We start from the raw sequence: 72,089 nt of genomic DNA, 5'->3' as shown, positions 1-72,089 counted from the left end.
TGTATATATGTATACATATATACATATATGTGTATTCATATATATGTATAACAATTCATATTGCTCCCAAACTCTGATTTAGTAGTTTGTGAAGAATTTGGGAACCTGTATTTGATTGTTATATTTGTTTTGGTGTGTGTGTGTGTGTGTGTGTGTGTGTGTGTGTGTGTGTGTATAATACATGTTTGTGTGTATGAGCACATATGCATGCTAATTGAGTATACACACACATGTGGAGGCAAGAGGTCAGTATCAGCATCTTCAATCACTTTCCGCCTTATGGTTTGAGACATGGTTTCTCACTAAACTAAAGCTCATAGATTCTGCTAGGCTAGCTACCCAATAAACTCCAAGGATCCACCTACCTTCACTCCCCATCACAGCTGGCTCCTTCTCATTCTCTGGCTTGAACTGCCTCTGCCACTGAACTGCACGAACTAACCGTCACTGTACTGGCTCACTGAAGTCCACTCAACTGCCTCAGTTGAACTGAACTGAATGGAATGGAACGGAATTCCACTGCATTAACTGAAATCATCTGAACTGCACTCACTACTCTGACTCCAGAAAGACTCCACTTCACTGCACTCAACTCAACTGACTGGACAGAGCTGACTCTCTCTTCCTGCACTGTCTTAAATCATTTTTTCTCCTGAGAGTTGGGTGTATCCTATCTCTGATCCATCCGAGTGTATTCAACCTGCCCGATCTCACCTTCTCTGCAACATTTGTCTGTATCCCTGCTCACTCTTCATTCCCTTCTTACCCCAGTCAGGTTTCCAGGACAAAGCTGTGCCTGATGCTGAGTACAAAAAAAAAGTGAAAAGCAAAAAAGTAAGAAAATTAGAAGGAATAAGATATATATTTAAATGATGAAAAATATTACCACAGTATTCACTATGTATCAAGCACTATGCTATGGATTTTTACATTTATTCCTGTAAACAGCACCCTGTGAGATAGCTACTAGTATTGTCATAATAATAAGGAAATAAGGAAACAAGGCAAAAAGAGATCAAGCACCATGCCTGACATTGCATAGGAAAGTGGTACAAAATAGGCTTTGAACTCATTGACTTGGAGTTTGTGACTTTTTTTTTCCATTTTTATTAGGTATTTAGCTCATTTACATTTCCAATGCTATACCAAAAGTCCCCCATACCCACCCACCCCCACTCCCCTACCCACCCACTCCCCCTTTTTGGCCATGGCGTTCCCCTGTACTGGGGCATAAAAAGTTTGCGTGTCCAATGGGCCTCTTTTTGCAGTGATGGCCGACTAGGCCATCTTTTGATACATATGCAGCTAGAGTCAAGAGCTCCGGGGTACTGGTTAGTTCATAATGTTGTTCCACCTATAGGGTTGGAGATCCCTTTAGCTCCTTGGGTACTTTCTCTAGCTCCTCCATTGGGAGCCCTGTGATCCATCCATTAGCTGACTGTGAGCATCCACTTCTGTGTTTGCTAGGCCCCGGCATAGTCTCACAAGAGACAGCTACATCTGGGTCCTTTCGAGAAAATCTTGCTAGTGTATGCAATGGTGTCAGCGTTTGGATGCTGATTATGGGGTGGATCCCTGTATATGGCAGTCTCTACATGGTCCATCCTTTCATCTCAGCTCCAAACTTTGTCTCTGTAACTCCTTCCAAGGGTGTTTTGTTCCCGCTTCTAAGGAGGGGCATAGTGTCCACACTTCAGTCTTCATTTTTCTTGAGTTTCATGTGTTTAGGAAATTGTATCTTATATATTGGGTATCCTAGGTTTTGGGCTAATATCCACTTATCAGTGAGTACATATTGTGTGAGTTCCTTTGTGAATGTGTTACCTCACTCAGGATGATGCCCTCCAGGTTCATCCATTTGGCTAGGAATTTCATAAATTCATTCTTTTTAATAGCTGAGTAGTACTCCATTGTGTAAATGTACCACATTTTCTGTATCCATTCCTCTGTTGAGGGGCATCTGGGTTCTTTCCAGCTTCTGGCTATTATAAATAAGGCTGCTATGAACATAGTGGAGCATGTGTCCTTCTTACCAGTTGGGGCATCTTCTGGATATATGCCCAGGAGAGGTATTGCTGGATCCTCCGGTAGTACTATGTCCAATTTTCTGAGGAACCACCAGACTGATTTCCAGAGTGGTTGTACAAGCCTGCAATCCCACCAACAATGGAGGAGTGTTCCTCTTTCTCCACATCCACGCCAGCATCTGCTGTCACCTGAATTTTTGATCTTAGCCATTCTGACTGGTGTGAGGTAGAATCTCAGGGTTGTTTTGATTTGCATTTCCCTGATGATTAAGGATGTTGAACATTTTTCAGGTGCTTCTCTGACATTCCGTATTCCTCAGGTGAGAATTCTTTGTTCAGTTCTGAGCCCCATTTTTTAATGGGGTTATTTGATTTTCTGAAGTCCACCTTCTTGAGTTCTCTATATATGTTGGATATTAGTCCCCTATCTGATTTAGGATAGGTAAAGATCCTTTCCCAATCTGTTGGTGGTCTTTTTGTCTTATTGACGGTGTCTTTTGCTTTGCAGAAACTTTGGAGTTTCATTAGGTCCCATTTGTCAATTCTCGATCTTACAGCACAAGCCATTGCTGTTCTGTTCAGGAATTTTTCCCCTGTGCCCATATCTTCAAGGCTTTTCCCCACTTTCTCCTCTATAAGTTTCAGTGCCTCTGGTTTTATGTGAAGTTCCTTGATCCACTTAGATTTGACCTTAGTACAAGGAGATAAGTATGGATCGATTCGCATTCTTCTACATGATAACAACCAGTTGTGCCAGCACCAATTGTTGAATAGGCTGTCTTTCTTCCACTGGATGGTTTTAGCTCCCTTGTCGAAGATCAAGTGACCATAGGTGTGTGGGTTCATTTCTGGGTCTTCAATTCTATTCCATTGGTCTACTTGTCTGTCTCTATACCAGTACCATGCAGTTTTTTTTTTTTTTATCACAATTGCTCTGTAGTAAAGCTTTAGGTCAGGTATGGTGATTCCACCAGAGGTTCTTTTATCCTTCAGAAGAGTTTTTGCTATCCTAGGTTTTTTGTTATTCCAGATGAATTTGCAGATTGCTCCTTCTAATTCGTTGAAGAATTGAGTTGGAATTTTGATGGGGATTGCATTGAATCTGTAGATTGCTTTTGGCAAGATAGCCATTTTTACAATGTTGATCCTGCCAATCCATGAGCATGGGAGATCTTTCCATCTTCTGAGATCTTCTTTAATTTCTTTCTTCAGAGACTTGAAGTTTTTATCATACAGATCTTTCACTTCCTTAGTTAGAGTCACGCCAAGGTATTTTATATTATTTGTGACTATTGAGAAGGGTGTTGTTTCCCTAATTTCTTTCTCAGCCTGTTTATTCTTTGTGTAGAGAAAGGCCATTGACTTGTTTGAGTTTATTTTATATCCAGATACTTCACCGAAGCTGTTTATCAGGTTAAGGAGTTCTCTGGTGGAATTTTTAGGGTCACTTATATATACTATCATATCATCTGCAAAAAGCGATGTTTTGACTTCCTCTTTTCCAATTTGTATCCCCTTGATCTCCTTTTGTTGCCGAATTGCTCTGGCTAATACTTCAAGTACTATGTTGAAAAGGTAGGGAGAAAGTGGGCAGGCTTGTCTAGTCCCTGATTTTAGTGGGATTGCTTCCAGCTTCTCTCCATTTACTTTGGTGTTGACTATTGGTTTGCTGTAGATTGCTTTTATCATGTTTAGGTATAGGCCTTGAATTCCTGATCTTTCCAAAACTTTTATCATGAATGGGTGTTGGATCTTGTCAAATGCTTTTTCTGCATCTAATGAGATGATCATGTGGTTTTTGTCTTTGAGTTTGTTTATATAATGGATTACATTGATGGATTTTCGTATATTAAACCATCCCTGCATCCCTGGAATAAAACCTATTTGGTCATGATGGATGATTGCTTTAATGTGTTCTTGGATTCGGTTAGCGAGAATTTTATTGAGGATTTTTGCATCGATATTCATAAGAGAAATTGGTCTGAAGTTCTCTATCTTTGTTGAGTCTTTCTGTGGTTTAGGTATCAGAGTAATAGTGGCTTCATAAAATGAGTTGGGTAGAGTACCTTCTACTTCTATTTTGTGAAATAGTTTGTGCAGAACTGGAATTAGATCTTCTTTGAAGGTCTGATAGAACTCTGCACTAAACCCATCTGGTCCTGGGCTTTTTTTGGTTGGGAGACTATTAATAACTGCTTCTATTTCTTTAGGTGATATGGGACTGTTTAGATGATCAACTTGATCCTGATTCAACTTTGGTACCTGGTATCTGTCCAGAAATTTGCCCATTTCGTCCAGGTTTTCCAGTTTTGTTGAGTATAGCCTTTTGTAGAAGGATCTGATGGTGTTTTGGATTTCTTCAGGATCTGTTGTTATGTCTCCCTTTTCATTTCTGATTTTGTTAATTAGGATTTTGTCCCTGTGCCCTTTAGTGAGTCTAGCTAAGGGTTTATCTATCTTGTTGATTTTCTCAAAGAACCAACTCCTCGTTTGGTTAATTCTTTGAATAGTTCTTCTTGTTTCCACTTGGTTGATTTCACCCCTGAGTTTGATTATTTCCTGCCATCTACTCCTCTTGGGTGAATTTGCTTCCTTTTTTTCTAGAGCTTTTAGATGTGTTGTCAAGCTGCTAGTATGTGCTCTCTCCCGTCTCTTCTTGGAGGCACTCAGAGCTATGAGTTTCCCTCTTAGAAATGATTTCATTGTGTCCCATGGGTTTGGGTACGTTGTGGCTTCATTTTCATTAAACTCTAAAAAGTCTTTAATTTCTTTCTTTATTCCTTCCTTGACCAAGGTATCATTGAGAAGAGTGTTGTTCAGTTTCCACGTGAATGTTGGCTTTCCATTATTTATGTTGTAATTGAAGATCAGTCTTAGGCCATGGTGGTCTGATAGGATACATGGGACAATTTCAATATTTTTGTATCTGTTGAGGCCTGTTTTGTGACCAATTAATTGGTCAATTTTGGAGAAGGTACCATGAGGTGCTGAGAAGAAGGTATATCCTTTTGTTTTAGGATAAAATGTTCTGTAGATATCTGTCAGGTCCATTTGTTTCATAACTTCTGTTAGTCTCACTGTGTCCCTGTTTAGATTCTGTTTCCACGATCTGTCCATTGATGAAAGTGGTGTGTTAAAGTCTCCCACTATTATTGTGTAAGGTGCAATGTATGCTTTGAGCTTTACTAAAGTGTCTTTAATGAATGTGGCTGCCCTTGCATTTGGAGCATAGATGTTCAGAATTGAGAGTTCCTCTTGGAGGATTTTACCTTTGATGAGTATGAAGTGTCCCTCCTTGTCTTTTTTGATAACTTTGGGTTGGAAGTCGATTTTATCTGATATTAGAATGGCTACTCCAGCTTGTTTCTTCAGACCATTTGCTTGGAAAATTGTTTTCCAGCCTTTCACTCTGAGGTAGTGTCTGTCTTTTTCCCTGAGATGGGTTTCCTGTAAGCAGCAGAATGTTGGGTCCTGTTTGTGTTGCCAGTCTGTTAGTCTATGTATTTTTATTGGGGAATTGAGTCCATTGATATTAAGAGATATTAAGGAAAAGTAATTGCTGCTTCCTTTTATTTTTGTTGTAAGAGTTGGCATTCTGTTCTTGTGGCTGTCTTCTTTTTCGTTTGTTGAGGGATTACTTTCTTGCTTGTTCTAGGGCGTGATTTCCGTCCTTGTATTGCTTCTTTTCTGTTATTATCCTTTGAAGGGCTGGATTCGTGGAAAGATATTGTGTGAATTTGGTTTTGTCGTGGAATACTTTGGTTTCTCCATCTATGGTAATTGAAAGTTTGGATGGGTATATTAGCCTGGGCTGGCATTTGTGTTCTCTTAGTGTCTGTATAACATCTGTCCAGGCTCTTCTGGCTTTCATAGTCTCTGGTGAAAAGTCTAGTGTAATTCTGATAGGCCTTCCTTTATATGTTCCTTGACCTTTCTCCCTTACTGCTTTTAATATTCTATCTTTATTTAGTGCATTTTTTGTTCTGATTATTATGTGTTGGGAGGTATTTCTTTTCTGGTCCAGTCTATTTGGAGTTCTGTAGGCTTCTTGTATGATCATGGGCATCTCTTTCTTTATGTTTGGGAAGTTTTCTTCTATTATTTTGTTGAAGATATTAGCTGGCCCTTTAAGTTGAAAATCTTCATTCTCATCAATTCCTATTATCTGTAGGTTTGGTCTTCTCATTGTGTCCTGGATTTCCTGGATGTTTTGACTTAGTATCCTTTTGCATTTTGTATTTTCTTTGACTGTTGTGCCGATGTTCTCTATGGAATCTTCTGCACCTGAGATTCTCTCTTCCATTTCTTGTATTCTGTTGCTGATGCTCGCATCTATGGTTCCAGATCTCTTTCCTAGGGTTTCTATCTCCAGCGTTGCCTCACTTTGGGTTTTCTTTATTGTGTCTACTTCCCTTTTTAGTTCTAGTATGGTTTTGTTCATTTCCATTACCTGTTTGGATGTGTTTTCCTGTTTTTCTTTAAGGACTTCTACCTGTTTGGTTGTGTTTTCCTGCTTTTCTTTAAGGGCCTGTAACTCTTTAGCAGTGCTCTCCTGTAATTCTTTAAGTGACTTATGAAAGTCCTTCTTGATGTTCTCTATCATCATCATGAGAAATGTTTTTAAATCTGGGTCTAGATTTTCAGTTGTGTTGGGGTGCCCAGGACTAGGTGGGGTGGGAGTGCTGCGTTCTGATGATGGTGAGTGGTCTTGATTTCTGTTAGTAGAATTCTTACGTTTACCTTTCGCCATCTGGTAATCTCTGAAGCTAGCTGTTATAGTTGTCTCTGGTAAGAGCTTGTTCTTCAGGTGACTGTTAGCCTCTATAAGCAGACCTGGGAGGGTAGCACTCTCCTTAGTTTCAGTGGGCAGAGTATTCTCTGCAGGCAAGCTCTCTTCTTGCAGGGAAGGTACCCAGATATCTGGTGTTCGAACCCGACTCCTGGCAGAAGTTGTGTTCCACTCACTAGAGGTCTTAGGATCCCGTGTGGAATCCTGTGTGGGCCCTTGCGGGTGTCAGGCAACTCTGCTGGCAAGGTATCCCGGTGTTCGAGTGGAGCAGAAGGGGCTTGTGCCCCAGGTCAGGCCCGGGTAGTCTGCTTCCCTATTTACAGCAGTCTCAGGTTCTGCGCGATTGGATTGGGGCAGGCTCTGTGTTCCACTCACCAGAGGTCTTAGGATCCCGTAGGCAATCCTGTGTGGGCCCTTGCGGGTGTCGGGCGACTCCGCTCGAGTTTGTGACTTTTATTCCTGTGAAATGTTAGACTAATCAAAGGTCCCAGATTCCATAAAGAACTATTCTTAGTCTCTGTCTCTGGCCCCACCCAGCGGTTCTTTCATCACTCAGTGGCTTGCAATATTGGTTCTACATTAATAATAACCCGAAGAGTTTAAAAAGTAATACTAATTCCCCAGAGCCCTAGTTTCCAAGGGATGTGTATTGAATTGAACTGATTTTTGCTTGGGCAACAGGACATTTAAGTTTTCCATGTGAGGATCTAATGTGTACCTTGGTATGAAAAGAAAGATAGGCTAGCGCATCCTCTTTAGCAATCTGGGTTATCCAATGCTGTCAAATCTTAAGGCACAACTCATGAGCAAAGAACCTGACTTAAGTGGAGACCCTAATTCACTATATTTGAGGATGGGGAAAACGTGAGATGTAGTGTTTCTAATATCTTCCCAGAAATACTAGTTAACGAATGTAGCAAGGATTTTGAGCTAAAATGTAGCTTTTAGACCAGGAACCTCAGCATCACTCAGTTTGTTATTAATGAAGACTACAGATCAGCCACCCATAGAGTCAAAGCTGCATCTTCAAGTTCAAGAAGCTGCTTAAAAGCTATTGGCATTGAACAGCTTCTACAAGAGGGAGAGTCACCTTTCATTAGGAGTACAGGCCCTGATAGGTTGTTCATGCTCCCAGCGAATGGCTTTGTGCACCCAGACATGTATGAACAACACTAACTGGACTCAGTAGGCTATGATTTAAGAAACAAGACATGAAGTTGGGGAAGGGACATGATGTGAAGGGTGGATGTGATCAAAAACAATTATACACACGTGAGAAATTACCAAAGAATAATTTTTAATTGTAGTTTAAAAACAGTTGTTCGAAGCCTCAGCTCCTCCACGTATATGTGTATATATGTTTTAGGAATGTCCAATGTGTCTGTATGAATCTCAGGATAGCCAGAAACATAGCTGAACACATTTGTAGATAGCAATATCAGTTTCAGTGTCAAAAGATCAGACAGCTCTGTGGGGATTGCCTCTCCACAGCTCTTAGGAATCCAGCCAGAGGGTGACTCTGAAGGTTCAGCTGTAAACAGCCTTACTGAACTCATTTGCATATAAATACTATCCATTTCAATGCTGGTCATTCTGGAGAAATGGTTAGGGAGCCCTGCTGTAATGGAGATTTGCTGCTCTATTTCTGTATGTCCCCAACAAGCCTTTGTTACACTTTCTCACTTTCTCCTACCTGCATAGCCATTGGTCAGCTACATCCAGTTTCTGAAGATCTAGATCATATTGTAATTCCTCCTCTTGGAACCATTCCCATTTATTCATGGCTATTTGAACCCAGTAGATATATTTTCACACACACACACACACACACACACACACACACACACAATATGTAAGCCTTTAACACTAAATCATTAAATTCCTATTTCACAGGTGAGGAAAACTGAGGCACAGAAGCATCAGTTGCTCAGAGATGATCCATGGCAGTGTAGAGGTTCAAACCGAATGAATCTGGCTTTAGACCCATACCACTCTTCCCATTGGTGTGGACTGAGAGAAGAATCTGGAAATAATACAGAGTATGAACAATGAAACAAAGACCATTAGCCTCCTGCATTTACACTAGCAAAGCACTACACACTGGGTGGCCCAAAACAATAGAAATACAAGTACTTCACAGTGCTAGAGGCCAAAAACACAACATCAAGGTTCCAGCAGGTCTATGTTCCCCTTGGAGGCTCTAGGGAAAGCTCCTTCATTACATCTTCTTGTCTTCTGATGATTGCCAACAATCCCTGGAATCTAATGCCTGGAAGATATATCACACAGAGGCAATCAGCCTCTGTTGGCACATTACCTTCTCAGTGTGTCTCTGTCTCCTTCTGTCTTTATATGGCATTAGTTATTGGACTGTGACTCATGCTAATCTAGTGTGACTTCATCTCAGCTACTTATATCCCTTATTTCAATATAAGGTTATATTTCAAGGTTCTAGGTAGACATGAATTGCTACTGTTGCTTTATTGTTGTTGTTATCATTACCTTTATTGGTGGCAGTGGAAGGACTAGTCAATGTAACACATAAGAGCATAGATTATTCCAGGTGGAAAAAGTGGTTCCTTTAAATGCTTAGCTATGCACTATGTTGAAACGCTGCTGAGTCTCAGAACCTGTAACTGATACCATCCAGACTCACTGAAAGAGTGACCCATGGAACAGCTGCACGTTTCAATCAAACGTTTGCAATTTCTTTAGCACCAAAATGACATCATTTTCCACTTCTATCCCATGTTCAACATCTGCTAGTGCTTGCAATTTCTCCCAAGAAAAATCAATCCAATTGATTTGATGTGTATAATAGGCACTATCAAACATGCTACTATGTGGAAGATTCTGCAGGCAGCAGGTGCCAAAATGACTTGTTCCTTGCTGGAAATGGGCATACAGTGCAGGGGTTTACCAGACAGTCAGAAGTTGTAGCAGCTAAGGAACAGCTGTACTAGAGTATGGCATCTTTGGGGACAAGTACTTGGAATTCTTTGAAATTTTTTTGAACTATGGGATCTTTAGGGATGAGAGCTAACAACTTTTCGGATCGATCCAAGCCCTGTCTCAGATAAGCTAAGGAAGAACCTTGACACCTTCACTCTGAAGTCCTAACAAGGGTATCCCAAGCAATGATCGACTGGAGCAAGTGAAGAACATTGCTTCTGAAAGAGGAGAATTGATGAAGATGCTATTCCCAGGCAGAAATCCCCTAGGGAGAAAGCTAGATCATGCAGCTGTCTTAGACTCAGTGACATGTAAGCTCTGAAGGAGGCAGAAAGAGTATTTGGGGGCTGACATAACACAGTGGAAGCTGCTGAGAGTGATCAAAGAAGTAGAAAAAGCAAAGAATGCGAATGACCCAAAAAAATGTCACAAAAGGACAAGAGGGGAATGATGACCTTAAGAACCTTCTGTCCTTAAATGATTGCACTGACAGAGAAATTACTCTTCGGGATGAGTAAGTAGCATCACAGAGGGGAGAAATCGAACACTTCAAAGTATTCCTGTAGTTGAGCCCTTGAGAAAAGATACATGTTTAGACTAATCTAAGCTAGCCTCATTTTGTGTCTGTTCTCACTGCATATCTGAAAAGAAGGACCGGCTCTCTGAAATCCCAGGGGTGATCTCAAGCCCAAAGGAACAACCAGCTGGCTTTGCAGAACAGAAGCTGGCTACAGAAAATATGGCTGGCTGGCAAATTGTCTCAAAGTCGTGCAGAATCTGTCAGAAGAGGTCAGCAGACAGGAATATTATTCATGGGATAGACTACACTGCCTCTTGTTTTAAACTGGGCTGGAAGAGTAAAGAAACCTGGACTCTACTTTGCAAGATTTCGCTTGTTATAAAGTTTTTAGTGGCACAGATGAAATGCAGAAAAATAAGGTAGGGCCAAAACCTTCAGTACTAAGCATGTCCATTTGTTGTGACCTACTTCATACCCTCAGGTATTCATCCTTCTCTTTTCTGTAATCTTATAAATCTGAGATCATTTTTTTTTAAACTAGATTATGAGTTTGGAGACTTCATTATACAAAAAGCTATTATAATCACTACATGCTTTTTCCTAAGAGACGGTCCCTGGACCTGTAGAGCTAGATGTCTCGGCCATTAAAGGCTAACTAGCCTTATAACAAAAACGTAAGAGAAGCAACAAATTGCTCCTAGTGAGGAATTGCAAAGACAAACGTGAAATCCACCTGCTACATTAGCTGGTCTCTATTGAATATTATACCTCATATTTTTCTTTCTATTAGAGAATTGTTTTAAACATAAAATTTCTCAGTGACTGTGAGAAATACACGAAAATTAACAATCATAAAATGATTTGATCATTTTCCCTTTATAGTCAAGCTACCTAGTAGCTCTGACAAACTAAAAGTAAAAAATTTAAAATATCAAAACCACAAAAGCAAAACAAAATCCACTAAGAGATAATTTTCATGTATAACTAGAACAACATTTCTGCTAACATATTCTTAAAATAACTTTTAAAATGTATTTTATTTGTATGACTACTTTGCCTGCATGTGTATATGTGCACTATGTGCATGCCTGGTGCCTTCAAAGGCCAGAAGAGGATATCAGATCCCCTGGAACTGGAAATACTGATGGTTTTGAGACTCCATATGGACACTGGGAACCAAAGCTGGATGTTCCCAGTAAGATTCTTGTCTACTAAGCCATCTCTCCAGCCCCTAAAATAACTTTTTTTTGGTGGCTGGAGGTATAGCTCAGTGGTATAACATAGTATTCACAAAGCCCTGGGTTCATCTTAGTGTTGTAAAAGGAAGAATTTTGAAAACACTGTATACTCTTCCATACATTAAAGAAAAATTGAGATGTATTGTGTGGACAATAACTCTGAAGGGGGAAATCTCACAGGTTCCATCCCTAGACAAAGAACTACAGGTAACTAAGCACTTCTGAGAAAGAGAAATATGCTGTCAGGAACAAGTGCCCTAATTGGTCATCAAAGATACCCTTGGAATCTTACACACAAGCCAGAGCAAACAGACTCAGGTGTGTGTGTGTGTGTGTGTGTGTGTGTGTGTGTGTGTGTGTGTGTCTGTGTGTGTGAGTGGGTGCGCGCGCACATGTGTGTGTGTGCATGTGTATGTATGCATGTATGTATGTATGTATCAAAAATAATCAAAGAAAGAGAGGGCATAAATTTGAGGAGTGAGGGGGAATCATATAGGAGTGGTTGGAGGTAGGGGACAGAAGTGAGGTCCAAACATCTCCAGACTTTACACTCTGAATTCATTTCTTTTTGTGCGAATATCTTTCATTTGAACTCCAAGAGTCTTAAATCAATTTCTTACAAAGGTGACCGATGAGCTAGGGTTTGCACAGTTCCTGGGTGAGAATTAGCTACAAGTGATTACTGGGATCACCTTGACTACAGCTTGCAGCTTGCTTCCTAGAGGCTTGCAACTGAAGAGGTTTTGTTCTCACTGCTTTGGCTCTGAGAGTGACTGAATATTTTGTACTCTCTGTTTCTTATGTCTTCAACAAAATATTATACATTCATCAGGGCAGTAAGAACAATGGTAACCATGAGTTTGGAAATGACAAAAAGCAACCATGCCAACAGTGTTCTTTCTAGAATGCTGTGGAGGAAAAGGAAAGTATGTTCCCTGCTCCCCCTGCCCCTTGGTTGGCATTTGTCATAGCATGCTTCCAACAATCAGATAACGGTCTGTGAATGGTCTGTTTTATATCCCAATTAGACTGTTGTATATGGATAAATGGAAAGGAATTCAAACCTGAAGACTAGGAGAGGAAACTCATCTATTGTTATTGTGTGGTCAGGGACAGATTCTCCGACCTTTCCGATCATCTGTAGAATCTGATAAATGGGATTGTTGAAACTGACCTCACTGGCTACAAGAATGAAAATGATTTGGGAAAAAAAAGTAATGTGCTCATTATCTGAGAATTCTTTTAAACCAGAGTTGGTTTTATAAACTTTAACTGAACATTGCATTTAAGATGAAGAATATCGAATGGAAGAAGTATACATTATCAGAAAGACATTTTTGTTCATTTGCAATAAATAACAATATGAAGTTATAAATGGGTTTGTGGAATGGGACATGCTATGAATTCTAGCATTCAGGAGGCAGAGGCAAGTGAATCTCTGAGTTCCATGTCAGCCTGGTCTACATAAAGAGTTCCAGGACAGCCATGGCTACAAAGTGAGACCCTGCCTGTAAAAGAAACAAGTTATAAATACTATTGTTTAGAAAGCAAGATTTTATTCATTAAGATTTCCACAAACATATGAGTACAGAGTTTTTATGTTTGGTTCCTACACACACACACACACACACACACACACACACACACACACACACACACATCAAAAGAAACAAACCACACTCTGTTTACAAAGGGGAGATCTGCAAATGTGTATCCTGTGAAAAATCTATGTGCAAATTGGTCCCCACTCCTTCTTTTCCCACCAGGAAAGCTAAGTAATGCTACAATGTTGCCTTTCCCAGAACACCTACTTTCTAGTCTTAATCCTACCTGTGGTTCTCCTGAGAACTGTGTGATTTTTTTTTTTTACTTACATAAAAAAAAGATGACTACAACAATAAAATGATCCCAGTAGAGGATATCACAGTAGATCTTGTGAATCTGAATAATTCATTAGTACATCTAGAAAATCACTAGTAACAATTCATTATAAATTATGTATTCCATCAGAGAGTTAGAGTCCAGATAGAAAGTTGAAGGAGTCACTGCCCTTAACAGAATAAGGTCTTTCTTTTTTCTATCTTCCCCACTAACCACAACCCAAACCCTTAAGCTGAATACAAAACAAAAAGAAGCAATTGCCCAAGGGTAGAAAAATAAAGAGTAGCTGGCAGCCTGGGAAGGAAAGCAAAAACTTGAAGTCGGCGTGGATTTCCTTTTCTGTTGTTGTTGTAGTAGTTTTGGTGCGGTTTATCTGTTTTATCTATCAGTTTTGACCACAGAATGAGACAAGGTAAGACTATAAGTGACTCTACCCACATTATGCCCATTCTCTGCTGGAACCTCAGCCATCTCTAATCAACTGAAGGTGAAGAGAGCCATTTGTAAGAGGTTTCTCTGAGCCACGCGTGGAAGTGGTACATGCCATTTCCACCTATGTTCAGTTGGCTTGACTTGGAGCATGTGGCCGTCCTCGAGGTACTAAATGAGAATATGGAGACAGATAGCAGAGAAGGCTCTACAAAGGATGAGACATGGGTTTTATAGAATAATTAAGAGTGTGAAAAGAAGAGTACAGGAAGGGATCATGGATGCAGATGCAGGAAACATGCTGATGAATTTGGGGTAAAATGGGTTTCTCTTCCTTGAGCAGTGGCTGCAGATAGAGAGCTAGGAGATAACCCGGAGAGGAAGCCAGGCTGCATAAGAACAAATCTAGGCAACTATAGAGTGTAGCTAATAGACTATAAGCAGAGGCACAATAGAATCTGGGTTCTATTAGAAGAGCTTGGGAGTTAGGAGGAGAATAGAGGAAGGAGATAAAGTATTTTTGCAGTGAGTAAAGTAAGAAGTTATTTAGGCTTGAGATAGGTGGTAGAATGTGATTGTGGGAACAGGTATGAAATCTTCGATACTCAGGAAGGAGCCAAAGTCTCTAAGAGTCATTGCATATAGTAGATAAGACCGTAGAAAACATTAAGGAAGATTCCTTTCTGTCATTTATTGACAATAGTGAATGAACAAGTACTGTTCTTGTCCTCATAGAGTTTGCAATCTGGTGGAAATTTAAACAACATTACAAGTCAGTCTATGTTTATAGGATGATTCCAGTTGTCATTGCTGAACAAACAGCATGTTGTGTGTGAGATTATTGTAGGACATCTGTGTGGAGCTTATTCAATCTGGAAATTATTTCTGGAAGTATGTTTCTTAGGAGAGGAGCATTAGGCACAGATGCAGATTTTGGAGTCTTCGGCATGTGGAGACTTCCAAGAGACAAACAAAACAAAATCAATACAGATTATGGTACATGGAAAAAATTCCTTAGCACCTTTGGCTTCAGACCCTAAAAATCCTCAGGAGGCTGTTATTTCAGCTTCAGGCACAGCTAGAATGAGCAATGTAAATGACAGTTTGGGCTTCTATGTTTTGTTTTGTGTTTTTTTTTTTCTTATTTCTTGGACCCCTTTGGTCACACTAACCTCTGAAAATGCCAAGTCCATAAATTGTGTCTGTTCACTCAACAACCCTGTCTTATGGTTTCTATTCCTGCACAAACATCATGACCAAAAAGGAAGTTGGGGAGGAAAGGGTTTATTTAGCTTACATTGCTGTGCATCACCAAAGGATGCTGGGACAGGAAATCACACAGGGCAGTAACCTGGAGGCAGGAGCTGATGCAGAGACCATGGAGGGGTGCTGCTTACTGACTTACTCCTCATGGCTTGCTCAGCCTGCTTTCTTATAGAGCCCAGGACCACCAGCCCAGGGATGGCACCACCCACAATGGGCTGGGTCCTTCCCAATCACTAAGAAAGTGTCTTACAGCCTGTATCTCATGGAGGCATTTCCTCAACTGTGGTCCCTTCCTCTCTGCCACTCTAGCTTTTGTGTTCAGTTTTATCCCCTATTCCTCACCATCCTCATCCTCTCCCACTCAATTCCTTCCTCTTCCCAACAAGTGCCACTTCCACTTTCCCATTTATTTTTTTAACCCACCAACTTTAATACCTTTATGGAATGTAGTACCTCATGAAGCCCTTTCCAATTTGCTGGAATGTTGATGCACCTAGTCTGGAGCTACTGTGCAGGTAACAATGACTACTGTGAGTTCATAAGTACAATAGCCACAGCAAGTTCAAAGGACAGTATTTCATATCACTCTTATGTTCTTAGCTCTATAGTCTTCCCACCTCCACTTCCATCACACTCTTTGAGCTGTGAAGAGCGATGTAACAGATGCACTTATTTAAGACCGACCTCTCAATAGTCACTTATTCTTACCAGTTTGACCAGTTATTAGTCTCTATCTCAAGCACTGCCCACTGCAAAAGGAAGCTTCTGATAGCCGCACTAATGTGTGGGTATAAATACCAAGTATTTAGAAAACAGTTTAACTGCACATCTATTGAGCAAAACAACAGTACTGTTCAATTTATGCATCTCCACTTGCTGAATATTTCAAAATCAAACCTCTAACAATACTTCATGTCACCATACACATATTCTTAGTTTGACTGGAGGCAAATTAAGTGTAGAGATATTCTCTGAGAGACATTTATATACTTATTTTCACTTACTTCTAAATCCCTGTAAAGTGATTCAACTGAATACAACATTTTTAGTGAATCAGATAAACTTCCATTTGGCATTTTGCTATTTCTTTCTTTTGTTATTCTTGTTTTCTTTTCCTCATGCAACATTTAAAATAAACCAAATTTTACATAAATGGCACTACTAGCCTATGACACAAATGTCAAACAGAATATTTGTGTCACACACACACACACACACACTGTCAGCTAGGCCCAAGTCTCTAAAAGTAGACATTTCTCTAAGGCTAATTGAATAATGGCTGAAACAAAAAAGATTTCAGCCTAATTATAAATAAAAAATAAGAAAAATTACAAAGAGTCACCATCAGCTGGTTTCTATTTGAAAGGCCTGAATGATGCCACTCTGTTGGCAACATCTCTGGGCTCTTCTCACACTTCTAAGCATTTACAATGTGCTGTTTTTCAAGCAGATCTTGGCTCCCTCTGAGAATTGTGCATCTTGTTTCCTAGGAGGCAAAAGAAATATTTCAGGCTCTGAGATTTCATAATGTATTGACTGTAGGTAATGTGTTGTGAAGATCTACAGATTTTACTTTGTTTCAGGCTCATGGAAACTTACTACAAAATTCACAGGAACACCCACTCTGGGAATTCACACTATATCACCATGTCACTCATTCTGACATGCTAAATAAGCATACGACAAGTGACATCCATATTGACTTTTACACCATTACAAACTCAGGAGTGGAATAAAACTTATCCTAGGTTAGGTCGAGAGAGTAAAAGGACTGGAGAGATGGCTCAGCGGTTAAGAGCACTGACTGCTCTTCTTGAGGTCCTGAGTTCAATTCCCAGCAACCACATGGTGGCTCACAACTATCCATAATGAGATCTGGTGCCACTCTTCTGGAATGTCTGAAGACAGCTACAGTGTACTCACATATAATAAATAAATGAATCTTTTTTTTTTAAAAAGAAGAGAGTAAAAGAGGAAAAAATTGAGCACTTTCAATGCTAACAACAGAAAATCTAGGCAAACAAAATAGTCATGTGTTAGGACTGTAAATTGGTCCAACAGTTTTGTGAACGTTTTGGATGTACCAGTTAAAATTAAACCTTATGATACAGCAATTCCACCTTATAGTAGTAGATTTCAGAAGAGTTGGGGTACTGGTCGGATAGGGGCATGAGTAGAGGTGCTTGTGGAAGAGGGACATGAGGAAGTCATTTAGAAGCACAGAAGTGTCCTATAGATTGAGCCGGTAGTGATCGTACAAGGGTAGACCCAAACATCCACCAATCTGTTCACTTCATATTTGTATCCTTTTCTGGAAGTTATCTCTGAAATTACCAGAGTTATGAGTGAAAGCTCCTAATAAAGGGGCAGTTTAGAAAGATTGGGGTGAAGACAATGCTATAATCATAGGAGATCTCTACAGTTATATTCTCACAGGTAAAGCCCCCCCCAAAAGGTGGGTATATTGTTTGTGTTTTTCCCTCAGAAGACGGATCTCATCCACTTCTTTCTCTAAGAACCTAGGATTCATCAAGTCTGCCTCACTTGGAAGATCATTGCTATATAGTCACAGGCACTGATACAGATTTTCCTGGGAGACATTTACTTCTGGTACCCCCTGACTGTTCAATTAATCTTTCTTTGATAAATTGATACTATAGCTAGTGGCCAGGTTAATTTTGAATTGACTCTTCTCTAGCAAAACCCAAATTGGTAAAACAAGTCATATGGCATAAGTTAAGGTCGTCATTGTTCATACTGACTGCCCATGCTTGTACTGATGCCTCTTGCAGTAAACATTGGGTCTGGGCTTCCTTCCACCACTTGTTTGGCATTCTAATTTTCAGGTGTACCTATCTGGTAGTAAATCATTTAAAACCAACACTAGCTAAGCTTTGTGTTGCTATGGTATCTGCTGATGCCTGATAAGCATTGTGGGCACCAAGCTAATCTCTGTTTACTAAGACAGATATACTTTAGTTTATAAAGGAAAGCACATCTGTACTTTTCCCTGGGAAATTATGGTGGGCTCCTGGTGAGCGTAGTTTATGATAAGAAAATGGGAGGGGAAGAACCTTAAAGTTTCAAGAGTCCAAGAAAAAGTCATGACAGCAAAAATATGAATAGCCTGAGGCACATTTCCTAAATTAAAATGGTTTTATGTTTGTTTATATGTAGATTTAAGAAATATGACATCATTAATACAAGAATATGGGAGTCATTTGGAAAGAACTGATTCTAAATTGGGAATCACAGAAATGTTCCATGCTCAGATGGGACACGATTGTATTATTCATGATTTGGTGCCTCTCTCAACCTTATGCCATCTTTTAAATATAAAATAAAAACCCGTGAAAGTATAGTTAGTTAAAGCTGTTGAAAGCTTCCTATACACACAAAAATATTCTATTTAGAGACATTATATCCATAGAATGTTTTTATTTTATTTTAATTCAAGGTACAAATTGTTATGACTGAGTAAACTCTCAAGAAAGGTTTTGTCAGCTGCCTTTGCATTAGTGCTATACAGAGAAATACAGTACACCTTGGCTATGAAAATTTTTATAAGAACAGAACATATGTTCCACTTCATAGTATCAAACACAGAGCAAAATTACTCTAATTGGGAACATACTTGGGAAAATGATTGGATTAAAATGACTGAGAGTTGTAAATGTCTGAAATGTCTATTTCAGGCACGAGTAGGGGAAATGGCACTAATTTCTAAAGTGTGCACATAATGATTAAATTATCCCACAGAGATGATGAATATACCAGCATGTACTCTGGGAAAAAATGCCATGTGAGTAAGGAAAGAGGCAATTCCTTCATGGGCAGAAGTCATCATGAGAAACTCTTTCTCCTTCCATAGTCACACAAACCATAAATGCACCCATCTCTCTACAGTCTCATTACTCTCATTTGTTGTATCTGCCAAATGAAATAAAATTCCATATATCCCTAATTCTTGCTCTATTTCTCTCTCCCCTCCCTCTCTCTCTCCTTCCCTCCCTCTCCCTTCCTTCTGTTACTTCCTCTACTTCCCTCTCTCTTCCTGTTCCTCCCTTTCTTCCCCCCTCTCTCTTCAAGTTTAGAGAATTTAAAAGGAGCCCTATGAGACAGACCAGTCACCTATTTTCCCAAGTATCTTAGTTTTGTAATAAGTTAGTAAAAAGTTAGGCATGTAAATGGTGCAAATAGGCACTCTGTTTATATACATACATATCCTGTACACTACTCTTTATTCTTGATCATGACACTGAAATACAAATAGAATAAAAGCCTATCTCTAAAACTTATGCCTGCTTGGTGTGATGTGTTCCTGTGCCTGTATATGTGCCTGTTCATGTGTGCCTGTGTGTGTGTGTGTGTGTGTGTGTGTGTGTAAGTGTGTAAGTGTGTAAACTATTCTAAATTAAGAGAAAACATTCCAGGTGGCAAGTTTAGAATATGGGGGCTAGAATAAAGGGCCAGTAACCATTAATGTTGACTCTTCCCATATACCTTGTATGTTGTGAATTATTATATCATATATTGGTGTTTTATAGCAATGAGTATGTGTGACTTTTCCCTTGTGAGATTCTTTCTTGGACTGAAAAATCAGGATCCATGGAATAAACTCCCAGGAGTGACCCTCCTTCTGTATACAGAGGGAAGGGGGGTGGTCCTTACATACTGCCTGGGTAGAACCCCAAGGCTCTCCCACTCAGCCAGGGTTTCTAGTGGAATTAATCCCTTGTTAGAGACAGCCAATCAGTTTCACAATACACTCTCCCTGCCCTTTTACACTAGATTTTAAATCAGGGCTTCTTAACTTTCCTTCTTACAGTCTTTTATTACTCCAGAAAATGTAACACAGTTGCAGAAATACAGTCATATAAAATAAGCATACAAATCAAACACCTATTGATTGAAAATAACAAAGAGATTTATTTTAAAGCAATTCCTAAGTATACATGCAAACTTACCAATTGTTATAGACAAAAGGAAATATTTCCACTAATGCAATGGATATGTTTGCTTATTTTTACATAAATAATTTTATCTTGGCTGAATATTTGATCCTATAAGATTTAGAGCACCTTTGACATTCTTGAAAGTTGATCAATAATGTGATTTTTTCTAATAATCAGTTCTGATAATATACATTTCACTGAAATATATAGTGTGACATGTCAGAAGTAGGTGTGAGATAACTTCAGAAATTTATTAGAAATTCTATGCTCATCACTGAATAATTTTTAACAAAACAAACCACCAATTCAAACAACAGTTTTAAAAATCAAATGTTGTAACAACATATTCCAGAGATATACCAATTAGTGAATTGTATTCTCTATAATAACCTTAGGAAAGTATTAATAGTCTTTGTTTCTTATAATTCAACTATTAGGTTTCTATAAAAGCAACAGAAAAGTTTGTATGCACAGTAATAACTCTCCACTTCATAACACAATTGATGTATTCCAAGAATCATAGCAGAGGTATTCCAGGAAGTCTTTGCTGGCACTGAATGATGGGAAGACATACAGAATACCAAGTGTGCATGTATGTAAAGAGTTTATAACTAAGGTTGTGATGAAGTCTAGTGAGTACAGCATGGGTAACCTTTACTAGAAGGACCTTGGTTCCATTATGCATTTGATTTTAAATTCATTTCGGTTGTACTTCACAAATCTTTCATTGTTGTCAAGTTTTCATGACCCTTTCTTCCAATTAGGTTACACAACCCCAACCATAGTTTTAAAAGCTATGTTTTAGCCTAGCAGTAGTGGTGCATGCCTGTAATCCCAGCACTCTGGAGGCAGAGTCAAGCAAATCTCAGTAATTAGAGTTAGAGGCTAGTCTGCTCTACAGTTCCGGGACAGCCAGAAGAAACCCTGTCTCAAAAAACCAAAAACCAAACCAGAAGAAGAAGAAAAAGAAGGAGGGGGGAGAGGAGGAGGAGGAGGAGGAGGAGGAGGAAGAGGAGGAGGAAGAGGAGGAGGAGGAAGAGGAGGAGGAAACTAAAGGTACTTAAATCTTTGTTCCAAAGTTATTGTAGAAGAGACCCAACTTGCCCAGATGGAACTCACATAGACAGTGGAGTCTTGCCTTTGTGATTGATTGTAACCATATGTAAGATATTTGGTATACTGACCCAAGTTCTCCATCTGTAGAATAGGAACAACAGTATTCCTTCCCTTCTTATCATTTTATTGGAAAGAACAAGCAGGCTGATACATGTGAAAGTGTTTCAACGCCTGCCAAGAGCAGACAAGTATTTTTCTTTTTCTTTTACTTTTCCCTTCCTCACTAGGAAAAGGGACTTTATTTTTTGTCTAAGAGCAGGACTTCTCATAAAAACATTTTATTATAAAACAATTACAGAGTCAGAAACAGTTACAACAAAAGTATGCAGAAGGTCAGGTACAATTTCCCCAGCTTCTAAGGGTGATATTCTGTGAATGTAGTAGGACATCAAAACTAAATGATTGATGCTTATACTAGGCTGATAAATAGATTACAAATATCTAGTCTTGTGCCTTTTACCAATCTGTAATTCTGTTTCTCCTGTCTTTTGGTCTCCACTTCCTCTATCTACAGTGATCTTTAAGGAGTTTGAACCAGCCACTGGAGTCACTGACTTAACATCTGTCATGTTCAAGCAGGTTCTGACTTTACAACTTCAGCCTTCCTCCTAAATATACTTGAGATCTGTGTTTTCAAATTTTTTTTCTTTCTAATCACAATCTTTTCTTTCATTGTTTATTGACCAACAGGTAGGTTTTGTAGGAAAAAAAAAAAAAAAAAACAACAACCCAAGATCACGGACCTGCTAAGCATCTTACTAAAATGGCAAATGCAGGCCTGCAAGAACTTCTGGTCCAAACCTACACCAGCTGCAGTTCAGAACAGCATTCATTGCACCCAATCTCACACGTTTGCCTGTCCTCCAAGAATCCAGATCTAACTAGGAACACAAAGGAGGGCTGTTCAAACCCATGACACACAGCTCCAACTTCCTTCCATGAGGCCTGCTCCAACACAGGACACTCAGGCCAACCAATACCAGAGACAATTAGATGGCAAAAGGCAAGCACAAGAATAAGATCAACAGAAGACAATACAGTATTGCACCATCAGAACCCAGGTAACCTATAGCAGCAAGCCCTGGATATCCTAACACACATAAAGAGCAAGACAGGGACCTTTAATTTCCATTGATAGAGGTGTTTGAAGTGGATATAATTACCTTAAAAATACAGGAAAACACAGTCAGATAGAATCCCTTAAAGAGTAAACAAGTCTCATAAATACAGGAAAATGCAATCAAACAGGCAAAGGGAGTGAATTAAACAGTCTAAGACAAAATTGAAAAATCTTGGGATGGATGAATTTTTTTAGACATTTTACAGATACCAATAATGCCTTTTAGAACAAGGAAACAGAAAATGTTCCAAGGTCAAGTCTCAACAAAGCACCTGTTCCCTGTATTTCTTTCTTTTTGACAAATATGGGTACTGCTGACCATCTACAACTTCTACAAATGCTTTAGGACAAATATTTCCAAGGGCCCAAGGCCTGCTCCCCCCTCTTTCTCTCTCCCCCTCACCCCTCTCCACATTCCCATCCTCAGATTGCCAGTTTTTGCTTCATTTCATTCTTCTGGACCAAAACTATATTCTTGAGTCTTTTCTCCCTGTAATATTGAACCCAGGGTCAAGGGATCTGGCTATTCCTAGCTTTATTAGTCCTAGTTGTTGACACTAATGCTATGCCACTTGAAACTGATAATTTTCAACAGTATTTATCTTCCTCAATTAGATTGGAATATCCTTAGGGGAAGAAACAATGTCTTCTGGGGTTTTTTTTTTTTCAATTTCAATAGTTGCTGAAAAATATCTTATTTCAAACATATATTCTTCATGATGAGTTGGTAAATATGCCCACTTATATAAGAAAACATGGAACAGTATTTTTTATTGAAAATAATTTTTCATACAGTATATTCTGATTATAGTTTTCCTTCTCCAGCTCTTTCTAAATCCTCTCCACCAACCCAACTCCATGGTTATGGGCCCTACTTATAACTGTGGTTATTATACCCAGTAAAACTCCATTAGAGAAAACTAAATTTTCCCTTACAAGTGAATGAAAACTGCAGATAGTTTCTTTTTTTTTTTTTTTTTTTTTTTTTTTTTTTTTTAAAGATTTATTTATTTATTATATGTAAGTACACTGTAGCTGTCTTCAGACACACCAGAAGAAGGCATCAGATCTTGTTACAGATGGTTGTGAGCCACCATGTGGTTGCTGGGATTTGAACTCCGGACCTTTGGAAGAGCAGTCGGGTGCTCTTACCCACTGAGCCATCTCACCAGCCCTGCAGATAGTTTCTTGATCAGGGGTGAAAGCCTGTGTCTCAGAATTTAGAACCCCATCTGACTTGAAACTTAGGAGGTTCTGTGGATGCTGCCATAGTCTCTGTGAGTTCATACATGTGTCAGCGCTATTGTTTCTTAAAAGACACTGCCTTCTTGCTGTCATTCATCCCCTCTGGCTCTTAAAATCTTTATGTCTCCTCTTCCACATTGCTCCCTAATCCCTGAAGGAAGATGTTTGATAAAGTCATCCCATTTAGGGTTTAGTGCTCCAAGGTGTCTCACCCTTTGCATAATGTCTAGCTGTGGGTCTCTGTATTTGTTCCAATCAACTGCTAAGAAGAAGCTTCTCTGATGATGGCTGAGCGAGACACTGATCTAGGGGTATAGACGAGGTTATTAAGAGTTATTTTATTATCATGATGGAACCAATTATATTCTTAATATGGTTTTAATTGAAACAGAATATTGCTTTCTCCCCTCTTTTTCTTCCCTCCAGCCTCTCCAAACTACAGTCCCTTGAATCCCTTTCATGTCTCCCCCACCATTCTCAAGTTGATAGTTTCTATTTATCTATTTAGTGTGTGTGTGTGTGTGTGTGTGTGTGTGTGTGTATGTGTGTGTGTGTGTGTGTGTGAGAGAGAGAGAGAGAGAGAGAGAGAGATTATTCAGAGATAAAACATGCTCTGTTCATCTTTGTTGTTTGTGTGTATATGGTTTCAAGGCAGACTACTCTAAGTTGGATAACCAACAAGGAGGCGCATGCCCAGGAGAGGCAAATTCTCCCCATCTACTAGTTATTAGTTGTCTATATTTGTTTCTCTCTGGGCTGGGACCTTGTGACTGTGTCATGTTTCTTCCATCACATTGTCAAATTTTATCATTCTATTAATCACTTTCTCATTGCTGTGGAAAAATGCCTAGCAGAAACAACAAAATTTATTTTGTCTCACATAAAACACATTGTGGAAAAAATCCTGTCAATAATACCTTGGGCTTCCATGGATTCCTTGCTCATATGGCACAGACAAGGATACAGAGAAATGGGTTGGAAGCAGGACTGGGCTATCATCCTCAAAGAACTACTGCCAGTGAAACATCTGCATAAGCAAAGTCTACTACAACTCTACATACTGCCACTAGCTGTAGAGCAGGTGTTCAAACATGTGATCATGTTCCTATAGAGGACATTTTAGATCCAAACTATATCAATTATCTTCATTAACATGAGTATATATTCCAATAGTCAATAGCCCATTGCTACCTACAATTATCACATTTGGTTATGTTCGTGTAATGGACACGTTGCTATATCCTGTTAGACATTATATTCATGAATAGATTTTTCCTTCTTCTAAATGTTGGAATTGATGGATGGTGAGTGTTTCTAGCTGAATGTGCCACCAAGTATTACTCTTCCTAGGTACTATCTGGTCTTTGACAACACCTCTTCATTGAAGGACAGTCTATGTTCAGTGAGTGGTCAATGTAGTAGTATAAAGGCTCATATAATTACCTTACTTGAGGGAAACTCTGAAGGACTAATTGGGCTCCAAGCTTCTGTAGGATTGGCTGAAGACTCTGCTACACATGAATTTAAGTTCAACTTTCCCTCTGCCCAATTGCTATTCGTTCACTCCTTCTGCAAGTATTTCTAAGAGCATCTATAAGGGTCATTCTGCACACAGATATCTAGTTATTAGTTAATTATCTAGTCTCTTCATTTTTGTATTTTTTCACTCTGTATATTTTTGTTATATACATATGTGTATATGGATGTTTGTACATGTATACACATGTGTGTGAGCATATGTATATGTGCATCTGAAGGATCAAGGTTGATGTTGAGAGCCATCTTTAATTGCATTTCTATCTTGTGCAGTGGGACAATGTCTCTCAGTCAAACCCAGAACTCCAGAGTATGGCTCATCTTGCTAGCCCACTTGCTCTGGAGATGACCTGTCTCTACTTTCCTAGGCTGGAGTTACATGTGGGATTCCATGTCCAGATAGCATCTACATACGTTCTGGGTATCTGAATTCCAGTCCCCACACTTGTGTGACAAGCACTTAAACACCAAGTCCACTCTTTAGAACATTTCAAGAAGATGGGGCTCTTTCCTATCTGATTTATTGCTGGATCTAAAATCGAATCCAACATATTATTGGTGCTCAAAATTTGTTGCAGACCATGAATGAATGAACAAGTATTTGATCTAAATTTCATATGCTTGTTTTATTTACTATATGAGATATCAAGGAAAGAGAAGGAAATTAAATCCCCTAAGATCAAGAAGTCAGTCAGTTGTGGAACTAGGCCTTTGCTTGAATAAATGAAATATCCACCCTCTTTACCAAAATAAGCTTGGCCTCTTGATGTCTGTCATTATGAATGACTTAGGTGGTTGGAGGTCATATTGTGGTCTGACTACTTTGGTATATTTGGTATTGAACCTTTCATTTAATGGCCCCCTCTCTCTCACACACACACATACACACACTCCTGTATACTCAATGGCCTCATCCATGACTCCATATGTAACTTTATTACAATAACAACATTGTATCTTTTCTTCTGTGATTTCATTGACAGCTTGAATAACCTGCAAATTAAATTCTTAATCCTTGCTTTGATTGTCTTCTCCATTCTCTCTTCTCCATTTGACTGTATACATTATTCCCATTTTTTTCACCAATTCAATCAGGATCAAAAAAAGGGTAGAGGAGTCACAGCCAATACCTTGAATAAGGAAATTTTGATGTAAGAATTCATTGGGATCTGGACAAAGTTAGGAGGACTAACTTGGTTGGTATGGCATTTAAGAACTAGCAGGAGGGAAGAGTGATTACCACTGATGCTGTTAGTTGAGCCTGGTAAGAATTGGAGCCATGAGGGAGGAGTCTCTTAGTAGGAATCATAATCCAGCAGGAATATGAATGATAGCAGAAACAGAAATCAGAAATAATGCTTCTATCTAGCCATTCTTGAATCTACTGTTGGCATCTTCTATTGATCAATCATAACCAGATATCAGATGTCAAGAGCTACTGCTGGTGCAGTATCCTGGAATAAGTTCCTGAGGTATGACAAAGACTTGATCTGGGGATTTCAAGGGGCAAAGGAAGAGCCAGTACATCCCAATTTTCCCATATCAATGGGATGGAAAATTTTCATGTCTCCCCATTATATATTCCCATGTAGAGGTTATGTTATGGTACAGGATATGTACTTTAACATCTCATGATATACCTATAAGTATTATGATCTACTCTGCTATGGTTTCAGTAAGTATCACCCAGAGACTATGTAGTAAAGGCTTGGTCTCCAACCTGTGGCACTACTATGAGGTAGTAGAAACTATAAGAGAAGGTATCAAAAAAAAAAAGAGAGAATGTATCTAGTGGGAGATTTTCCATTGGAAGAGCTATGAGAGGGGCTGTAAGTACCCCCATCACCTTTTTCTCCTTTCCTTTTCCACTCCTTGACCATAAGGCATGCAGTTTTATTCTACCATGCCCTCCTACCATTTTATGAATTATGCCATCATGAGACCAAAGCAATAGGGCCAATTGGTCATGGATTGAAAGTTCCAACCTCATGATACAAGGAAAAAATGTCCTTCTTTATACATTGATTTATCTCTAGCATTTGTTACTATAACGGAAATCTGACTATCACATTCCCTATTGTACAGATAAAGAAGCAAGTTTACACAACACCATCACAGAGCTCATAAATAGAACCGGTAAAAAATAAGCCTAGAATCCTAAGTTCAAAAAATAATTTGCCGAAATATTTTACACAATAAGGTGTATATTCTGTTGACTATCTCTCCATGACCACCCTTTTCTCTTTCTACATACACACATCATTAACCTACCTCTGGCCCTTGGCTTCTCTTTTTCAGCAATTCTGCTTGAGACATTTTCATGTCTCATTTTTGTCCTTCCATCTAGTTAATTCAGAACAATCAATTCTCCTCTTTAGCACCTCATCTATTTACCAACTTCCTCCTTCATATAATGTTGAAATGTGGAATTATATATAATTTTCCTATTCATATAATAGGCACTGTAGCTTAAAACAGGACTCCTCCCAACCGAAAAGTCATCCGCAATTAACAACCACCAATAAAGAAAAAATTAATTTCTTCAGTGGAGTCTCACTGCATATATAATCCACATACTCAAGGGCAGGCTGCATGCCCAGAATTAGATGGCCAACATAAAATGAGCACAGAGGTATTGTTGGAGATTTTATTTTATTTATTTTTTGTTCTTATTTTGCTGTTTTGGGGCTTTTGTTTTTTAACTTTACTGGTCTTTGCTTGTATATTATGGTTTCTAATTTTGAGTGTGTGATGTGTATATGTGTATATATGTGTGTATGTGTGTGTGTTATGTATACATTTATTTTGCTCTTTCATAGTTTATTTTTCATTCTTTTGTTAGTTCATTTCTTAAATCCTCATTTGTCTTATTATTAAACTATTTGAATGCTTGGAGTTGGAAGGGTCAGGAGGTGTGGAGGATCTGAGGGAATATGAGAAACAGAAAACTGATCAGAATATACTGTATGAAAATAACTTATTTTCAATAAAAATAAAACTAAAATCACAGCTGTGACTATAGAATTAATTTTTAATTTAACTTCAACAAAGTGAACTTTTCCATGAGTACAGTCCTCACATGTCATCCTTAAGTGTCAGCGCTGCTTAGTGATGTACTTTTGTAATGGGAAAAACTAGTTCAGAAACCTGGCACATCACCTGTGATCAGTCATATTGATAGCACCTATCCTTGATACATTGCGATGGAAATGGTACTTTATCTCAGTGATCATCTTCTTTCGAACCCATAATCCCCACTCTAATCACCCAAAGCCCAGTAGAGAGACATTTTTCAAAATACCTGACAGAGCTCCTCAGAACTACCCAAGTCATGAAAAGCAAGAAAAGTTTGAAAAGTTATCCAAGCTCAAAGAGACTAAGGTTGTGTGATTAAATGTAAGTTGGTGTTGGGTTGGACCTGGAACAGAGACAAACAATAGTGACAAACTTGGGAAAGTTCAAATTAAGACTGGAATTCAAGGAACTGTAAGCTATAGATGCTATTTCCTTCACTGTAATGTGCTGAGAAGTGATAGAAACTTATACCATCTTTGTTATGTTGCTGTTATGTAGAGCTATCTAAAATAAAATTATTACTTCAGAATAAAGACAAAACTGTCCAGCCAGTGACTTGAAACTCTATAAATATGCTTTGTGCAACTTGAGAATGGTGATCTATTTTTTCATCTGTAATTTTTATATAAATATAAATAACTAAAGATCATCTATGGGAAATAAGAATCTAAAATGAGATCTGTTCTAAGTGTCAGTCATGAGGTTAAACATTCATAAGCACAGAACAAGGCAGGAAAAAGTAGACAATGATGGATAGAGGGTAGGCCAGACAAAGAAAATAATTAAAATGCCTCACTATTTCTGGGGCAACTAAAAACTGAAGGCATACCCACCCAGCTTCACTTCTCTGGTCCCCCATTGATTCTCAGAAAAGTCATTTTTAGTGCACTTTGCCAAGCCACACCCACTTCTCAGTACATGCAGACCCAGCCATTACCAGACTCAGAGCTTCTAAGCCATCACCAGCTCTGGACTTCAGCATTTTAGAGGCTCTTTATATGTGTGAAGAGATAGACAAGTTGTGTCCATCTACTGAATGCTTGCCTTTATTCTATAAGTAGAATGATTGATCTTGAAGATAGAAAGCAGGCACTCTGAATAATATGTAAACTCCAGTATAGCTTGAGCTGAATGATGAAGACAATCATGACTATGATGATGATGACTATGATTATGATGAAACCCTCAGAATTGTGTTTTCAGTCACTTTCCCCTTATATAAATCTTCAGTTTTCCTAATGTTTATTTTAGCTGGCCAAGTAAGCATTCCCAAAAAGAAATTCAACTGGGTGGATCTTCTTCATGTAGAATAATATTATCTTTGTGAATCAGTTGCACTAGTTTTCTTCTTATGCTAGCCTCGCATCTGCTCAGTTTTTCCAGGGCATATGCACAGTGCTGAGAATCTAATAATGGATTCCATTCAGCCTCCATGCCATTATGTAAATAGGTATCCTCTAATATCCACTAAAATCCCTTAGGACTCTCTCTAATTCATTAACTTGAGTTTTTAAAAGAACCACACACATCTTTCTCATGATGTTAGGTAGTCTTAATAGTATTCTATTTTGAAGTGTGTCTCTATTTTCTAGGATAAGGAGCACATTGTCTTGTGAAAACTGCTACTTAAGGGTTCCATATAATTAAGAGCCCAGAATGATCAGTTGCCCACAGGGTTTCCCAATGGGCCATTTCCCCTGCCAAAAAAATCATATACTTTGGGTTATTTTATTAGGTGAATACAAATAAAGAACATTTAAAAAAAAACACACACATCATTCATTTATTTGTTTATATCACAAATGCTGTGCTCCCTCCCAGTCCTACCCTCACTGAGTCCCTTCCCACATGCTCCCTCCCCTTCTCCTCTGAGAGGATGGGAACACCCCTGGAGTATCCCCCACCCTGATACATCAAGCCTCAGACAGATTAGGCACATCCTCTCCCTCTGAGGCCAGCCAGCCAGGGCAGCCTTGAAGAATGAGCTACCTGTCTGCTACATGTGTGCTGGGGGCCCCGTTCCAGCCTGTGTATGTTTTTTGGCTGGTGGATCAGATTTTGAGAGTTCCCAGGGGTTCCTGTTTGTTGATTCTGTTGGTCTTCCTGTGGGGTTCTCATGTACTTCTGGGCCTTTGATCCTTCCCCAACTCCTCCATAGGTGTCCCTGACCTTCATCTAATGTGTGATTGTGGGTATCTTCTTTGTTCTTGTCTGCTGATAGGTATAGCTACTCTGTTATGCTAGGCACCTGTCTGCATGCATAACAGAGTATCATTAAGAATATCAGGGATTGTGTTTGCCCGTGGGATGGGGTTCAATTTGCGAAGGTTATTGGTTGGCCATTCCTCCAGTCTCTGTTCCCTTCCTCCATGCTTTTTAGACAGGATGAATTATAGGTTAAAAGTTTAGTAGGTGGGTTGGTGTCTCTATTCTTCCACTGGGAGTCTTGCCTGGCTATAGGAGGTGGCCTCTACAGGTTCCATGTCCCTACTGTTAGGCATCTTGGCTAATGTCACCTGCATTGACTCCTGGGAGCCTTTGCTATCCCAGATCTCTGGACATCCTAGAGATTCTCATCTACCTTGCCCCCACCCCAAGGCAGCTGTAGATTTCTATTCATTCTCCTGGCCCAATGGGCCTCTCTCCTATCTCTCCCCACACCCCATTATGCCTCCCCATTCCTCTCCTGTTCCCATCCTCCCCCATTCCCTCCTTCCCTCTGCCTCCTATGACTATTTTGTTTCCCCTTCTGTGATTAAAGCTTCCTTCCTTTTTGTTTAACTTATACGAGTCTGTGGGGCATAGCATGGGTATTCAGTACTTTCTGGCTTGAGTATATTCCATGCATGTCCTTTTGGGTCTGGGTTACCTCACTCAGGATAATATTTTCTAGTTCCATCCATTTGCATGCCAAATTCATGATGTCCTTGTTTTTAATAGCTGAGTAGTACTCCATTGTGTAAATGAACCAAGTTTTCTATATCCATTCTTCAGTTGAGGGAAATATAGGTTGTTTCCAATTCATGACTATTACAAATAAAGCTGCTATGAACATAGATGAGCAAGTGTTCTTGTAGTATGGTGGAGAATCGTTTGGGTATATGCCCAGGAGTGAATGGTTTTGTTGGGTCTTCAGATAGAGCTAGTAACGATTTACTTGAAACCACCTGATTGATTTCCATAGTGGTTGCACAAATTTGCACTCCCACCAGCAATGGAGAAGTGTTCCCCTTTCTCCACACCCTTGCCAGCATATTCTGTCCCTTCAGATTTTGGTCTTAGCCTCATTCTGACTGGTATGAGGTGGAATATCAGGGTCATTTTGACTAGCATTTTTCTGATGACTAAGGACTTTGAACATTTCTTTAAGTGGAGAAGCATTTTAAAAATATATTTTAAAGAATCATTATGATTTAATGTTCCCTTCTAATTTTCATCATATTTTATAGTTCTTAATAATAAATTCTATTTTCCCCAATATAGCATTACTTTTAGTTTATATTTGCATAGTGTGTCTTTGTTTGTTTGTTACTATCCTGTTGCTTTCTACCAGTCTGCATTCTTATGTCTTGGGCATGGATCACTCTTATAATCAACATATAGCTACACTTAAAATGTTCCAAGAATATTTTAAATTGGCTAATTCAAGTTGCTTGCATATATGTTGATTAATAGTATTTATTCCAATTAGCCTTATTATTTTGAGCATATAGTTTGACTGTATGCATGGTTTTTCTGTTTTAGATTGTTTAAAATATATTTTAGAGAAATTTTAGATTCAGAGTAAAATGGAGAGGAATGCACCGAGGTTTCTCCTAGCCCTACTTCCCCCAATTATCATCATCTACCCCAGAGTGATACATTCATTAGAAGTGATGAACCTACACTGACACCTCATTATCACTGCAAAGTACATAGTTTACATTAGGGTTCACTCATAGTATTGGACCTATGTGGGTTTAGACAAATACATTATGACATGTATCATACTCAGTTTCCCAGTTCTCTCTGTTCAACTCCATTCTTATTTCCAGCCTCCAGGAAACTGACATTTCTACTGCCTCTGTAGTTTTGCTTTCTCCATGATGAGCAGTTGGACACAGAGCACCTAAGTATTTCAGACTCCCTTACTTCACTTAGCAATACACACTTAAGCCTTTTCAGTGATTTTTCACAGCTAGGAAACATATTTTATTTTAGGCTTGAATTAATTTATATGTTCACTCACTTTCTTGATTTTTCATTTGTCTTATTTTTTCTGTTATTCATTCTTTCCCATTTCTTGTTATCTTGGGGGGGGATTGCATTTTAGTTTTTACATGTTACGGTTTTGCTGAAGAAGGTAGAAGAAGGAGGAGCATGAGTTCAAGATCAGCCTGAGCCCAACAATTAAACCCATGCAACTGATGTCTTTATAAGTAAGCTTATTTTGAAATCTGACTACATTTTTCAGTCCTGTACTGTACATTGCTATTCTCACACTACAGTGACAGTTGAGAAGTTGTGACAAAGATTGTAAAGGTTGTATGGGTAGTAAACATTAGAATATTTACTATCTAATCGTCAACAAAAGACAGTACTAGCTGGGCAGTGGTGGCACGCACCTTTAATCCTAGCACTTGGGAGGCAGAGGCAGGTGGATTTCTGAGTTCGAGGCCAGCCTGATCTACAAAGTGAGTTCCAGGACAGCCAGGGCTATACAGAGAAACCGTGTCTCGAAAAACAAAACAAAACAAAACAAAACAAAAAAGACAGTACTAACCTCTGCTTAGTAATAACACTCTTAAGTTTTTAGGAGGTTTTGACTCTGATCTCTCTCTTCATTTATGTGATTGTTTTCCAGGGTGTGTGTGTGTGTGTGTGTGTGTGATTTTTAACTCCAAAATTTTTACATTACTATGCACTTCCCCAAATTTCATTTGCCCATATGTACAAATATTTTCTGCCATTTTCCTGCTCATGGTTTGTTTTTGTATCTTAGATTTTCCTTCAGCCATGCTTGCTCTTCTTTGTGAAGTCTATCGTTTAGGTGTTCCCGTAGCTTTGGTTGTAAATGTCCCTGTCTTTGTGTGTCTCCAAATATCCTCATTCTATCCTCCATCCTGAAATACAATTTTTAGCTGATAGTTATTTTCTTTCCACTATTACTCCTTTTGACTTCCATTGTTCTCATAGACAACTGTAGTGTAATTGTCATTCTTTTGAGGATGAGCCATCATTTCACTGAAGGATCTTTGAGCAGTTGGCTCTCTGCAGTTGAACTGTGAAGTCTTTAAATATGAATTTTCTCCTTTTACTATTCTACTTGGTATGTGCTATTGTGTTTTCCACCAGTCTTGGAAGATTCAGGCCACTGTCACTTGGGAGTCCTGTTAGATTTATGTTTGACCTTCTATGGTGCATTCTGGGTAATTTCTAATCTCCATTTCAGCTAGATTTTATCTAACATTTCACTTATGGTTGCCTTTTCATGTACATGACTGCACTGTTTATGTCTTTAAATATTTTACAGATAGCTGTTGTGCAGCCTGTGTCTCCAATTTCCTTTCCTCCAGCCAATGTGGAGATCTAAATCTATGTATATTGTTTATGGTGCTTCTGACGCATGGTGGCTTGCCTTAACTTATTATGAGATTCTTGCTTGATTTTAAATATGGGAATCCTGTAGGTCTAAATGTGGTTTGCTTCAATGAACAGTCCAGGATGTGGCTCTTTCAGTCACTGTGAGTCTTGATGATCACAGCTTATTAAATGGGTTCCAGAATCATCATTTTGCCTATAACAGTGTTGCTGTTATTTAACAAGTTTTCCTATAACAGTGCTGCTGTTATTATCTGCTTTCCAAATAGTCACCCTGCTTTTGTCTGGGCTTGCCTTAGTTCAGTTGTGATTTGGAGTACTCTAATTCTCAAAAGCCTCAGAAAATATCTTAAATCATTTATAGCACCAGAGAAGACTGGAGGAGTGTCTTCTATTCAGAATACAGCCATATGCCTATTGCGAAGTGGCTCAATTCCTCAGAGCAATTTTTCCACTCTCACCATCTATGTGCAACTGTGCACACAAACACATCTACAAACTCACATGTCTTGCTATATTGACATAAGCAGAAGGCTTATTATTAAACTGCTTTCATCCAATATATTTTGGTCATGATTTGTCTTCTTCCAACTTTCCCTGGATCTTCCCCCACCTTCTTACCCAAATAATTTTATATTCTTCCTCTCTCTCTTCTTTCCCATTCTCTCTCCCCCTTTCTTTCCTCCCTTCTCTCCCTCAAAAATTAAAAATCACAAAACAAAGATAAATAGTAGGACAAAAAATACAAAAGCAGAACAAAAAGCCCACATAAAAACATGGAATCCATTTTGTATTGGCCAAGTACTGTTGAGCATGGGGCCTGCCCTGCTATATGATTAATATCCTCCATGAGACGCCACAAGAGAGACTGATTTTACATTTGCTAGTGAGGAGCAATTGCAGACAACTCTTGCTTAGGGGAGGAACTCTTTGTCCACCCTCCTTCTCACTGCTGAGACCCTATCTGGCTTGAACCTGCGCAGGTTTTGTGCATCCTGCCACAGCCTTCTGTGTGAACTTCATATGTGCATCAGTCCTGTTGTATCTGGATGGCACTGTTTACTTGGTATTATCCATCACCTCCATTCTTACAACCGTTCTGCCTCTTCTTCCACATTACTCCCTCTAGTCCTGGAGGAGAGGAGTTTAATGATGATATCCCATTGAGGAAGGAATGCTACAAAGTCTCTCACTTTCTGCTCAATGTCCCATTCTATGCCTCTGTGTTAATTCTCATACACTGCAAAGAGAAGCTTCTTGGATATGGGATGAGTGAGGCACTAGTCTACAGATATGTCATTAGGGGCCATTGTATTGCTATGTTCCTTTAATAGAATAAAAGTAGTATGTTTTTCCCTATATCTATGAATCATCTAGACTTAGGTTCTTGGCCACTTTAGCAGGTATAGGTTTCACCTCATAGAGTGGTCCTTACATCCAACCAAAAAGTGGTTGGTTACTCAACCAACAGTGGTTGGTTACTCCTATAACATGCACAAAAATCTTCAGAGTTTCAAAGCAGATGGGAGCTCAGCACTGAGAAGGGTTGTGGGTATTGGTTCTCACCCATAAGCAAGAAGCCATCTACACTTCATACCTTTTGGCAAAGAGAAAATAAGTGGTTTCTAACAGAGATGGGTATACTAACCACACACCAGGGCAGGCCCCATGCCAAGGAGCAGCTGACCAACACAAAACAGAGTCCATGTTCTTTCATTTGTATGTGGACTTTTTGTTTCATTTATTTGTTTGGCATCTTTTCTCTTGTTGGTATTTTGCCTGTTTGGTTTGATTTTCATTTCTGGGGTTTGGGGGTTTTGTTTGTCTGTTTGTTTATTTTTGTTTTTGAGAGAGAAAGGGGACATAAAATTGGCTGGGGAGGGAGATGGGAGGATCTGAGAGGAGTTGGGGAAGACGGAAAACATCTTCAAAATGTACTATATGAAAAAATTAATTTAAATAAATAAAATTAATTGATTAAACACATTGAAAGAATTAGCAAATGGGCAAGAAGCCGTTAAATAGATATCTTGGGGTAAGTGTGCATTGGTTAGGTGGGAAAAGCCCCAAAGACTATGACAGCAGAAAGATAAATTCAAATACTGAATTCTAATTATGAACCTAGTACTTTTCTTTCTTAAATAAGTTAAAAATATGAAAAATAACACAGATGAATGTAGTGTTTCATTACTGTAGTCTCAAATATTTGGAAAACTGAGGCAAGAGATTTTACAGAAGCCCAAGACTTCAGGGCCAGCCTGGGCATCATAGCAAGATTTCATTCCAAATATAAATAACAGATTAAGGAATGTAACTATCATGAAGATTTATCAAAATGTTAAACATCTCCAGCTATTATATACCCCACAGTATTTTGACTTCTGTAACTCACCCCTAACAACTCAGCAAGTCCTGTTGTGGTCCTCTCAGACCTATACAAAATCATTATACCAGAGAAAAGTATTATTAACCACGGTTAATAATTCATAGCAGCTCATCAGGTATCATGATGGTTTGAACGAGAATGGCCTCCATAGGCTCATATATTCATATATCTGAATGTTTAGTCATCAGGGAGTGACACTACTGAGGATGAGGAGGTAGAGCAGTGTTGGGATAGGTAGGGCCTCTTGGAGGAAGTATGGCATTGTGGGTTGAAGTTTCAAAAGTCCAAGCTAGGCCCAATGTCTCTCTTGATCTCTTTCTCTGTCTTTCCCTCCATCGTTCTCCCTTTCCCTCTTCCTTCTACCTGCAGATCCAGATGTAGAACATCCAGCTACTTCTCCAACACTATGCGTGCCTGCAAGCTACCATGCTCCTAGTTATAATGACTAAACCTTTGAACTGAAAGCCAGCCCCAGTTAAATGTTTTTCTTTATAAAAACGATCTTTAAATTGCTGATAATTTATCATATTAGTTTTGCCTATATTTAGTGAAATAGTTAAAATTATAGGTATGAAAATTTTCACCCTTAAAGATTTATAATATTTTAAATAATAATTATCACTTACCTGGTCAGTTTTAGAATATGACCCTCTACTAGTTATGCTAATTGTCTGAAATACAAATCAGCTAACATTACTCCTTTCATTTAGGTTTTTAAATGTTGGGTTATATTGTTTGAAATCAATGTTTTTGCGGATACTGCAAGTTGCCACCCAACCCCTCTTCATTCAAAATTGATTTTACATTCATAGCTAAGCTCAGTTAATAGCTATTAACACTTGTGCCTAAACTCTGATTAGGAATACAGAAGCATAACTTGGTTATGCAAGTTTTGGAAAGTATCTTTTTAGATATGTATATGTGTGGTGGGTGTGCTGTGTTGTCTGAGTATGCACACACACATGTACATGTGTATAAGTCAGAAGTTGATATTGGGCATTTTTCTCTCAATCAAACCCAAAGTTTGCTGATAAGACTAGTCTTAATAGCCAGCTTATTCTGGGGATTCCATTCCTTTGCCTTCTGAGGCTCAAATTACAGGCTAGTCACCACATCTACCAGCATTTGGGTCAGTTCTTCAGATCTGAACTCCAATCTTCTTGCTCATTAAGTAAATTCTTTAACAGCTGAGATAAATCTCTTCCCTAAATTTTGGGGAGTATGTTTAAATAATAGAACATGTAGTTTTCCTTTTTTCATCTTTCTAGCTGAGTAGACTATTGATGTAATAGAATCCAATTGAATAGCTTGGATATTCAAGGACAAAACAAGTCTTGAGGACAATAGAGCATTCGAAAAAGCAAAAAGCATGTAACCCTGTGTTTATGGAGTCATTACTGTTGCCTGCCATTTCTTTAAAGGAAAAAAGGTTCTATTTTGTTTATTGTGAGGTATTTTTCCCTAAATATAATCCTGATACTATTCATCTGAACTGAATGTTAACTAATAAAAACTTCAACAGACATGGCTGGAAGATGCACATTTGAATTCATATCTGAGACTAAAAAATGCAATACTTTACTCTTCTCTGGGACTGTTATGTAGACATGAGGTTTCATGTTCCAGTGGACCAAGTTGGAGACTATAGGACTCAAGCATCATCATATTTTTACACAGGACTATTCTTTGACTTCTTCAAACAGACATTTGTTGGTCCTTCTTCCTTAGTGGACTTTCTTCTGGCTGGACCCGACCTTACAGGATGAGGACCGGTAATATCCCTTTAATCCCTTTATTGTGATGATAATCTCCTTAGACTGCTCTAGACAAATCATCTAAACCAACATTTAGAGCCTGAATGGGATTTTTCTATGAGTCCTTCTTTCCAGAAGTAGTCTTCAAATCTAGCTGATAGGCTCCTGTAGGCTATAGGGAAGGGAAAGGTATTTGCAACGAGATATTGATAACATGTATATGGAAACTCAACAAATATTTAGATAACATAAAATAGGAAAACCTTCAACCTTGGAGTCAGATGTCTTGAAGAATTTTTTGAAGGAAAAACCTCTTTTAGATGAGCTGTCTCTGTTGGTTTGCTGCCCAGCATTTTTCTCATTGGAGTTGCTATTGCAAAAGATTGTAACAATGGCTTGATCTTTGTCTAGATCTCAGTTATTTTTGGCCCTGATACATTGGGATTATTTTCAATAACTACACTGGAAACAACTCTATCAAGTCTTTTCTTTGTTTCTTGCCCCAGATCTTGACTGAAAATAGTACAATGGCTTCATTAGGAATTACAAAAGGCTCATGCCAGGAATCCTTAGGAAGCCACAATAGAAAGATACCAAGGCTGTTTAGAAGGATGAAATGAGAATAACAATGTGCCAACAGGCCAATTCAACATGTTTTCCTCCTTTGCCAGAACATGCAAAGAACCAAACTTCAACTTTTGGGGTCTGCTTCTTGAAATAGCTGTTATTGACTCAGCCCACAAAGCACTGTGCCCTGGGGTCATTAGCCTCAATGCGTCCTTTGAGCCACACTAGGAAATGAGTGTCATGGATAGGTTTGCTTGAAGTAAAATGTTAAATTGAAACCAATCTCATTTGCCAGTGTTTCTCAGAATAAGAAGAGCCTGTTAACTGAGACAAATATAAAGTATTGTCTCCTCCATATTGCTTTTTGCCTGAATATTCTATTAACTAAGCAACATTCAGAGCCTTGTCTGAATTGCACATAACGGTTCACAGATTTAATTAGGGCCATACAAAGAGAAGAGAAAAGATGGGCTAAATTTTCCAGGGCCTTGGGATTATTGAAAAGACTGACATAGTGTGGGCTGTGATTGAGTTGGGGAATGTAGCAAACACAAAAACTCCAATACAAGAACAATTCAAGTCTAGAAAACCTTCATCTCTTTGGCTTTTTCTTGCACATGAGAAATTTTTAATTAAGGATAATAAGGCAGAAAAAGGTCTAAAAATAATCCTCTTGAGTTGGTTATATAAAGTGCCAGAGATCTATATAGGTACAACTACTAGATATGAGATTCAAAGTCACTCATTAGAAATATGTCTTTGTACAGTGGATGATGGTTAATGAAGGAATTTACAACTGGTCAAAGTATAGAGAATACATATCAGTGGAGTGCTCAGCCATACATGGGACATCTATATCACACACACACACACACACACACACACACACACACACACCATGGTGTCATAGGCTCAAGGATATCATTAAAAAGGACAGAAGTTGAGGAAGACCAGAGCAGAGCAATATCATTTGGATATGAAAGTACCATTTTTCTCATGAACTCATAGTATTTGTGGTTGCCTACACAAGACTAGTGCATGATTAAGACACGAAAGATACTAACATTGAAGGAGAAGGGGTTCATGAGTTCTCACCTCTAACTGAGGAGCTATTGTCAATTGATGGCTTCTGGAGGAGGAAAAGTCAGTTTTATTTCAGGATGTGGTTCCTGGTAGGTCAACTATTATCCAGTAGATGGCCCCATATCCATGAGTGTATAGGTAACACAGACTGAACTCAGTGGGTTTTTGGAGAAGAAGAAGAAGAAGAAGAAGAAGAAGAAGAAGAAGAAGAAGAAGAAGAAGAAGAAGAAGAAGAAGAAGAGGAGGAGGAGGAGGAGGAGGAGGAGGAGGAGGAGGAGGAGGAGGAGGAGGAGGAGGAGGAGGAGGAGGAGGAGGGGGAGGAGGAGGAGGAGGAGGAGGAGGAAGAGGAGGAGGAGGAGGAGGAGGAGGAGGAAGAGGAAGAGGAAGAGGAAGAGGAAGAGGAAGAGGAAGAGGAAGAGGAAGAGGAAGAGGAAGAGGAAGAAGAAGAAGAAGAAGAAGAAGAAGAAGAGGAAGAAGAAAGAGGAGGAGGATGATACATAGTTGGATTAGAGTGTTAAATATATAGGGATATGAATCTGAAAGGAGTTACAAGAAGGAATATGGGATGAATATGATCAAAATAAATCATATGACTTTCTCAAAGAATTAATTAAAATGTTATTTAAAAACTCTGCTATGTCACATCATACACAATTGACTTGTGGCTAATCCATGCCCACTTGTTTGTTTTCAGATATTAGAACGTTTTGGTAGCTAATGGTGGCCAGGGAAAATGTTTGAGTAAGCAAGTGTTCACTCTCCACCTATAATCACAGAAGAAGATTATGAGTAAAGTGATTTACAAAGTACAAAATACGATTCCACATTAAAACTGTGCTCAATGAGACGAAAGGATGGACCATCCAGAGACAGCCCCACCTGGGGATTCATCCCATAATCAGCCACCAAATGCAGTCACTATTGCATATACCAGCAAGATTTTGCTGAAAGGACCCTGATAAAGCTGTCTCTTGTGAGGCTATGCCAGTACCTGGCAAATACAGAAGTTGATGCTCATAGTCATCTATTGGATGGAACACAGGGCCCCCAATGGAGGAGCTAGAGAAAGTACCCAAGGAGCTGAAGAGGTCTGCAACCCTATAGGTGGAACAGCAATATGAACTAACCAGTACCCCAAGAGCTCGTGTCTCTAGCTGCATATGTAGCAGAAGATGGCCTAGTCGGCCATTACTGGGAAGAGAGGCCTCTTGGTCTTGCAAACTTTATATGCCCCAATACAGGGGAGTGCCAGGGCCATGAAGTAGGAGTGGGTGGGTAAGGGAGCAGGGCGAGGGGGAGGGTATAGGGGACTTTTGGGATAGCATTTGAAATGTAAATGAAGAAAATATCTAATAAAAATTGAAAAAAAGAACTGTGCTCAAATATGTACACAACCAACCACTGTAGGGGTACCATGACCCTTTCATTATAGTCAGTATCAGACAGTCAAGAAATCTTTCTAAAACAATGATTGGACATCCAGAGTTCAGGAGTTTGTTTTGTGCTTTTGGGTAAGGGTATTATTGCTGTGAAGAGACACCAGGACCAAGGCAACTTTTATAAAGAAAAACATTTAATTGGGGATGACCTAGTGTTTTAGAGGTTTAGTGTAGGTCAGAATACCACCATTCAAGTAAGCAATTGATCTTTAACAATATTCATTCCCCTTGGTCTATTTTGTTCAATATTCAAGACTTCCTTTCTCTACCACATTATTCATTGTAACTGTTGACCAGCCTCTAGTACAGTTGTTACCAAACCCTTTCAGTCTTGGGGAATAACTATTTTGGGTAGCTCATTTACTTTGTATTTATTTTATACAAGGGGAATGCATACCATAGGAAATAACAACCTCTTTAAAATTCTTCAGATCTATCACTCTATAGGACACCACATTATCTCATCATAATCATGATGAGCACCATTAACAGGCATATGTTGCACAACCACTGGGAAAACTGATGGTGAGTTTATAATGCCAGGCCCCTCATCTGGTGGCACAGTTAGTTCCAGATTAACCCTTTCTCTCAAATGGGCTGTTTAAGCTTTTTCTGCATGGCTTCCTCCTCCTCTCTGTTGCACACCAGCTCCTGCGACTTGAAAGAAAGTGTGTGACACTCAGGTGGTTTAGGGAACTGCCTTCTAGTCTGGTTGGCTTCCCTCTTTCATCCTGCAGGAACCTCCTGCTCTCAGTCACCTGGTCCAAATCAGCCAATTCTGCAACCCTTTCAAACATGAGAGAATAGAATGACCCTTCTAGCTTTCCCATTTCATCCTGTTTGTTTGTTTGTTTCTCAGATTCCTTTATTTCTGCTGGCAACTTTTAAAACTGGTCAGCCATTCTTCCAACCTTTTTGAGACAGAATATAGGAAGAATAAGGAGGAGGAAGAGGAGGAGGAGGAGGAGGAAGAAGAAGAAGAAGCAGAAGGAGGAGGAGGAGGAGGAGGAGGAGGAGAACAGGAGGAAGAGGAGGAAGAAGAAGGAGGAGGAGGAGGAGAAGGAGAAGAGGAGGAGGGGGAGGAGGAGGAGGAAGAAGAAGGAGGAGAAGGAGGAGGAGAAGAAGAAGAAGAAGAAGAAGAAGAAGAAGAAGAAGAAGAGGAAGAGGAAGAGGAAGAGGAAGAGGAAGAGGAAGAGGAAGAGGAAGAGGAAGAGGAAGAGGAAGAAGAAGAAGAAGAAGAAGAAGAAGAAGAAGAAGAAGAAGAAGAAGAAGAAGAAGACAACAAGGAGGAGGAAGAGGTGAACCTCTGGGAGCAAGGTGGGTGGGGCAGCAGCAGCAGCCTCAATAAACATTTTGCTGAAATCCTGAAACAGCATATTCATTCCTGCATATCCTGATCTCCTTCCTCTACAGCACTAGAAAGCAAGTTTCCCATTGTGCCTAATCCTACATTTGGGCACCATTTGTAGCTGTATATTTTGGCTACTTTATTGGATTTTAATATCTACCACCTTCCTCCTCCCCAATTGCTTTCAAGTCCCCAATACTATATAGGGGAAAAAGAAGGTTCGAGATGGAATATAGCATAGATCACATATAACTACCACCTGCTGATTAGGGGTGTCCAATTCCTTAGGGCAAGTCTTATCTTCATCGTCAGGATTTCTTTAACCAGTAATCCACAAACCAACACATAGCAAACCAGCAAACTAACAAACAGCAACAGCAGCAATACAGCATTCCAGTAAACAGCAAAAGCAGCAGCAGGAACCAGCCTTATCAGGAGCAGGAGCAGCAGCTGCCTCCGTAGCCTCTCATGAGTCCCTAGAATTCCAAATGTAAACCATCTTCAGCTAGTAAAATCACGCTCCTGCCAGAGCACAAGACAAATCATAGTTAGCTACTATGGACAATCTGAAGCAACCTTATATCCCAAGCTTGGAACTAAAACAAACACATACTCACATAACATAACTGTGTTTTTAAGAAACCAAAATTCTCATTATGGTTTAAGCCATTATCATCATGGTAGCAAGCAAGGCAGACATGGTGCTGGAAGAGCCAAGTATTCTACATTTTGATCCACAGGCAGCAGAAGGAGACTGTGTGCCATCCTGGGTGTAGCTTGGGCATAGGAGACCTCAAAGCCCTCTCCACAGTGACATTATTTCCCTCAACAAAGCCAAACCTACTGCAATAAGGTCATACCTCCTAATAGTGCCACTCCTTAAGGCCCAAACATTCAAATACTTGAGTCTATGGGAACCAAACCCATTCAAACCACCAGTATGTGTTTGTCTCAGGGCATGCATGGAGATAAAGGACAAAATCGAGAATCAGTTCTCTCTTTAAATCATATGGGGCATGAAGATTGAACACTTGTTGCATTTTACTGGTCATCTGAGGTTATAAGGTATCACATCTGGGCTGTGACTCTGACTCATGCTGAAGTAGAATATTACTGAAATATTTGAGCTGCTCCATATATCTTAAAATCATGGGATTTCATCAGCAGAGGTTCAGGTCAACATTCATGATGCCAATAAGTGAGTTATTTATTCACTATTAAATTCCCTTCTGACATTTCTGTCCATTAGCAAACCTAGGTGATGTAGATAAGCAGCAATAAGATAGCAGAACAGTGGTTTGAGAACCTTCCTAATGCTGTGACCCCTAAATACAGTTCCTCATGTATAGTGACCCCAACCATAACATCACTTTCATTGGTACTTTTTAACTGTAATCTTGCTACTGTTATGAATCATAATGCAAATATCTAATATGAAGGATGGTCTCAGGCAACTGTGTGAAAGGATCACTTGATGATCCCCAAAGGGATGGTGGCCCACAGGTTGAGAACCAGTGCTCTAGAAGGTGGCTTCTCTGCTTACAGTGCACACAGACCAACCCACCCATATATGCACATTTGATTGACATCTGGGTTATTGCTTAACCGAAAAATAACACATATGATATATCACTATGTAATTTGTGAGGAATTTAAATTTTCAGATATGATAACAAGCCCCTTATTGATAAAATGAGAACTCAATGCCAGATCTCTGAGTTCCATTTGAAAAATATTTCTCAAAAGATCACATTTTCTAATAAAAATAAAATTAAAAACTTGCTAAATATGTCCAGAAAAAGTATACCTAAGTCCTAAATTATGTCTTCCTGTGGAAATTGGGATTCTCTGAAACTGTTTATTAGGAAGGCAAACTGGTAGGCTCTAAGTTTTACAAAAGAGTTTACCTTTCACTAATATTTGTTGGCACACCAAACTACAGAGGGTCCAGCAGACAGAATGACTCAAGTATTTTTGGCACAAAAGACTCTAATGTTGCCTTCTGTCTTGTTGGAGTAAACCTGTAAAATATAGTGACATGGGCCCATAATAAGCAAAGAATGAATACTTTCAAGTTAATTTGTGGTGAAATCCTTGTTGGTTGCCCTGGGAAAATAAGTAGGGGGATTTTAGTCTTGCCCATGGAGCACTGATTTAGGATTAGATTTATTTCAGGTCCAGTTCATGAGCTAGGAAAATGGTTCAATCAGTAAAATGTCTGTAGTGCAAGCATAAGTCTGTGAATTGGAATTCTCAGAACCCAAGTAAAAAATCAAGGCATGGTTGGTATTATATGCCTATAACCTCTAGCAATGTGGAGAGAAAGAGATACCTAAAGCTCATTAGCCAGCCAATCTAGCTGAATTGATGAGCTTCAAGTTTAGTGAGAGACTGTCAAAACATAAATGTAGACAGTGATTCAAGAAAAGCAGCTGACATCTGCCTCTAGCCTACACACACACACACACACACACACACACACACACACACACACACACGAATGCACACACATACATGTCCTTTCCTACACTAACAAGTATATGCATCATAAACATACCATAATAAATCACACATCTCCACACACACACACACACATCAGAATGAATAAATGTCTCTAAGAATTTGTTTAATCCAGTGATTTCTGCTATTAGCTTCATGTTAGATTAACACAAAAAGCTTGTAAAACGATTCTCATGCAAACAAAATCAGTGTCAGGTGCTCAGGTCCAGGAATCAGGTTTTTTTTTTTTTTTTTTTTTTTTTTTTTTTTTGCAGAGTTCTTGGCTAATTTGTTTATGCAGCTTTGAGAAACTATTATTTAAGTCTCCCCAAACACAACATAGACATCTTCCTAGAATGTGGATAGACACTCAGTTGTTTTAGAACGGGCCGGACTTCTAGCAAGCTCTCAGGAGAGACTACAATTGCTGGCCTACTCACAACACTTTGCCTGGCGATTTCTCCTCCAAGAGTTTTAAGAATAAAACTCCTAAATCAAAATCACAGCTATATGGGGCTGCAGAGATGGCTCAGTGGCTGAGTACAGGCTCCTCTCTGGGAATCCATGCTTGATTCTTAGTACCCACGTGAGTTACTCACAACTGTCATTTTTATGTGTAAACAAAGGAGTAGGCCTAACTTTACTGAGTGGCGTTTTCACTACACCTGCATAATCAGTGCCTGGTATCAGCCACAGCAGCTGAACTCTGAAGAATGACTCAGAGAATTCTGTGAGCTAAGGAAGAAATAGAAGCCACTAGCCAGCCCCACAGAGTGTACCGTGCAAGTGAACTTGAATCATATTATCAGCTGCACAGCGGGACTGCAGAAAGCACTCCCTATGAACAATCTATAAATTACAGGGATCATTCAATGAGAAGATCAAGTGTAATTAAAATGCAAAGAACTTTTCTTCTTACCTGAATTGGGAGGGAAAAAAAAACTGCAACCTCTCTGGGTCACACAAGAGCGCCTCAAATTGTCCAGAAGAGCATAAACAGGGGAGGGGGACTGATTACTGGACAAAAAAAAAAAAGGCTAACATGCAATTTGTGTTCTTTTTATGTAGATTAAATGCATTGACTGCAGCTTGTACTGCTTAGATACGCAGCAGGGAGTCAAGAGCATGGGTATCAGTCAACCACAGCCAGCAGCTAAACCACAGAGCCAAATCTCTTATTGTGACTTAGAAGAGACACTCAATCTAATCTAATGGGAGCAAACCCTACTGGACAAATAAAAGGGCATTACCAGCAGCAATGGTAGTCAAAATGCTAAGGAAAAGCACAAAATATTTTTGTGATAATGTAATTAATGACTTTTCTAGTCTCCTGCATGGTCCTTTCAAACCTAGCCTTCCAGATCACAGGGCATGTGTTTATATCCCTGACAGGGACTCTTGGGATATAAATACCATGAGGCAGCAGTCTATCTCCTCATCATGGCAGGAAGCCACATGAACTAAACATACCACAATCACCCACCACAAAATGTGCTTTTGTTATGAGAAAACATTATTAGATTTTGATGAGAGTGCCCCACTAGAGCCAACAAGGGCACAGGGGTAAAATAAAGAAGACAGTGAACCAGCGGATTGAGAGCTCCTGAAACGAGCTATACGTGTAAAACAGGATGCAATGGGAAACAAGACTCAAAAACATTACCAGAATATTAGAAATGGGAATTGATGTTGGAAGACAGGATCTCCAACCTGCTTTAAGCCAGGAAGTGATGCCATAATGTTCATGTCAAGTTTGGGACCTACTTCTAGGGGAGAAAAAAAACAACCTAATGCCAAATGCAATCTTTCTCAATTGTATTCCCTTTGATTCTCAAGTCACTGAACACATGATCATTATTTAATGGTATGGAATCCATGGTTTCTCAGATAGTAGCTGTGGTCTCCAGCCCTATTACCATAGAGGTGTGGGTTTGCATTTAGTCCCCATTGGCGAAATAGAACTGGAAATGATTAGCAGTACTTCTAGGTTTTGAAGTAGATGGCAGTTTACACATGCAGGACTTTCAGATGCCCAGGTAGTAGAAGACTAAATCTCAAATCAGTACTTTTGGGAATGTCACTCACAAATTGACCAGAGAGACATACAAAGGACTGTTATGTGTCAAGACACTTATATTTGAAGAACTACTTACTGTAGTTACAAGTGTTACATTACAGTAGAGGCCTGTTTGTTTTGCAACTTGTCCCATCTTATTATTCTGTACCCCCCTTCCTCCTGCTCTAAGCACTTTGTTTTACTGGAGTTATTATCATATTCTTTATCTGAAGGATCTGTAAAATTGGTTTCATAGAAAATATTTTTATGGGTATATTTTTTATGAGAAGAGAGTCCAGTGTTCTATGGGGCTCCTGGAGAAGCCTGGAGTCCCTCAGTTGTATTAAAGAGCTGCTCCAAGAGATTCTTCTCCAGTGTCTTGTGTCTAATTCAGTCTGTGACGTTATCATTTTGACATGGGAATATCTATAATAAACCATCAATGAAAATGAAAGTGAAAGCAAAAGCCAGGAGCTTTAAACTGACTATGAATACAAATGTGGAGACACAGATGATATAGACAGAATGGTGGTCTGTGGAAGCTGAGCAAAAGCCCCCCCCCCCCTCAGGGACTTAAGTAGCTGCCCTTCTCCTGTTGCAGTGAAAACTGTCCTTAAAGTGTCTCCTGGTAACCTCAAAGAACTACCATGTTCCTTTCCAACAGCCTAATTTATGGCTTCAGACTAAGGAGATCTTGTTTTTGTATATGCTGAGAAGTAATTCTACTCTAGTTCAACTTGTAACTCCTGAGAAGTTAATGTCTAGCAAAACTGCCTGAATGCTAATGCAGTAAAAAAAAATTGGCCTGCAAGATTCTGCAATGGGCTGGAAATATGAGACACTGGATCATGCTTGCCCCACGCACAGAAAATTACTGGGCGGAACGAAGGATTTCCAGAGGGTTCATGATTCATATGAAGGTGTCTAGTCTATTCAGAGCCTGGGAATGACCTGCATTCTAAGCCAGTGGCTGACATAGCGTTCCCATTTTACTTGGTGTCTTTTAATAGAGCAGATATAAATACATCACTTTCATCTTGAGGGAGTGTGGAGAATTACGGTGCCATCACAGCAAGTCCTCTCCTCTAAGATGCAAGCATGCTGCTAGGAGGTAGAAATATTCATTCAGCTAAGCTAAGGCATATTAACCTTTCAGAATACCCTCCTCTTTTTAACTAGAGTTTGTAGCTAACATCTGTTATCTCAGTTTTTAGACAAGGCTTCATAAACTTTGTGTTTTGCATATGCTTATTATCTTTGGTCTAAACTGTGAACATTGGTCGACCAAGTGGTTCTCAAAGTTTGATCCTCAGACCATAGGCATTGGCCAATTTCTGCATGCCACACCAAACCTGCTAACTCAGACAGTTTCATGACTGGGTCAAATGAGCTTTAAGAAACCTTGGACATTCTGACGCATGTCCAAGGAGACAAAACTTTGCTAAACTGCCTGAACCTCACTTGTTCACTCTCTTTGCTGTTATGCATCACCTTTCTTCTAGGACCTAATGCAAGAACAACGAATTTGCTTTAAGTAAAATTGCTATTTTTAAATTCAAATAGTATGTAACTTAGGATGGTTTGACATAAATGTATTTTTTAACTTTTCAATGGTTCATAAATGATTCTTCAGGAGAAATCTTATTTTGAATTTTGAACTTGATCTTTTTTTTCTGGCAAGCAATGGGAAGTGTGACACTCTCCGGTTATACTGGGCACTGGTAAATAGCCACAGTTTACAGACCTGCAATCATAAGGGGAGACAATTGATACTCTAGTGTGCTGTGTTGCTAAGCTACGGGGGCAGTAGGTTAGGTATTCAGTGCACTTTAGACTTATAGGAGAGTTTTAACTTACAATAGGTTTATTGGGGAAAAGCTGGGACATAATTTAAGGACCATCTATACTACAAAATGTGCACACACACCCCCATCAGACATTCGTGGGTCTTCTTCATCCCTGGATGCTTCTGGGGTGTTGGCTCCATGTACATTGTAAATTTGGGGGAAAATCTGCTGGGTATTCACAACTCATCTTATCCTGCTCCCACACTGCAGAAAAGAGCTTTCTCCTGGGCAAATAGCCTGATACTAATATGATAATCTCTTTGACTTTAATCTACCCCTTAGATTGTTCCTCTGGCAATTTTCATACTTGCCTTTGGAGTTTATTACAGGGAAGATTGTTGTTTCATGATCAAAACTGTAGAGTGATTGTTTAATACAGAAGTCACTTCCCAGGCTTCTACGAGATCCATAACCACTCATATTGTTTGGAGTGTTCTCCCAGTTCTCTTCTTCTTCTGCTTTTCCTATTTCAGGACCACTTCACTTTCTGCTTCTTTTCTTTGCTTCTTGTTTCCTTCCATTTTCTATATATGTATATGCATATATATATATACACACACAGCACCTGGCAAGACCACACTTTTTTTTTTAAGTTATAAAGAAGAAATCCTTACTTTTTCTTTTTTAAAAAATTTATTTATTTATTTATTTATTTTACACTCCATATTTCATTCCTTCATCCCTCCATCCACCCTCCAACTGTTCCACATCCCATACTTCCTCCCCATTCCCCTGTCTCCACGTGGACGTCCCCATCCCCCACCCCACCTGACCTCTAAATTCCCTGGGGCCTTCAGTCTCTTGAGAGTTAGGTGCATCATCTCTGAGTGAACACAGACCCGGAAGTCCTCTGCTGTATGTGTGTTGGGGGCCTCATATCAGCTGGTGTATGCCGCCTGGTTGGTGGTCCAGTTTTTGAGACATCTTGGGGGTCCAGATTGAGACTGCTGGTCCTCCTACAGGGTTACCCTTCTCCTCAGCTTCTTGAATTCAGCCTTCCCTAATTCAACAACAGTGGCCAGCTGCTTCTGTCCATTGGTTGGGTGCAAATATCTGCATCTGACTCTTTCAGCTGCTTGTTGGGTCTTTTAGAGGGTAGTCATGATAGATCCCTTTTTGTGAGTGCTCCATAGCCTCGTAATAGTGTCAGGCCTTGGGACCTCCCCTTGAGCTGGATCCCACTTTAGGCCTGTCGCTGGACCTTCTTTTCCTCAGGTTCCTCTTCATTTCAATCCCTGTAATTCTTTCAGACAGGAACAGAGGGTCAGAGGTGTGACTGTAGGTTGGCCCCCCTCTCCCTCATTTGATGCCCTGTCTTCCTGCTGGGAGGTGGGATCTATAAGTTCTCTCTCCCTACTATTGGGCATTTCATCTAAGGTCCCTCGATTTGAGTCCTGAGAGTTTCTCACCTCCCAGGTTTCTGGTGCATCCAACCTTCTACCTCCGGAGAGGGTGCCAGTTTCCACTCTCTCTGCTGGCCCCCAGGGCTTCAGTCCTTTTCCCTCACTGAATATCAGATCAGGTTTCCCTCTGCCCCAACCCCCAACCCCAGTTCACCTTCCCTCCCAGGTTTCTCCCTCCCTCCCCACTTGTGATTGCTCTTTGTGTGTGGTCTCTATGTTTATTTGAAAAGGTTTTAGAGGACAACTGTGAGAATCATGAAAATACTACAAAGCCTTACTGCCCATAGCTTTTCCATGTAATATTCTTTGGTCCATCACTTCTGTCTTTGGGTTTCTATTGCTGTGAAGGGACACAGTGACAGTGGCAAATCTTAATAAGGAAAATATTTAATTGGGGCTGGCTTACAGTTCAGGGATTTAGTCCATTATCATCATAGCAGGAAGCATGGTGACATGCAGGCAGACATGATGCTGGAGAGGTAGCTGAGAGTTCTACATCTGGATTGGCAGGCAGCAGGAAAAGAGTGACACTGGACCTGGCTTGAGCATTTGAAACCCCAAAGCCCACCCCTAGCAACATACTTCCTCTAACTATGCCACACCTCCTGATAGTGTCACTCCCTATAAGCTCATAGGGGCCATTTTCATTCAACCACCACAACTCTCCACTCTAGAAGACCTGACCATCATATTTGTGCTTTGAAACAGACACAAAGAGATTCTAAATATTATCCAGGTTTCTTATACTTGGATAAGAAATAACCCAGCTTCCTTCTTGTCCTTTATTCCAGATTACTTTGATTATCATGATCACTACTGTCCCTCCCAGCTTCTAATGGAAGTCCTCTCCACTCTTATTCAAAACACGGTAGTTGTGCCATCCTTCCCTCCTCTTCCCACTTTGTCATTTTCCAAGCATTGCTTTTGAAGCTACCTTCAAATATGCTACTTACATTGAGTCTTAGTCTTTGGATAATGATGCTAAGGACATCAAACCCAATGTATCCCTCCCACCTTAGGACTCAGCAGCACCAAAGTGAGCTAGCACCTGTGAATGGACCTATAGCCAGTAAGAGACTGGAGCTGAAGGCACCAAACATAATATAGCTGTGGCATTGTGACATATATCTGACTGGCTTCTATTTCCTTATGTCTAGCCTTCACTCAAAACCTAGACATACCATGGACACTGTTTCCATCATTTTTCTTAGATAATGAGTTGCTTATTGTCTAGCATGATTGGAGCAGAGAAAAGTAGTCCTCTTTCATTCTGATTTAAACTGGGAGCTCCATATGCATCGTAAGTCAGGGGGTTAATCAGCAGCACAATTTGTGGGCTTTCAAAGCCTCCTACTTACATCCATAGGAAGTCCTTAAAGAGGAGAAGCAGTGCACATTTGTTTACTCCCTTTACCAGCATTGACTGAGCAATTGCTGCTAGTGAGAGTATCTTGTCATAGAAGCAATGTTAAGCCTGGTCAAACTGCTATTAGATGGAACCTCACTAGTCTTTGTTTGCGGATCCCTGCTATACAGTAATTCCTATCTCCCAAAAACTATATCTGGGCTTACTAAATAGTCTTATATGAAAGCAGTAACTCCCTGTCTCATGCTTCACCTTGGAAGTAGTGCCATCTTTCCCTTGATTAATAACTTTCTGTAATGTCACTTCATTTTAAGGAACGAAATCCAGGTTGTACATGTAGTCAAACTTATCAAGTTTAAAGACAATTTTTTTAAAGATTTATTTTACTAATTTGTGTATGAGTGCATGTACTCATATGGGAGCAAGTGTGCATGCCTATGCACACATGGAGGCCAGAAAGGGGCATCAGATCTCCTGGAGCTGGGAGTACTGTTGTTTGCAGTGCTCCTGACTTGCTATATATGTGCTGGGATCTGAACTGCAGTCCTTGTGATTGTTCAGCAAGTGTGCTTAACAGCTGAGTCATCTCTCCAGCCCCACAAATCAATTTTGAACTTCCCTTTCCACCTCTTTTCCTTCACACTGGATTGTTTGCATTCTCACAAACATTATAGATCCCCAATTCTTTTTGTACACGCCATCCCTTCCCTAAACCTGGAGCTCATTAATCATTTCAGTTAAATGGTACTCTTCATTGAGCACGCAGTTACAACAGTGCCTCTCCTGTCTAGTTTTTCCCAGCCCTCCCTCACCTTTTATCAAACAGAAGCTATATCCTTCATATTACTTACTATCTTGACCCACATGGAAAGTTCACTATTGATCATAATATATGATCACCACTGCAGACCTTTACATTTCTAAGAAGACGACAAATTCAGAGAAAGCAGGGATGTTGGTGTTTCATGTATCTTGATTCCTTGCTTCTTAGTTGAAGATAATTCTAAGTGCACTGTACATTGGGAAATGCTTTTGAATGACTAGAAACATCCATCAAAGTGAAGAAAATTCCACCCTTTCTCTTTGACATAAGATGGGTTCCACATTTCTGGATGGGAATATCAGGAAGGGCTGTTTTATATAGCTTTTCTGTTTCTGGTGTCATGGTTAACTCTGCCATTGACTTTAGAGCTGAGTTCTTGAGGTTGCTCCAAGCCAGGGAATCAGTAGGATCCTCTGAGCTGTTAGGAGCCAGAGATGAGCAGATGGATATTGATTTCCCCAGGAGTACACTCATACTGCCCTCAAAGGACTCTGCTGGCATGAGGAGGCAGGAAACTGATCACATCACAGCCCCTCGTAGACTAATCTACAGAGAGCCGTCAGTACTGATGGCTGACAAAAAGATTTGAAATAGAGAAGGATTTAATCATGATGACTTACAATTATAGAAATGGAGATGGCATCCACAAGGTAGGGGGCTGTCTCAGAGAGACAAACCAGCATGCTTAATAAACACATATCCAGAGAAGAGGGGCAAAAATGCACCAGTATCACAATTACTCCGGTGAAGGCAACAGCCCTTTAGTCATCCCACAGAGCTGACAGTAGTGGTAATTTCAAGACCATCTTTGGTTACCCTTAAAGTAGGGGGAACTTCATCACTTATGCCAGACTCCAACTCACACATTTTTGTGTATTTATAAGGTGTGAGCCAACATGTTTCAATCCAGAAGGTTCTAGACTTGAGAAGCACTTACCATGGAGCAAACACACTAAAATGCTCTCTGTGCATCCTCTCAGTTCACACCCATATCTTCGCTGACTAAGCATTCTTATTACACACATACCCCATTTTGCAGATGCTAAAATCTGAGGCTTAGGGTTATCAACTTGGACATATACAGCAATTAAGTAGCAGAACTGAAACTCTTCATGGTGCTAGCTGACTCTACAGTATTTATTTGATGCCATCTGGAGTGCGATGTTTTTCATAATGTTCAAGTGAAGAGGCCGTAGAATATAGAGATGAGGCAGGGACCAAATATACTAGCATTTGACCACCGCCCACCTCTGTGGCCATGGAGTGGATAAAGCACCTTATCTTTCAGGATCTCCATGATTCTGTCAATAGGCAAATAATGAAAGTCAAAACATATAGTTGTAATCCCCCTTAAGATCTTTTATGTGTCTCTGGTGGAATCTTGTTTTCTCAGATGCATGACTATTATGAGTGGGTGCTTGCGATCCTACAAAGGAACAACTTCTGGGAAGCACAAAAAATTGAAATAGGTGTTATATTCCTGAGTCATGGAATGGAGAGGAGCATTAGATGTCATTTTTGGGACTTGAAAGTAAAACTTCCCGAAGAGCCAGATATTTGGACTGCTTGACACATGATAGCTCTCAAATGTTAAGTCCTGTGGTTTGAAGCTGCTCATCAAAGGCTGTGAATTTGTGAGTACAGTAAACTTCTTTAAGTACCTGCATGTAAACCCCAGCAATTACCACATATTAGCAGTAATTCAACCATTCCTGCTGAGTAACAAAACATCCCAAAACTTAATGACACAGAACGTTTTTATTATACTTATGGGTGGATTCTAGGAATCAGTACAGGGCACAGTGGGGATGGCTTGCCTCTGGTCAATTGTTTGGAGCTCAAATTGGAAAGATTCTATGGCTAGAGGTTAAGTGAAATGTGGTGGATTGGAATCACCAGGGCAAGTGTTTATCTACACATCTGGCTACTGTTTGGCTATCATTAATCATAAAACATATTAACTGCCATTTTACCTACCTACTTGGACTTCCTCACATCATGTTGACCTGAAGATAGCCAGATGTCTTGCATGGCAATTTAGACACTAAGTGTGAGTTTTCAGAAAATAAAGCATATTTTATCTGTGAAGCAACTAATAAGTTATTTCTATTTCCTTCTATTGGTTATGAGTGGGTCATTAAACCCGGGTAAGGTTAAAGGGCAAAGGCATGATCCCCCACCTCTAGAAAGGAGTATCAATGCTGCCATGACATTTTCATTCTTCTGCAGGACAGGAACTGTCTTAGTTCTAAGTTCTTTCTAGCTGACATGGGGCAAAACAAAGTGTAGATAGTCAGTGCATAACTGGCAAAAGAACAATGGGAAGGCACAAAAGAGAAATCATCTCACTGAAGGAAGTCCCAGAGACACAAGGGCAGCTAGTTCTTTCATTCATTTTTCATATGTTAAGAGTAATTTATGAAGTTTTAATAAGATATCAGAATTATACATTAAAATTTCAGAACATTATCAGAACGAGTACATTTACAAAACCATAAAACACCTTTAAAACCTGATTATATAAATTTGTTTTCTAAGGACATGTAGAGTGGTATATGCCTATTCTTTCCTTAGGTGCCATAGATTCATTCTCTTTTCTTTCTTCCTTTCTTTTCGAGAGAAAAGTCTGGTTTGGGTCTGGAACTTGCCAGGTGGGCTGGGCTTGCTGGCCAGTGAATCCCAGGAATCGCCTTGTCTCTGCCTACCCAGTACTGGTATTGGTTTTGTGAACCTAAATCATGTTCTCATGGTTACAAAGTGAGTAGTTCATCAATTAAACCATCTCCTTAGCCTGCCTTTGGCTCTTTCTAACAAGTGCATAAAGTCCTATCCAAAACTGTTCCTGTCTAAAAGAATATGTGATAAAATATAGAGCTGAGATTGAAGGAAAGGCCATCCAGTAACTGGCCTAACTTGGAATCCATCCCTCAGGCAGGCACCAAACCCTGACACTATTACTGATGTTATGTTGTACTTGCAGATATGGCTGTCCTCTGAGAGGTTCTACCAGCAGTTGACTGAGACAGATGCAGATACTCACAGCCAGGCATTGGACTAAGGTTGGGGACCCCCATGGAAGAGTTAGGGGCAGGATTGAAGGAGCCTAAGGAGATAGCAACTCCATAGGAAGACCAACAGTATCAAATAACTGGACCCCTCAGAGACCCCAACAAAGAGTATACATAGGCTGCTTTGAGGCCCCTGGCATATATGTAGCAGAGGGCTGCCTTGTCTGGCCTTAGTGTGAGAGGATGCACCTGATCCTGTAAAGATGTGATGCCTCAGGGTAGGGGATACCTTGGGGAGCACCCTCTCAGAGTTGAAGGGGCAGGGGCATGGGGGAAGAACTCTGTGAGGGAAGATCAGGAGGTGGGGCAACATTTGGGATGTAAATTGAAAAAATAATTTTAAAAAAGACCTCCCAATGAAAAACAACTAAAACTAATTCTTTATTGTAGTGCTGGAGATTGAGCCTAGGTTTCTACGTCTGCTAGGTAAGTACTTAACCACTGAGCTAAAACATCATCCTCCTAAAAAGTAATTCTTTATGCAGAAACCCCAGGACAGTAGGAATTTGCCATCCCCAAATTAGTATTTGGGAAATAATAGTCACTCAAACTTTTGACAGTTGGAGATCTCATGTAGCATCTTGTCCATCCCACCAATTAACAGAGGGAGGGGCTATGACAGGTAACATTTACTGGGGACAAACTCTGCCCTAGTACCAATATTACTTTACTATAGCTGTGCAACATGCAGATACAATAGAATCATTGGTGTGATTTCTAGGATTAAAAAGCTCAGAGAGAATCACTAATTTTCACATGCTCACATATATAAAAAAATATGAACTACAGATTTGAACCTGGTGTCTACCACAAGTCTAACAATTGCATTCCTAATGACATGCCTGTATTCTGCCATCCAACCTGTCTTCCCAGTTTACTCATAGTGCTAGTGGGTAGACTATTCAGAAGAGGACCTAATCCATGCTTGAAATTGAGCAAGTAATGATACAGATCAAGTTAAAGTGAGGCCTGGTTAAACTAAGTTTTAGTAAAAGTTATTCAGAGCAAAGATGCTTATAGGCTCCAAGAGTGGTCCTTTGTAAGGAGCACTGCATTTTGAGTGAACTAGGACCATGGTGGTGTAAGTGACAAGAACTATTGTAGGTGTGACTCAACAATTTTTAGGCCCAGACTTGAAAGCAATCTCCCAAAGTTCAAACTGGAATTTTTTTTCCTCCTCACTTAACCTATTTATGCCTTAGTTTTCATGCTTCGGAGATAATAATCATATATTTGATAAGGTTTATATGAATGGACATTATGACAAATAAGCATAAGCATTCTAAACAGTTTATGACATATAGTTAATTCTTTATGAGGACTCAACAATATCACCACAACATAATAACTTCCAGGTCCTAACATTGTCTATGACACATGGTTCAATAGATACTTATTGAATAAACGAAGAGAAACATATTAGTAGTTTTAATAGTATTCATCTGTTCTTCATTCTCTCTAAAAAAAAAAAAAACAAGAAAAAAAATCAAGTTCTCCTTTACCTTATATATTTCCATATGTTGACGCTTGATTCTGTGGTTATTAAAACCACTTTTCCTTGGCAAAGCATAAAGGAGCCTGAGGACCAGCTGTTTCCCAGTTTGTTGCTTTCTGGGGCCCATTCTACTAAGGAAGTAACATCTGAATGCTGTGGAAAGCAAAGTCTCAGTTATAAGTTCCAAAAATCCACTTCCAACTTGAAGAGACAACAAGCTTGGATTACAGAACTGACTAAAAGCTGCTGGGATGACTTCAAGCAGATGTGACTCAGGCATTCAAAGGACATCATCACAACTTGATGCTATATTTTGCCTGTGCTTTACTAAAAGATTGTTCAGATCTTAAGCAGTTCAGTCCTTAACTGGGTCATGCATCCCAGTTTTAGACCTAGTTGAATCAATTTGGAATCATGTTTTTACCCTTGAACCAATCACTGCAGCTCTAAATATGAACACAAGAACTATGGAATTCATGGGTCCTTTCCCTTGATGCTAAGGAAAACAGCCAGCCTTAGACATTTTTAAATGACCTAAATCTGGATGCCATTACCCTGGGAAGAGAAGGTGAACTGGGCAGGTACTCACTACAAATGGTCATGAGGTAGTAATAGGCAGTCTATACTACCTTCCTCAATGATGTAGCAAATATGTGGTCCCTCTACGCTTGTGTCACAACCCTCAAAAATCTCTCCAGTTTGAAGGGAATGGTTTGTCAGCTTTTTTAGCTCCACCTTCAGCCCAAAATGAAATTTGTATCAGGAAGTAGTAGACATAGGAATTGAAACAAATATTACACCATGTGGCAGTTCATCTTCACTACCTATCACACACTTTAAGGGTTTCTCTAGTTTATCCTATTACATTGTTTAAATGTAATCTATTCTATTTTATTCCTTTCTTTCAATTCCACTGTGTTGTGATTTTTGTCAGAGCAATGCTAGCTAGCTACACGCTGAAAGAAACAGCCTCTAAATCTCAGTGACATCACAAACTAAAAGCCATGTCCTAGCCCAGTGCAGCCCAGAGAGCTTGGCAGGCAGCTTTCCTTTCTCTCCAGAACAAAAGTGAAGAGGGTAGAAAGGAAAGAGCGGGGAGGAAAGGATGAAAAGAGGAAAGTAATGATGTCACTATGTAACAGGCCTTCCTTAAACTCTCAGGATGGCTTCACACTCACAATTATCTTCCCCTCTTAACATCTCAAGTACTAGGTTTATAAGCACACACTACCTCACCAAGCTTAACTCCTGTAGCTTTTATGGTCAGACTTGGCAATGATGTATATCACTTTGCCTCCTCTCCATTAGTCACATTCGACTACAAGAGCTATGGGAAAACATGCTCTGAGCCCTTAGGAGGGAGCACTAGAATTGTTGTGCATCTAGGCAGTGTATGCCACATTGCTCTACTCTAGTTTGTTAAGGAAAAGAAAAGGATGGTTCTTGCTCACTGAATGAATTCCAGGACGTTCTAGTGGCTGCAGTTCTCTACTGTGAAAAATATGACCTTTTAGTCTACTTTGGTCTTTTGACCTTGTGCACTAGCCTTTCTTTGTTTCCTTTGTTCTGTTCTCATTTGTCTGACATGGCACCTGACTTATCCTTCGTCCCTAGAAAGGAGAAAATAATCACCTACTCCCTTACTCACTTATATGTTCCTGACTCTGCCTAAGAATCCTGAACCCATTAGGCCAGACCTTGCCTCCTGTAGAACCATGATTCCTTAGTGCTACTTCATGCCACCCTTCTCTCTCTCTCTCTCTCTCTCTCTCTCTCTCTCTCTCTCTCTCTCTCTCTCATATCTCCCCTGTTTACTTCCTTACCCCTCCCAGCCCTAGGGCTTGTGAGAACACAAAGTAAATGAGTCCAGGTTCAATAAGCTGCATATATTTTCGGTCTCTGCCCTAGGCAGGCTCCAGCATCTGGCTAGGTCAGAACTGAGATAATGAAGGTAACCAGGCAGATAATATGAGAGCTCTTTGGCCCTGCTACTATGGTGAGTGACTAGAAGATCTGACGCAGGCAACATTTTTATCTCTGCAATCGGCCTTGGAGTTCATTATCTAAAAAGCTTTGGCTATTAGCACAATAACAAATCTGTTACCACAGAAGAGAGCTTTTACTTTAAAACTAAGTGAGGTAGAAACTAGAACCTTGAGTTCCTTGGTTAAAAGCCTTTTTTGTTCTGGAAGAATTATGTTTACTGTCATTCAAGTTGATAAACATTTTTTTTAAAGAATCCTAGTGCTCAACATGTACTAGACACTCTTCTGGGTGCTTCTAAATATTAATCCATTTAAGAATCCGAGTTGGCCATGGCAGTTCATGCCTTTAACGCCAGAACTCAGAGACAGACACAGACACAGAGGCAGATGGATTTCCCTGGGTTTGAAATAAGCATCATATACATAAAGAGTTTCAGGCCAACTGAGGCTATAGAGTGGGATTCTGTCTCAATTTTTTAAAAAAGAAAATTTAAAAGAATAGTCACACAAACTTGGAGGTGAGATGATTCAACCACAAACACATCACACACACACACACACGCACACACTAAATAAATATAATTTAAAAATTAAAATCACCAAACATCTATAGATAAGGTTACCCAAGTGTGGTAGTTTGGCTTCACATGCTGCTAAATTGTGAGAAATTTTGTAAGCCAGTTGTGAACCATGGTCATTCCTAAAATCAATCATTTAAACAGGTGACAGCTGTGAACAACCCAGCAGTTCTTAGGTTCTCTGCTTCATTTTCTTGTTGTCCTCTGCTTGAGAGTGTCTATGTCATCTGAACAGTAGAAATAATGGACGACAAAGGACTTCTGTGTACATGTCTGATTCTTGGATACTCAGTATCAGATTTTCCAGGGCCCCAGTGGCTCTCATTCATTCCCAAGCCAACTTCTCCATTCCTCTTTGCAACTTTCAAGCTGTAATACCCATCCTCCTGCCTGCCTGCCTGCCTGCCTGCCTGCCTGCCTGCCTGCCTGCCTCTCTCAGATGTCAGTCATTAAGACCTGAGGCCAAAAAGATCCCCATTTCAAACTTCCCTTTCACGGTCCATCCTCCCTCACCTGGTGGGCCGTGGGATGGTTAGTTTGCTTCTCTGTGTATCTTCTGGGAGTCAGTTGCACATCAAAGGGCCATCCTTGCCTAGGCTTAGCACAGAACACCCCTACTTAAACCATACAATTCCAGTCATGCCCAGTGCTCCCACTTGGCAGCTGGCACACTGACTCCAAGAACAACAGGATTCTTGGTGAACCACGTCACACCAAATAAACACAGACTGCAATGCTTATCTTCAGTCATTTCTCAGAAACTGTTAGAATCCAGTTCGCGCTCATGCCCCACCCGTGTGTGTGTGTGTGTGTGTGTGTGTGTGAGAGAGAGAGAGACACAGACAGAGACAATGCTCCATTTGAGTGTGGTGCTGTGTTGTGTTTATGCATCCAAAGAAGTTGATATTGGGTTTCTTTCTCTGTCTCTCTTCACTTTATTTTTGAGATGGTGTCTCTCACTGAACCTAGATGCCTACTTCAGCTATACTGGTTGGCCAACCAGCACCAGGAATCCACTTGTCTAGATACCTCCAGCATCAGAGTTACAAGTAAACATCCAAAATTTTACATGAGTGAAGAGGATCTTAATTCAGGTCTTCATATTTGCTATTTTATTTTTTAAAAATTATGATTATCTTTCATTCACTAGTTCTTTTACCACCATTGTGTTTGTGGGACTCTAGTACATGCTCATAATATATATGAGGGATTCATTGTGTACTAGGTGTTGGACTTGATTGCTTAGACAATGTGAGGGGACAAATGTCCTCATTACCTGCATTTTCAAGATAAGAAGCCAGTGCAAAGAACTGTTAGCTGATTTGCTTCAGGCCACAGTCCCTGCCAGTTCTTGCCTAAATAGTCTCACTTTAGTCTGTGTTCTCACTGGTTATCCTGAATCGACATTAAACCTCACTCAGTGGTTCTCAACCTATAGATTATGACCTCTTGGGGGGGGGGGTCAAATGACCCTTTCTCAGGGGTCTCCTAAGACTACTAGAAAACACAGATATTTACATTATGATTAATAACAGTAACAAAATTACAGTTATGAAGTAGCAGTAAAATAGTTTTATGGTTGTGGGTAACCATAATATGAGGAGCTACATTAAAGGATTGCAGCAGTAGCAAGGTTGAGAAGCACTGCCTAAGCAGTTCTCTGAGTTAAAACAATATTCGCTTTACACCTGAAGTAAGAATCCACTGCATTTCTATGTCATTGCCTACTTGTCATGCTTCTCTGTCCTCTTCCTACCTCTGAAGTCAAGAATTAAGAACTGCAGAAAAGCATTGTCTGAGCCTCAAGAAATGTCTTGTTATTTGTGAGCTCAGTCTAGGACAGGGGCTGATGTAACTGCCCATACAATGGCAATTAAAAACATGGTCTTTCTCACTTTCAAGATAAGAAAAGTAGGGCCCAGATACCCAGCTGAGGACAGCTAAGACTTTGACTTCAAGTTCCATGCTTTTCCTACCTTTCTTCACACTCTTCTTGTTAGCACCAGGATCGGGATATGGGGACCTAGAGCAGGCTGGTAAGGCAAACTAATCAGTGACCCTTGGTCAGAGGTTTCTTCTAGAAAGAATATGCATGTCCCAAAGTTGCTCCCAGGAGAGACTGGGGAAAGTTAAATGGTCATAACCCACATCATTTCCTGGTGGCATAGTTAAGACAACTGGCCAGCCTCCAGCCCCATCTGGACAGAGTGAAGATAAACAGACTGCAAAGGCATGTGGGACCTATGTATAAAATTCACAGACTCCTCAGCCACCATTTAGTTGTACCATGATTATTCAGTTTAAAATTTGAGTAAGGAAAACCAGAAACATCAGAAACCATGAGTGTTCCCCCTCCCCATTTCATCTGTCTATTATCGGGAATTTATAAGACTCTTTATCCCCTCCTTTGAAACGCCTTGGGATTCAATGGACCATTTCTATCCTTACCTTTAATTCCAAAGAGCAGAACCTGTGTTGAGTCTCAAAGCAAATAGGAAAGAAAAGGAGGGCCATGTTCTCTGTTATACCAAAAAGTGTTGGAAACTGATAAGCAAACAAGGTAATATTGGGAACTTTAAAAACTCAATCAACCTCATAGGATATCACAAGTCCTGAGTTATTCCTAGGAAGCATATAATGAAATATTTATAGTGTCACTGAGGTCCTGGAAAAGACTGAAGTACTTTTGACAGATCAAAGAAATAAAAAGTAAAACATTATTCCATTTAGGTGCAGTATTGTGAGGGACTTGGTGTTCCACTTCTTTGGAAATGATTAACTTCATGTGGTGTTGATGGTAACACTCCACTTTCTGGCATAATGAGTTAGGCAATTCCTCAGTTGTTCCATTGCTTGGCTTCATTCTCTATGTGTTCATCAATGGCAACCTTTTTTATAGTTCTCTCTCTCTCTCTCTCTCTCTCTCTCTCTCACACACACACACACACACACACACACACACACACACACACAGAGGTTTCTAGAGGAGAAAATGCCAGCATCTAAGCTGATTTATTTTCATTACCAGAGCAACCTTATTTCTTACCTGAGCCATGAAACCACATCAAGGATCTAACAGATTTTACCTCGATCAACTCAGAGGGAAATCACAGTATTCTTTAACTTAGGAGCTCAAAAACCTTCATCAGAAAGTGTATGTTTTTATCTAACACTCTCCTTCCGAAATACCCTTGATTTAAGGAATAATTCTTCCAACAAAGACTTGATCAGGCAGGCCACTTATAATTATGGAATCTTTTTAAAAAATGAAAAACAACTCCTAAGTGGCTGCTGTGCATCTTACTGCTAATCAGTCTCTAATTTCTGGATATCCTGATTATCTTGTGACTGTGGATTTTTCTTTAAGTTGCAAAGACACTAAAAGGAATGAACTAACACAGAAAACTCAGCTAGTGATAGCGTTATTAAATGTTATGTGATGTCTGTGGGGAGTTTTTGTCTTGTATACTGGTTTATTTGTTTGTTCGTTTGTTTCTTATGAGGAACTGCATTGGAGCTGCCTCCTAAAAAGGGCTACTCTGTCTTTAACATCATAACATTTCCTCATATTCCACTAAGCCACCTCCCTGGCATTTTAAAGTGAAATATTTGCTTCGGAAGTGAAAAAGATGGGCAATAAAATGTAGCTGTAAACAAGGCTTTATGGCTGTATTTTTCATAGATAAATACACAATAAGTTCAATGTAGAATTGAATTCCTAAAGCAATACTCCACTAATCTGTATTCAGGGGTCTCAGGCGTATTATCTGTAATTTACAACCAATTTAAATGGCATTAACAGCCTTCCCCTTATGGGAATTTAAATTTGCATTCTACCATTGAATTAAACAGTGATTGCGTATTTTCTATAGGGGACAAAATGCTCTTTGATGCTTGTTTTGAATAAGGAAGCATCTATTCATGCACAGAATGTGATGCGCTCCTTTGTCCTCAATGTAATTGAAGCAAAATGTGAGCTAAAGGGATCCGTCCTCTTCACCAAAGCTTTGTTGATTGGTGCCTATTTCCCTCTATTCAAAATGAAGAAAACAGTCATCTTTCACTGAACTAGAAAATCATTTGCTCAGAAAGGCTCTGAATGAAGGAGGTCAAGTTTTGCCTTTGTGATCTTTACAAAACAAAAAAACAGCATATCAAAAAACAATTGAGGGAATTGGCATCATGGAATTAATTTGCAATTCTTCTCTCTAGCCAAAACAAGAAAATCCCAAGTACAGAATAAGAGAGTGACTGATTTTTTAAGTGTTTTTTCTTAAAATAAAAAATAAAAATAGGAAGGAAGGAAGGAAGGAAGGAAGGAAGGGAGGGAGGGAGGGAGGGAGGGAGGGAGGGAGGGAGGGAGGGAGGAAGAGATGACCTCCTTATTGCAGGCCAGAATGTACTAAAATGGAAACAGCAAATATCTTACAAATCACAGATTCTAAGGCCCTAGAAATTCAAAGACTGCAAATTCATAGAGGTTTCCATTGCTTTCCATAATATGCCTCTTCCAGACATCAATAATCAGTTATAGTCTCTTTACCACCAAGTAAAAATAGAACCTCATAATCAAGTGCTCTGAGAAGCCATTGATCTAGGTGAAACCTATTTATCATCTCAGTTAATCTACCTCTCACCTTCAATAAATGGTTTTAGATAGACGAAGTGACCAAATGTCTAAGAGATGTCCTTTGTGTGGGCCAGAACTAAGAACATGTAACTACTTTAGTTCAACGGAGCTCTTTTTCATCTAATACCATCAGCAGCTATGTGCCTGCTTGATACATCCTTTGTTCCCACATCAAAACACCTAGCAGGTTTCAATGATTACTTCTTTTGAATGAATGAATGAATGAATGAATGAATGTGAATGAATACCAGAGAGAGAAATACACAATCTTTAAACATTTATTGTTATGCAAAAGAAGTTAATTCTTTGGAAATAGTATGTACTCTGGTCTAGATAGATATGATTAAATAAGGTTCAAACCAAATTTTAAAATGTTTATACAAGTCTTTATTCAGAACTGGGGACAATCATAAGCATCAATTTCAGCAAGAAGAAAGCATTGTGTGAAATAATGATTTTCATAGACCTTAGATCACTTTCATGAGGTTTATCAATATACACCCAATACACAATTGTAAATTCTTTTTCAGCCAAGAGACGATGAAAAATATTGCTGTTTTTGGAAGAAAAATGTAGTCTAAATTGTCTATCAGACTTGTCAACAATTGAAATGGGGCTCCTGTTGTTTATTACTCCATATTACTAGTGTTCCCTTAAGAAAGTGAAACACTAAGTATTTGTGACAGATCTCATTAGAGTATTAAAGTTTCTTGATATGCAATTTCATATCTTTTCTTTTATGATAGGAACCATCTTCATTATTGAGTGATAGAGAATGCAAAACTTTCAAATATTCTTGAAATAGATATACATTGATGGTTCAGTCAGGAACAACACTGTCCCTCCCCATGGAACACGTAGTAACATCTAATGTCATGTTAGTTGTCACAAGTGAGTCCTGCCAGCATGTACTGATAGAGTCCAGGGACACTGCTGGACATCCACAGTGCACAGTACAGCTCCCACAGTAAAGACTGATAACAATGAAGTTGAGAGTACCAAAGCTGATATATCCTGCTGAATCTTCTCTACAGCTATTCATAGCAGTTCTCCTTCCTGCTCAATTTTAAATGCATTTTTTTTTCTGTAAGAAACAGGACTTTTACCTGCAATTACCAACTGTGAAAATAGACTGATTTCTTAGGCAGAAAGAAAATAGCCACTGCTGTTCTTCCTCATTCCTTGTCCCAGAATCAAGCTAAAGATTAGTTCAGATATCTCAATTCTGGGTTTCCTCATAGCACAAAGAAGTTTTAAGAGTCTCTAGGGTCATGGAACCATTCCCATAAAGCAATATTTTGACCAAAGAAAGGCAAACATGGCCTTGGGATCCAGGGCTAGCATCCTGCTCAGTGTGTGACTTGTTTGTACAGAGGCAGCAGACCTTTTGTTTGCTTGATTCTCTTTTATCCTGTTGTTCTAATTTCACTAGAATTTGTTCTGAAAGCTGTAAATTATGTGCCAATCACTGATAAGTTCAGTTTCTCTGGTCTTATATCACTATGTGGTCTCATATTGCTCTGTTCAAAGCTTAAAAGGGGATAGTAAAACCCCAAATGCTTCAAGTAATACTTAGTGAGGGTAGCTTCTGTAACTCTGTGGAGTAAGAAATGATGCTTTGTTTACTCTAAAAAAGGCTTAGAATCTCCCTGGTCCTGTGTAGAGCACAAGATAAATGCTTAGTTAAGTATTAATAATACTTTTGGGGAAAACGTCAGAAAACCCCACTAAAGCTTAACAGTAGTCTCCCAATTCTACTACGAAGTAGGTAAACAAGAAAAGTTTGTGCATGTGACCTGCAAAGGATGAGTACACTTAGGTTCAGATCACCTTCATTAAGAAGCTGACACCATTGCACACACTAGCAAGATTTTGCTGAAAGGACCCAGATAGAGCTGTCTCTTGTGAGGCTATGCCAGGGCCTAGCAAACACAGAAGTGGATGCTCACAGTCATCTATTGGATGGATCACAGGGCCCCCAATGTAGGAGCTAGAGAAAGTACCCAAGGAGCTAAAGGGGTCTGCAACCCTATAGGTGAAACAACATTATGAACTAACCAGTACCCCCAGGGCTCGTGTCTCTAGCTGCATATGTATCAGAACAGGGCCTAGTCGGCCATCACTGGAAAGAGAGGCCCATTGGTCTTGCAAACTTTATATGCCTCAGTACAGAGGAATGCCAGGGTCAAAAAGTGGGAGTGGGTGGGTAGGGGAGTGGGGGGAGGGGTATGGGGGACTTTTGGGATAGGATTGGAAATGTAAAAGAAGAAAATACCTAATAAAATATTTTTTAAAAAAAAGAATAGCAAAAACTACAAAGAACTCACATGCCTACTCACAGGCAAATGGCTAAAATTCCATTAAAAAGAAAACCTCTCAGTTTGATGCCTGGTCATAAGGGATGATCAATAATGAAAGCCACAATAATTATTGCTGAGAATTCACCATAGGTCAGGAATCTTAGAAAGCTTAACATATACTGATCCATTTAGTCCTCAAAAGCCCCCACAGCTTGTATTTAGGTAGGGCAGGTTCTTGCTATGTTGCTCAGGCTGGCCCCAAATCATGGAAATCTTACCTTGCCATTCCAAGTGATAGGATTACAAATGTGAGTTACCATACACAGCTAAGGGGTTGTTTGTATTTCTACTTTCATTTTACACAAGAGAATAATGATTTACAAGAGAGGTTGAGTACCTTTTTGTTTTCTAAATTATGATACACTCTAAAACATACTATTAGGATTTAGATATGAATACAGAATATCTCCTACCTCAGATGTTTTCCTCCAGGACTACTTCTAAGCTTGCAAGTTTATTTCCAGTGAAGTAAGGTTGTGGTGGAAGAATTTTAAGAACTAGAACCTAGTACAAGGTAATAACATAACAGATACATCACCTTCACATAGGATAGATGTTGGTCTTGAGTACCTACTAGATTGTCATTAAGAAGTTGCTACAAGTTTAGGAGTTCTCTGGTGGAATTTTTTGGGTCACTTATATATACTATCATATCATCTGCAAAAAGTGATATTTTGACTTCTTCTTTCCCAATTTGTATCCCCTTGATCTCCTTTTGTTGTCGAATTGCTCTGGCTAGGACTTCAAGTACAATGTTGAATAGGTAGGGAGAAAGTGGGCAGCCTTGTCTAGTCCCTGATTTTAGTGGGATTGCTTCCAGCTTCTCACTATTTATTTTGATGTTGGCTACTGGTTTGCTGTAGATTGCTTTTACCATGTTTAGGTGTGGGCCTTGAATTCCTGATCTTTCCAGAACTTTTATCATGAATGGGTGTTGGATCTTGTCAAATGCTTTTTCTGCATCTGACGAGATGATCATGTGGTTTTTGTCTTTGAGTTTGTTTATGTAATGGATTACGTTGATGGATTTTCATATATTAAACCATCAATGCATCCCTGGAATAAAACCTACTTGGTCAGGATGGATGATTGTTTTGATGTGTTCTTGGATTTGGTTAGCGAGAATTTTATTGAGTACTTTTGCATCGATATTCATAAGGGAAATTGGTCTGAAGTACTCTATCTTTGTTGGATCTTTCTGTGGTTTAGGTATCAGAGTAATTGTGGCCTCATAGAATAAGTTGGGTAGAGTACCTTCTACTTCTATTTTGTGGAATAGTTTGTGCAGAACTGGGATTATATCTTCTTTGAAGGTCTGATAGAACTCTGCACTAAACCCATCTGGTCCTGGGCTTTTTTTGGTTGGGAGACCATTAATGACTGTTTCTATTTCTTTAGGGGGTATGGGACTGTTTAGATCACTAACTTGATCCTGGTTTAACTTTGGTACCTGGTATCTGTCTAGAACTGGTGGTTATCATGTAGAAGAATGCAAATTGATCCATTCCTATCTCTTTGTACTAAGGTCAAATCTAAGTGGATCAAGGAGCTCCACATAAAACCAGAGACACTGAAACTTATAGAGGAGAAAGTGGAGAGAAGCCTCGAAGATATTGGCAAAGGGGAAAAATTCCTGAATAGAACAGCAATGGTTTGTGCTGTAAGATCGAGAATTAACAAATAGGACCTCATGAAACTGCAAAGTTTCTGTAAGGCAAAAGACACCGTCAATAAGACAAAAAGGCCACCAACAGATTGGGAAAGGATCTTTACCTATCCTAAATCAGATAGAGGACTAATATCCAATATATATAAAGAACTCAAGAAGGTGGACTCCAGAAAATCAAATAAACCCATTTAAAAAATGGGGCTCAGAGCTAAACAAAGAATTCTCACCTGAGGAATATCGAGTGGCTGAGAAACACCTGAAAAAATGTTCAACATCCTTAATCATCAGGGAAATGCAAATCAAAACAACCCTGAGATTCCATCTCACACCAGTCAGAATGGCTAAGATCAAAAATTCAGGTGACAGCAGATGCTGGCGAGGATGTGGAGAAAGAGGAACACTCCTCCATTGTTGGTGGGATTGCAAGCTTGTACAACCACTCTGGAAATCAGTCTGCCGGTTTCTCAGAAAATTGGACATGGTACTACTGGAGGATCCCACAGTACCTCTCCTGGACATATATCCAGAAGATGTTCCAACTGGTAAGAAAGAAACATGCTCCACCATGTTCATAGCAGCCTTATTTATAATAGCCAGAAGCTGGAAAGAACCCAGATGCCCCTCAACAGAGGAATGGATACAAAAAATGTGGTACATTTACACAATGGAGTACTACTCAGCTATTAAAAAGAATGAATTTATGAAATTCCTAGGCAAATGGTTGGACCTGGAGTGCATTATCCTGAGTGAGGTAACCCAATCACAAAAGAACTCAAATGATATGTACTCACTGATAAGTGGATATTAGCCCAGAAACTTAGAATACCCAAGATATAAGTTACAATTTGCAAAACACATGAAACTGAAGAAGAACAAAGACCAAAGTGTGGACACTTTGCCCCTTCTTAGAATTGGGAACAAAACACCCATGGAAGGAGTTACAGAGACAAAGTTTGGAGCTGAGACAAAAGGATGGACCATCTAGAGACTGCCATATCCAGGGATCCATCCCATCATCAGCCTCCAAATGCTGACACCATTGCATACACTAGCAAGACTGTGCTGATAGGACTCTGATATAGCAGTTTCTAGTGAGACTACGCTGGGGTCTAGCAAACACATAAGTGGATGCTCACAGTCAGCGATTGGATGGATCACAGGGCCCCCAGTGGAGGAGCTAGAGAAAGTACCCAAGGAGCTAAAGGGATCTGTAACCCTATAGGTGGAACAACATTATGAACTAGCCAGTACCCCGGAGCTCTTGACTCTAGCTGCATATGTATCAAAAGATGGCCTAGTCGGCCATCACTGGAAAGAGAGGCCCATTGAACTTGCAAATTTTATATGCCCCAGTACAGGGGAATGCCAGGGTCAAAAAGTGGGAATGGGTGGGTAGGGGGTTGGGGGGTATGGGGGACTTTTGGGATAGCATTGGAAATGTAAATGAGGAAAATACCTAATAATAATAATAATAATAATAATAATAATAATAATAATAATAATAAAGAAGTTGCTACAAAGCGAAGCTACCTCATACACTCATAACCCCTGTGTATGGAGTTAGCTCCCTGTCCATTTTTCTGTCTATATTGTGATACATACAAGGACCCTGACCCTTTCCAGAACACTAGCATCATGCTTTTAGAATGTCAGAAATATGAACTAAGTGAACTTCTTTTATTTAAAAAGTGTTCAGCTTTTAGGTATGCTGTTATAGCAACACCAAACACACTAATGCAAGTATCATGTGTTGATTCAGGAAGCTATAGCAAAATATATTGGGTGACTTATATATACAAGAGAAATTCATTTCTCACATTTTTGGAATCTAAACATCTCAGATTAAAGTAACAGCATGTCCTAGTTCTAGTGAGGGCTCTGTTCCAGGTCGAAGACAGCTAACTTTTTACTATGTAGGCACATGGCAGAATGAGGGCAGAAAAGCTCCCTAGAAGCCCTTTTAGAAGAACAATAATCATAGTCATGAGGGCTCTACTTTTAGGGCTTAATCACTCCCAAAGACCCCATTTCCAAATATAAACACATGTTTAGGACTTAAATGTTGAATTTTTAGGGGTTTGACATACAAATGTTGTCAATTGCATAGAAAGCAATATTAGGAAATTAATACTAGTCTGACTTGTGCTTTGTGTGGGGATACCTTGTCTCATCTTTGGTTTAGTGCTCTGTCCCAGAACTTTCCATTGGATTCCTTTTGCCAAATAGTGTTTCTTTAAAAAACTAAAGCTCAGAAATATACTGCCATTGCATTTGAGGACTACCATTTCCAACCCTCTAAATAGAAACTTGAGAAAGGATTTTGTTTCAGCTCGGCCTTGTCCTCCCACCTACAGAGTTACCTCTTGCCTGTTGGGAGGAATTCAGTTTGATAAAAAGCCAAGAGTAAAGCTTTAAGACAAGCCTGTGCAAGCTTAGGGACCTCAGCATCTATGCCTATCAAATAATGAAGGCTATGTACTGGAGTGAGGAGGGGAGAAGAGAAAAAAGGCTACCAGTTAATTTCAAGGTGTCTGTTTTTTACCATGGTGTCAATGTTACACATAGAAGGGCTATAGGAATAATCTTCAAGATGTCCCGTGCTTGTACTGGCTTAAGTGCTTCACCTTGTTTGGTCTGATATTACAGAGGGAATTTTGAGGTTGGAAGTGGGGAGTATCACTAGATTAACAAGTAACTGAGGTTGTGTTTCAATTATTTATACATGGTCAGTTTCCATTAATAGGAAAAATAAAGACATGTGGTAGAAGAATACTCATCTCCCTGCCATACAGGAAAGACTGCCATTAGGAAGGATGATCATTGTATGTGGGGGCACTGGGTAGGGAGAGGAACAGAGACAGGCAAAGATATAGAAAGACACACAGAGAGAGGAAGAGAGACAGAGAAAGACAGAGAGTGGGAGATAAAGGGAGGCATACATGACAGATACAGAGAGAGGGAGAGAGAGGAGAGAGAGAGAGAGAGAGAGAGAGAGAGAAAGAGAGAGAGAGAGAGAGAGAGAGAGAGAGAGAGAGAGAGAGAGAGAGAGAGAGAAGAAAGAAAGAACCCAAACACATGGGGAGTTGTAATCACACTACATCTGCAAGTTTATTTATGGTTTGCTCCAGGTTTATTCCACCACCCCCATCCTTATATCCCCTGTGGCAGGATTCTGAGAGTGCAGCAACAGTACTATTAAATCCCTTCATCTGCAGCACATCTCAGCTCTCAGTGGCAGCTGGTGCCTCCCCTCTGTGGATGTCATTCCCTAGGAAACCAGGAGTTCTGCCTAAAGTGATGGATGAGATGAGACCTGCATTCTTGGGATCTATTGTATATATACTTTCCAAAAAAATGTCATTAGCTGCAATATCTTTGACTAGACTTAGCAGGCTGTGTGTTTAGTGTTGCCTAAAAGGATGAAATGACTAAAATATTTTTAAAGCTAAATCTAACATCAGGTCATAACTTGGTATTAGGATTTTGAGGACAATCATTTTCTTTAGAAAATATTCTGGGTCATTTAATTTTATTTTTTTATGTAAGTATGAATTAAATTTTATTTAACTGCCTTTAAATTTTTATAAATAATAGGATGTCTCTGTAAAACATAAAATTGGCAAATAAGAATAAATTAAAGACAGCACTGAAGAACCAAAATTATATACATAATCTTGTAGTTTCTCTACAGGTACATGTGTGTTTCCATAACTGGTATTAATGAAATATTGCTCAGAGGTTAAGAGCACTGGCTATTCTTCTAAAGGACCCAAGTTCATTTCCTAACATCCACATGGCAGCCCACAACTGTCTGTAACTCCTTTTCCAGGAGATCTGACACTGTCACACAAACACACACGGACGCAAAACACTATGGCAAATGACATAAAACTAAGTAAATCAAAAATTTTGCCTGTGTTTATTATTGAGTACTATTATTTGACTTTTTTTGTGCTAATCAAAGTCTTCCTCATCTTTTATTATTGTTGCCTAGGCAGGGACAG

Source organism: Mus musculus, chromosome X (assembly GCF_000001635.26).
Source record: "Mus musculus strain C57BL/6J chromosome X, GRCm38.p6 C57BL/6J".
In the NCBI taxonomy this organism is placed as follows: domain Eukaryota; kingdom Metazoa; phylum Chordata; class Mammalia; order Rodentia; family Muridae; genus Mus; species Mus musculus.
Note: the sequence above shows the minus strand (reverse complement) of the source record.